The 63237-nt window shown below is 36.6% G+C and overlaps 3 protein-coding genes across 4 annotated transcripts; all 3 read right to left on the bottom strand.

Annotated features, from left to right (window-relative positions):
- Positions 1 to 17187: 17187 nt before the first annotated feature.
- LOC122585893 (probable inactive ATP-dependent zinc metalloprotease FTSHI 3, chloroplastic) lies at positions 17188 to 20586 on the bottom strand. 2 transcript variants are annotated; one of them, XM_043758011.1, is made up of 5 exons: positions 19576 to 20586; positions 18867 to 19190; positions 18173 to 18473; positions 17549 to 17749; positions 17188 to 17414 (listed from the first exon to the last, which is right to left on the bottom strand). In XM_043758011.1, exons 1-4 carry the CDS (start codon positions 20437 to 20439, stop codon positions 17589 to 17591), a joined length of 1650 nt encoding a protein of 549 aa, XP_043613946.1. In that variant the 5' UTR covers positions 20440 to 20586; the 3' UTR covers positions 17188 to 17414; positions 17549 to 17588. The 2 variants fall into 2 exon arrangements, with proteins under 2 accessions (XP_043613946.1, XP_043613945.1); XM_043758010.1 differs by having other exon boundaries at positions 17191 to 17419.
- Positions 20587 to 21634: 1048 nt separating this feature from the next.
- LOC122585892 (tripeptidyl-peptidase 2) lies at positions 21635 to 35093 on the bottom strand. Its single transcript, XM_043758009.1, has 34 exons — positions 34632 to 35093; positions 33304 to 33382; positions 33146 to 33219; positions 32947 to 33056; positions 31383 to 31463; positions 31215 to 31301; positions 30972 to 31114; positions 30732 to 30882; positions 30531 to 30653; positions 30349 to 30432; positions 30078 to 30265; positions 29823 to 29997; positions 27729 to 27850; positions 27547 to 27626; positions 27376 to 27437; positions 26923 to 27077; positions 26587 to 26765; positions 26400 to 26512; positions 25971 to 26141; positions 25743 to 25871; positions 25232 to 25332; positions 25031 to 25148; positions 24857 to 24936; positions 24678 to 24747; positions 24167 to 24252; positions 24031 to 24082; positions 23807 to 23941; positions 23645 to 23719; positions 23448 to 23540; positions 23236 to 23328; positions 23063 to 23161; positions 22764 to 22856; positions 22407 to 22616; positions 21635 to 21916 (listed from the first exon to the last, which is right to left on the bottom strand). Exons 1-34 carry the CDS (start codon positions 34999 to 35001, stop codon positions 21758 to 21760), a joined length of 4140 nt encoding a protein of 1379 aa, XP_043613944.1. The 5' UTR covers positions 35002 to 35093; the 3' UTR covers positions 21635 to 21757.
- A 6503-nt stretch (positions 35094 to 41596) lies between these two features.
- LOC122588134 lies at positions 41597 to 42195 on the bottom strand. The gene is made up of 4 exons (XM_043760272.1): positions 42168 to 42195; positions 41957 to 42111; positions 41781 to 41882; positions 41597 to 41662 (listed from the first exon to the last, which is right to left on the bottom strand). The coding sequence occupies exons 1-4, from the start codon at positions 42193 to 42195 to the stop codon at positions 41597 to 41599; spliced, it is 351 nt and encodes a 116-aa protein (XP_043616207.1).
- Positions 42196 to 63237: the final 21042 nt, after the last annotated feature.

Raw genomic sequence — 63237 nt, 5'->3', positions numbered from 1 at the left:
AAAACTGAAATTTGATCTTGAAAAGGACACATGGTTATCAATTCATGGTACAGCTCTGGTAAAAATTATGACGCTTTTTCTAAAACCATTGATGCTTAAAAACTGCCTGGAAATTGGTTATCTTCATATGGCAGCTGTTTTACCAAAATTCACCAATTGCCAGAATCTGTTAGAGTTGAAACGCCTTATATTCCTCTGACACTGTCAAATCTTAATCACTAAGACACACACTCTGTGAGGTCAAAACTGGAGCCAGAAGGCTAAAGCTCCAGTTAAAAAGGAATCTAGTGCAATCCTTTGTCTCATATGTCAAATGAGTCCTCAACCCACTGAGCCCAAGTCCATATACCATCCTGATGATAAAAGCCTTTTGTTAAAAGGAAATCAACTCCAAATTTGTCAAGGCAGTAAAAGTTGTACTGCCAGAATTAAAAATTTGGAAGGAGATGCATCTTCTTCAGTTGAAAAAACAAAGTCAAAACTCCTCCTCGTAAACAAAGATAAAACAATCTGCTCGAAAGGAGCAAACATCGAAAAGAAAAAGGAGTTAATGTTCCACTCAAACCAATTATCTTTACTCCAAAAACTGGAGAGAACCCTCCAGTTTCTTCATCCATTCTACACCCAGTCAAGCCCTGGGACTTCACAGAAGAAGTCCAGTGGACCCTCAAGAAAAGATGGGTTTCACAAAGCAACTATCACTTACTTGGTGTGCAGGGCGATCGAAAAGAATATTTGGTATCTGGACAGTGCATCTGGCCGACTATGACCGGATGTAAGCCCCTGCTGAAGAGTTCACTGTCTGCAATGGACCAGCAGTGACATTTGGTAATGATGGAAGTTGGAAAACTGAAGATAGGTGTTGTTGACAATGGGCAGATCCATTCATAAGAGTTGCATTTGTCAATGGTTTGAAATATAACCTGATAAGTGTCAGTCAACTTTGTGATGATGGATATAGGGTGCTGTTCGACATTGCTCAAGGCACTGTTTTTAACAAGGATTGGAGGTAGTTATGATTGCACAAGAAAGGAAAGTGTACTTCATGGACATGGATCCGGCTCCAAAAGAGCATTGTTTTCTATGTCAATGCTGATGAGAACACCAACTGGTTGTGGCATAAACGGCTATCCCATCTTAATTTCAAAATATCAACAAGTTGTCAAGGAACAACTGGTTGATGGATACCTTTGTTTCTCCTTTAAAAAGAGAAGCCATGTCCAAGGTGTGAAATGGGCAAAAAGAAAAGAGCCAGTTTCAAGACCAGGCAAAATTCAGTATCACTGAACCTCTTCACATGCTTCATATCTCTCTTTGGTCCAGTGAATGTTCAAACTAAAGCTGGTAAGAGATACACTTTAGTTGTGGTCGATGAATACACCAGATTTTGTTGGGTGGTATTTATCAATCAAAGAGTGATGCCCTGGTGAAATTATCTCTCTCATCAAGCGAATTGAACTCAAGTAACCAAGAAAGTGTGTCAGTTGCGAAGTGATAATGGTACAGAATTCATGAATAAAGAATTGGAGACATTTTGCACTGACACTGGCGTTTCTCAAAACTTTTCGTCAGCTCGTTCTCCAGAACAAAATGGTGTGGTTGAAAGGAAGAATCGCACATTGATTGAAGCTGCCAAAGTATGTTATCTGAATAAGGTCTTCCCACCTGTTTTTGGGGCTGAAGCTGTGGCAACTGCTTGTCACACCCAAAACCCGTCCAGTCTATGTCAAAAGACACAGAAAGATTGCCTATGAAGTCCTCAGGAATCGTAAACCAATATTGGATACTTCCATGTATTTGGTTGTCCAGTTTACATTTTAAACGTTCCAGTCAGTTGGAAAATTTGATGCAAAGCTGACGAAGGTGTCTTTGTGGGTATTCAGATATTAAAAGCCTATAGAGTTTATAATTATAGACTCCAAAAGGTACATGAGACAATTCATGTCACATTCGATGATCAATGAAGCTATCAACAAAAGACCAACCCTTGATTTATCTTCAGTTGTCCCAGTTGATTTTGGTGTATCTGATCAGGTTCATCAATCAGTTAGTACACCAGTAAATGTTTCCAGACATCAAGTCTTGGAACCAGTTAAGGAAAGAAGAATTCAGTGACACCTCATTTTATCCTTCTATCAGTTTTTAACCTACCTGAAAAATTGGTAATTGGATCTGATGTACGTCCACAAACAACATCAAACCAGTTCAAGCTTTCCAGTTCTTCAAGATATACCTTGTTTGAAGAAAATCATGTTAACTCTTCAGTTGACACTGATGATGAAGTTGAAGTAGTTTGGCTGATCCTCCTCGTTGCTGCATCTGTTGGAGATCGTCAGTGTCTTGCACTGATGTTGTAATATATCAACCTAGTCAATACACTAAATGGACTGCTGCTCATCCCATAGAGCAGATTAGTTATTGCAATCCAGATAGTGGGGTTCGGACTAGAAGAGCCACAAGTGATCAATGCTTGAACGTCACCTTCCTATCACTGATTGAACCGAAGAAGATTGACGAGGCTATGGCAGATCCAAGCTGGGTTGAAGCTATGCAAAAGAACTCAACCAGTTCGAAAGGAACAATGTTTGGGAGCTTGTTCCTTGTCCTCCAGGTTAAAAGAGAACCCATTGGAATGAGGTGGGTCTACCGGAACAAGATGGATGAAGATGGCAATGTTATAAGGAACAAAGCAAGATTGGTTGCCAAGGGTTATTGTCAAGCAAAATGTTGATTTTCGATGAAACTTTTGCTCCAGTTGCAAGACTGAAGCCATCAGAATTTTCTTGGCTTATGCTGCTCACTTGCAATTCAAGGTCTTCCAGATGATGTAAAAAGTGCGTTCCTGAATGGCACATGGAAGAAGAAGTGTATGTTACGCAGACTCTAGGCTTCATAAATGAAAAGCATCCACATTGGGTATATAGACTGAACAAAGCTTTGTATGGTCTTCGACAAGCCCCAAGAGCCTGTATGATACTCTAACTAAACATCTTCTCAAAATGGTTTTCAAAGAGGTGCAATAGATAATACCTTGTTCATCTTGAAAGAAAAAGTAATATCTTGTTGGTACAATTTATGTTGATGATATATATTCGGGTCAACTGATGATGGAATGTGTAAAAGGTTTTCGAAAATATGTCTCAAGAATATGAGATGAGTTTAATGGGTGAATTAACATTTTTCTTGGTTTACAAATCAAACAAACCATGGATGGTATTTTTATTACCAAGAAAAATGTCAAGATTTGTTAAGAAAATACAAATATGATTCTGTCCCATCAAAAACCACACCTATTTCAGCTCCATTAAATTTGGACTCGACCCAAATGGCAAACCAGTGGACCAAAAAGAATATCGTGGAATGGTTGGTTCACTGATGTATTTAACTGCCAGTCGACCAGATATAATTTTGCAACATGTTTATGTGCCAGATTTCAAGCAAATCCAAAGAATCACACTTGCATGCTGTTAAACGCATTTTCAGGTACCTGAAAGGGTGCCCTAGCCTTGGTCTTTGGTATCCCAAAGCTCAGGGTTAGATCTAATGGGTTATTCAGATTCAGATCATGCAGGTTTAAGATTGATAGAAAATCCACAACTGGTGGATGTCACTTCCTAGGGGGAAAACTGTGATTGACTAGTAAGAAGCAGACTTCAGTCTCAATGTCTACTGCTGAGCAGAATACATTTCTACGGCCAGTTGCTGTGCCCAGATTCTCTGGATCAAAAACCCATTGCTTGATTATGGTATGAAATTCACAAGATCCCCAATCTTTTGTGACAACACCAGTGCAATTGCTATATCTCACAACCCAGTGATGCACTCAAAGACAAAGCATATTGATATAGGTATCACTTCATTCGTGATCATGTTATGAAAGGAGACATTGAAATACACTTCATCTCCACTGATAAACAGTTAGCTGATGTTTTTACAAACCTCTTGATGAGAAAACTTTTAAACATCTCATCAGTGAACTGGGTATTTAAATCCTCATTAAACTGGAGAGGCCCTTCAGTTGAGGATGGTCCAGTGATCCTTGATTGGTTGGAGATTGAACGCCTTGATGTACTCAAAGACTAGTCATTGATCAAATGGATCACTTTTTAGGGGAAAAAGACTCAAAATATTTTTCATATAAAAAAAAAAAATTGTTTTTATTGAAGAATGCAACTGAAAGTCATCAGTTGAAACTGGCATCTGAAAAATTTCTCCAGTTTGCTAGTTTGGTCTTGTCTCAAAATGGTAGTCAGCCAGATTTCATAACGTTATGTTTTACTTGGTGGATACTTGTGACACGTGATGTTACTTGAGTGCTAACCTCGCACTCACAAACGTCACCTGACATGTCTTACTTTCAAGACTTTTTGGTGAAATGTACTGCACTTTTTATGGGTATTGATGAAGTTAGTGGGTGAGTGGGAATACCAGCCGTCGTAGCATTAAATGCTTGATGAAGGTATTAAATATTTTTGAACTCTCAAAATTTCGGAAATCACTTTTTACAAATTTTTCAAACTTTTGGGGACTAAAAATATCTTTTCGCATATATATTGGCAATATTTTACTGCCTATATATACCCCCACAAAATATCCGTCTCATTTACTTCACTCAAAATTCCTTTCATTTACTCTTCCAATTATTCACAATTCGAGATCCCTTTCTCTCTTTCTTCTTTAAGTCTAAAATCCTAAATCAAATTTCACATGGCTCTTAAATCATCTTCTTCTTCATCTCGTTCTCGTGATGAATCTACTCACTGCTGAGTACAATCCATCACAAAATGTTACTCATGCCACTGGTTCCCATAAGTTCTAAACTATAAAATTAAATCCTAATAATCCAATGGCATCACTTCAAGGGCTCCAGGCCGCTGACTCTCTTATAGGGAGAATCCAATCCTTTCTCCGGATTTCTCCCCTCAACGATGCCTTCTCTTTGAACCCAAACAAGTTGTTTCACGACTACTTGTGCGAGTTCTGGTACACTGCTTCTCTTTCTGAGGATTGCTCATCCATCTCCTTTTCTTTAAAGGATGGGTCAGTCCCGTGTACCATCACCACTGAAACGTTGAGGGAAGCCCTTAACCTCAACTACTGGAGACAAAATGAAAATCCAGTGGTGATCTCCTCCAATATAATTTCCGCCAGGTCTTCCTTGACATGGGTAATAAGAGATGGTGGAGGGGGATGTTTGAAGACCAAGGGGTCCATTACAATGAAAGGGCTTTCACCATCCTGGAAGTTCTTTATGGTCCACTTGGTGGAAAGTTTGGGAGGGAGTTCTGGTGGATTGGACCAGATAAACTCCTTCCAGGCAGAGATGGCTTACTGCCTCTGGAATGGACTAAGGGTGGATTTTGCTGGTATTTTGTTCAGAAGTCTGGTGTTTAAGCTGAAGGGCAACAGGGGTCCTTGTATCCCCTTTTCAAGATTCTTGTCCCTTTGTTTTATTCAGGTTCTGGGCAGAGAAGAGTACAACAACACACAATCCTTGTTCTCTGTGCCAGAACTGTTAAGGAATCTGGACAACCTGGTGTCCACTTTTGATGAAGTCCAGATGTCCCCGAGAATGATCTTTGCATTCTCTAGAACTGATGCACCACAATCTGGTGAGTCAGAAAGGCAACTGGGCGGGCCTCAAAATAATGAGGGACCCACTGGTTCGTCTACTGGAGCGGTAACTGTGGCAGAAGCGGGAGTCCAGGCGATTCCTAAAGCAAGAAGATCTTCCAAAAGCAGAAGGAGATCCAGATCTGGACTTGTTGCACCTGACCAGTCACAATCTGTGACTATGGTCTCTGAAGCCGCTGCCGGTGATACTGCAACTGAGGATAGAGCAGTTGTAGTTGAGGCACCAGTCACCTCTGTCCAGGGAGAAGATGCTTCGGCAACGGATCCTAGAACTGATGATACCATTGAGGCAACTCAAACTGGTCATCAGGAGTCTGAACAACTTGTTCAGCCACCCCCAACATTTATGGATCTTGGCATAAATGAGGGTGAGTTTCAGCTTGAGTCTTCGGACTCATCTGAGACGGAATCTGACCAGGAGATGGCTGATGCAACTGTACTTGATCAGCTCCCTTCTCTCCTTGATCAACCCCAAGAACCACATGTTTCAGTTTCCCCAACAAATGTACAAAGCTTAGATATACCTCCAATATTCGCCTCTCGCCAACTACTTTCTTCTATGGGTGTGCCTAGAAATAGACACATCCTAACACCACCGTCGCCGTCGTTCACACCTGAGCATTCTCAGCATGAACGACACATTGAATCTCTTCCCTTCATTTCTACAACCCCTTCTCTTCTATCAACTGATGCTACTGCAACTGGAGAACAAATATTGTCATACCTCGTCCAGTTGCACCTGTAGCTTTTCGGCTGGTCCAGTGACACCTTCCCCTCAGTCACTGGAAAGCCAATTTGTGTCTTTTCAAGCCGATCTCTCGAACCTTCTCGCAAGGGTGGAAGAGATTCAAAAGACACTGGACAAAAACACCAAGTCCCTCTCCAGGTACCAAAAGGATCATATGCAGAATGTCAAAGTGGTTGACCTGGGGATAAACAAGTTCTCAGCTAATGAGGACTTGGTGTTTGGAAAGCTGAACGAGTTAGTGGAATCCTCCAACCAACTGGCAACATCTTTACAGGAGGCGTTCGCACTAACTCAATCTGGAGTCACATCTTCAATATCCAACCTGCTGAACAGTACTGTCAGATCATCAGAGGTTGATATTAAGAATCTGGAAAGGCAGGTGCAAGATCTATGTAACAAACCTGCCTAGATGTGACAGAGCTTGGGAGTCAGTTGGCCTCTTCAGTGGGTCTCAAGATTGAAGAAACTTTGGCTGCTAGTGAGAAGTTTAATTGAAAAGGTGATGTCTGAGATCACCAAGATTGCAGCGCCCCAGGTCGATCTCACTCCAATTACATCTGAGATTGATCGGTTGAGGTGCAGTCTGGATACACTGACCAGCAAAGTGTCTGAACATTCAAATGCTATATCTGATCTGACCACTGAAGTTGGCAAAGGAAGGGAGGTTTTTCTGAAGGTGTTAAGGAAGTCCCTGCAACTGGGCTCTCTCCAGATGATCTCTCAATACTCAAACAGATTTAAAGAGTCAAGAGCTGACAAGTGGAAATGTTATGACTCAGTCTCAGGAGATCAATCATCTGTGGAGGACAGTTCGCATGATTTGCGGAGTCTTCAAAGAGTGCAAGACAATGCAATCATGGCAGCCTCTAGATCGCTTGCCCTCTAGTCATGCAGATTTTGAAGCCATCAGGCAAGGACTAGATGCTGCCAAGGGGGAAAGGTTTGTACATGCCCCTCGCACTCTTGTGGAGACTTCAGGAAAAGGGAAGGAGTTAGTGGTGGCTACCAATACTGAGGCTGGTGAGCAGAAGTTTGAGGTGTTTGATGATGTGGTGAAGGGGAGTGTTGATAAGGGAAAGGCCATTGCTGATGAATCTATGGAACCGGCCACCGATGCACCAATGTTGGAAACTGGCAATGTTGATTTGTTGCCTCCAGTTACTGAAAGCGAGAGTCAGAAGTTAGCAAGAGTGGGATACCTGGTCAAGGAAAGGAAGAAACAAATGAAGGTGAACCAATTCGAATCAAGAAGAAATCTTCCAACCCCTCTTGTTGATATCACTGATGCTCAACTCCTTGGCTTGACACCTGTTGAATATAAGAAGATCAAAGAAGATCCAAGAATAGTCAATGCACTGAAGGAGATGCTTGAAGTTGAACTGGACAAACACTACCAGGATGATGAGGCTGAACTAGATGCTAAGTGTTTGAATGTGTCGGTGGAGAAGGCCAGAGAGATTAGGTCTGAAGGGATTCTCAAGAGGACTGAGCAGGTAAAGAAGGCGGTCACCAAAGTGTTGAATCCACCCAAGTCCAAAGGAAGAAAACAAAAGGCTTTGCCAAGGGATGCAAATCTGAGGACTTGGGTAAAACCATCTGAACCCACAACTGATGATATTCGAGCTGCTACACAAAAGCTGAGCACGAGCAAAATTAAACTGACAAATGAATCTGAAGCTCGCACATATTTGTCATATGTACAGCGTCGAAGGCACAATAGAGGCAAGATTACTGATGTTATGGTTTCGATCAAGCCTGGTGCTAAGCATTTTGTTGTTGAGGTACAATACTTTGGTGGACCTAAGAGAACAACTGAGAACCCGGATGTCCATCAGTATGGTCATTCCGAACATGTAGAGATGTTGAGGTTACTGGAAGGAGGGCAGAAGAAGAATAAGGTTGAAAAAGGCTAGGAGTACGTATTGCAAAATCTTATCAAGTTCAAGGAAAACATTGAAGAAAGATTAGGCCTTGATCTTGAGGATACACAACCAATTTCATCTGTCACAAAAAGAAGGAAAACTGGCGAAGGGCCATCTGTTTAAGTTTTTCCTTCTAACTATTTGCTTGTATTTTTTGTTTACTTTCTTGTAACTTATTTGTAAATTTTGTGTATATACAAGTTGCCAGATTGTAACTCACAAGTAAGATATCTGATAAGATCTACAAACAATTAAAACAAAATCCAAGACATTTGATGATCTATAAAAATGTCTTGGAAACTTAATAGATTTTATCAAACTCAGGTATTTCAAACTTAAACTTGTATAGAAACAAGTTTGAAAATACCTGACAATATTTCAGGACAATTAGGGGGAATTTGTTAGGACCAGTTTAAGCTAAATTGGAGCTCTCCAGCGACATCTGGAGAGCATGCGGAATTGTCCGAAATATTAGAAGTCCAGTTGCATTGTACAGGTTTAGCAACTGATGACTTCCTCCAGTTGAGATCAGATGACTAGAATCTGAAGACCTTCCAGTTGAAGTCAAAGACAACAAATGGAAGACAGAGATTGGCAATGGCAGCGAAGCCCAGTTGACAATCTACCAGATCAATCAACTGGAGAATCCTCCAGTATAAATGCTCTTACAAAGCTTTACACTGATTACGAGGAGGACCTTTTACTCTACATCCTTTTAACCGGGCAATGATATTGTCTTTGGATAAAGGTGCAAAGATGTAGAGTGGTTGAATAAAGTAACCTTTTGTCTTACTTTATTTAACACACACAAAGGATTATTTAAACAATACTTTTGTGTGCTGTCAACCCTATTTGTACGTCGAAGTTGAGATCCCCATGCTCAATCTTCAACGATAAATAGAGGTCCTTGCACAAGCATTTTCAGCAACTTTGCAAATACATATATTTTGCAATATTGGTGAACTTGTGCAGTATTCTCTCAATCGCAAAAAGGAACATTTCACAACTCTAAGTGTTTCGATTGTTTAGGAGAATTTCTAAGTTTAGATCAATTGTAATTCATGGGTTGTTAGGATATTTACATTCATGTATTATCTTGGTTCCGCAACAACCTTGTATTTTATTTAAACAATAAATAAATAAAATACACTTGAAAATTACATATTGTCTCACCAGTTTACATACTTGTCATTTATATTATTGCAATATATTAATTTACATATTCTGTCACCTTTATACATTAACTCCAGTTAACCTGGTACACGATCAATCTAAACTGGTCATATCCAGATTAATTGATCATGTTGCAAAGTTCACTCACCATCGACATAGAGGTGTCTTCAGCACCCATCTAGTAATAGTTGGGACTTACATAGTCCACCGCTGATCTCACAACGGAGTGGTAATCTACCTTGAGGAGATACAATTCGCCTACGGTCTCACGTAGGAGCGAAAAGCACTGGCAAGTTTTCTTAGCAAAGTGGGTGGCATTGTGTAACGCCCCTAATTTTCTAACAATACAAAATGATATCAAAGAACAAAAAGGTCAAAAGAGCGTTAATCTTATTCAAAGTCAAACTAAAGTCAACCTTACAAATTATAATAAATACTTCTAAAGCTGGAAATAAACTCTAAAGCAAAGAGGTGATAAGTCCACCTCTATCTACTCTCTTCTCTCAATCCCAAAGCCCGCTTGATTACCTGCCGTATAAGAAAGAAAAAGGAATACGGCTGAACAAAAAACCCAGTGACGGATACGACAAAAGCTGAAGAATAATATCAAAAGCAGAGACGTAATTCAAAGACAAACTTATTACCTTAACAAACTTATTTCAAGTCAAAGTACTCATACGTATAGCTTCACAAATACCATATACATTAACAAATCAAAATATACTAGAAAACCAAGTCTCATAAAATAGTGCACATTAGAGCCAAACAAATAACTTATCAAAAGGGTCGAATTAAATCATAGGGTAGCTACTCCACTAATCATTCATTTATGGTGCAAACGCCTCCTATGACACTACGAAAGCGCCCACCGTCAAACTTATCAAAATATGCCTAGGACCGATCGATACGCCTCCTATCAAAATATAATATAATGAGCTCGAACCACTACCGGGTTATCCAAAGGAGACGCCGTAGATCAAATCAAATACACCGCTACGGCCGGTGCCACATCATCGGTGTCACAATAACGCGCCCATGGAACCTCCATGGATAGGTTACTCTTATATGCACATCTTAAGAAACCGTTTTGACCGACTTATATACTTAAATATATCGAATATGTTTTGAGAAGACAAAAACAAATTTTTGGACTAATAAAGTGATTAAAGACATTGTAAATAATAACTTAAAAACACATCTCCGTCCACCCAATTCTTACAAAATTTCAATGGAGTCACTTATAAGTTTTCGGGCCAATCAGTATGATTCATGATATGCGACTGTATTAATTTTCGCAGCCAATGCATATGATTATAATATGTGACTGTATTAATTTTCGTAGCCAATGAATATGATTATAATATGGGACTGTATTATCTTCCGGGCCAACGAATATTCGAGGGACATTATCATCTCATCAAATGTAACACACCAAACCCACCTTTTTTCTGACAGTTTTCGAATCGGGTTTCAAGAGACGGTTTTGACACAAGTATAGATAATAAAATAGTACATCAAAGTTAGGGATATCACAATATTTATACAAGGATAAGAAACAAATAACTTTTCAAATAACACGTCATTTTCATAAACATTGCACATTTAATCACAGAAAGTTTTGAGAGAAAGGATGTTACCGAAAGGATCCTAAGACCAACTAGAATATCCGTACCTTAATGAGCGTTTCAAACAATTGCAAAATTGAAGAACCACCACAAGAATGCGATCACCGAATCGAATCTAATAAACACAAACAGTATAAGCACATAAGACAGTTAAACAAAGAGTACGTGATCTGCGCTATATTTATATATATATATTTCCATTCGATTATTGATTTTCCTATAAAGACTAAGGCATTTTTGGCTATCATCTTTTATGACTTGACCTATCGCCTCCACTATCTCACTGTCGCAATGTGCGCGCACTATTTCTTGTCTGAACAAACAACGGCTATACAAAAAGAAAAACTTAATTGGGATAAGAGAATTTGTAAAGTTATTGAATAAGAGTTACAAAAATTTTGAGGGCCGAAAGAGTTGTAGTTACAAAAATTTAAGGGCTGAAAGAGTTGTAAAGCCTCATAGGAATTATGCGCCAGGCTCGTTTTTCAATTACCCAGGACCCCAGGTGGCTCAAGTAGCTCCTTGAATGTTTTATAGTTCAACCTCAAGTTTGATGCTAGTTCATGTGATTTTTACAAATTTATTTGATTAACCAATTCTTAGGCTCAATTTTAACTCCAGCTTATAAACTCGAGTTCGCTGACTCGAAATGCTTTTCAAGAAGTCGAGCTAAACAATATTTATTTATGCTAGGCTCGTGAATCTAGTCGAACATTAACTTGCCTTTAACAGCTAATCTACATTCTAAACTTTATTCATAATAACTGACACTCTTAGTCATTTTTCTTTTACAATATTTCAACTTTCACTTTTACATCAATCTACATCACTCGGCACTGTCACCACCACCACCAATAGTCGCTGTCATCGTCACTTGTCGCCAACATTAGATCGTCGTAGCTGCTACATTGCACGGATACCATATTAATTATATATAACAGTTGATGAAGTTATATGAATTGATTGAGTTTTAGATATGTTTTTTTTAATAAATTAATCCAATATTATATCACATAAAAATATATTTAATATTAAAGTTCAATAACAAAGAAATTGAAACTGCAAATGAGATGGAGGGACTATGTATTTTTTTTTTCCAATGAATAATATGTAGATTTAGGTGGTGTTTGTTAAATGTTTTAATAAAAAAAGTCATGACTTAATAAAAATACTTAATTCATTAAGTTATCAAAAGTGTTTGTTTTTTTGACTTAATAAACAAAAAACAACTGTATTGACTTAATACGTACAAACATTATCTATCTTTAGTCACTTTATCAATTCAATCACTTAATAGTTAAAAAGAACAAACATACTATTAGTATAAATGTAATAAAGAAGGAAAAGTTACATGTTATATTTGGGTTTTAATTCAAAGTCTAATAGTTGATTAGTTATGTACGATATATATGCATACGTAATTGATAAATATGATAATGATAAATATAATGATATTTTTATTAAACTGTTTTACTTATCTAAGATATCTAATTAAAAAAATAGGTTTAGTTTTATTTAAATATATTAATGTAAGTATAAAAAAACGTCAGGTTTCATTTAAATATATCTCAATCCTATTTTAGTATGTTAGTTTATGAACACTACAAAAATCGTAAGGGTTTCTAAAAATATACAAATCATTTTAACTGATACACAATTACGAATATATTTTAATTTTCTATAAATATAAATTTTCTAAGTTTCATGCTAGGGATGAGCAAAAAGACCCAGAAACCAGCGCCCGACCCGAAACCGGCTCGAATAAACCCACCCGAAGCCTTAACGGTCCGGGTCACGGCTTACGTTTTTAGTGCATTTGCGAGTCACGGGTTGACTAGGTCGGGTCGGTCTGGGTCGGACGAAGGCAAAAACAAAAAAAATTGTGAAGGAAACTCGTGACAAGCCCGAAACTGACCCGAACCTTCACAGGTCGGGTCACAGTTTTATTTTTCTTGCTCTCACGGGTCACGGGTCATTCCGGTTTGGGGCGGGTCGGGTTTTGATTCGTGCATATCCCTATTTCATGCTATATATTAACATTGTCTAACAAGCATAAATGCAGTGTAAAACAGTTTTTAAAAATTAAACTTAGTTTAACTTATCTTACTTGAAAGACATTTATTAAAGGAAAATCAGATTTGACAAGTTAAAGTGATGGGATAGGTTGAATATAGAAAATTGTCCCACCATGCTTTTCTTAGGCCTTGTATGGTTTGTAGGATTCCTATGGAATTCATAGGAGTTGGAATGTTGAATTCCGTCATGAGCATGTTTGGTTGAAGTAAAGAAAGAAATTAGAATTAGAAAATTTCCAATGAATTCGTTAAATCAAGGAATTTAGAATTCCTTCCATATATTCATGGAATGTTTATAATTCTATTGGAATTCAAACATCATGACATAAAAGCTCTCAAACCATACACTCCTTTTATCAACCATAACATACCATTTGCCTATTCTTCTCCATGGCTGCTCATCTTCATCAAAAAAAACTTCTTCTCCATAGTTGGTTCCTTTCATCTCGATTTTAAAAGAATTTGTGAATACCGATTTACATTCACATATATGTGTGTTAACTTTCAATTATGTATGGATTGTTTATTAATATAAAAAAGAGGGTTAACATATCTCAATCAAGATAATCAAACAAAACATATAGAAATTATATATATATACTAAATTCTAAGGTCGGCTGGTGAGGGGTGGTACTGTAGCTAAAAGTACATCCCCTCATGCATGAGGTACAAGTAACATTAGCACATCAAACATAACTAACGGATTTAACGACCGTTATGTATATTTAACGACCATTAATAACTAACGATACTTACAAAAGAGTATTTAACGGAGTTTCTTTTCAACTTTAAGTATTTTCATATTTACCACTAAAGTTTTGTTTTAATTACTTTTTGCCACAAAACTTTTGGTTTTTAAGCTTCTCCCATTAAAAGTTTTTTTCTTTCTTAATTTTAACGCATAACTTTTACTTTTTAAACTATGATGAGGTACAAGTTGCTACTGCACAACCAAGAAAATTTACGGCCTTAATGACTGTCAGGTGTTGCTTGGATAACTAGCGGTTGTTACAAAAGGATGTTTAACGCAGTTTATTTTCAAGTTTAAGTTTCTTAACTTTTCTAATTTTTATCACATAACTTTGTGTTTATTAAGTACTATACCACATAACTTTTAGTTTCTAAATTTTGTTACCAAAATTTTATTTTTTTACTTTTAACCACAACTTTTGTTTTCTTAACTTTTGTCACGCAAATTTCATTTTTGGCTTAATGTTTTCAACTTTTGTCACCAGAGTTTTGTTTTTTACCCAGGGCAACCCCCGAGTAAAGATACTAGTTAAATATAAAATCTTATAAATTAAGTTAGAGAAATAAAATTACATTATATTGATTAAAGGGTAATTTTGTCGTTTGATGTAAATTACATTTCAATTCCTACAAACCAAAGAGGATTATGCCATGGAAAGGAATCTGAATTCTATTCTGTCAACCAAACATAAGATAGATTTTAAAACTTTTAGATTCTGATTCCTTTAAATTCCAATTTCATAAACAGATTTCAATTCATTCAAAAACATTATGTAAACCAAACGGGCTCTTAGCTTCTCAAGTACATATTCTCATTTCAATAGAAAAAAATAATACTCGTAATTGAATATAGTCGATGGAGATTAATAAAATGAACGTTTGTTCATACTTAAGAGTGTGAAAGTTAATTTGTAACACTTATTTTCTTCACACATGAAGAAATATGTGTTACAAATTGACTTTCACACTCTTAAGTATGAAAATATTTGGCAATTGTTCACATTTTTAAGTGTTAACATTTTGTTTACACACTTATAAGTGTGAAAAAAATATAACTTTTGAAATTTATTCACAATTTTAAATGTAAATTTTTTTACACATTTTCATATATGATTAAATTTATAATTTTTTTCACATTTTTTACGACAAAGTATGAACAAATGAATTTTTTTTTTGTAATGATAATATATTGTATTTTATATCTATAGTTTTGCTAAAAATGAAAAAGGAAAAAAGAATACTACTTTATTTAGTAGTAAATCAAACTTATTTGATTTGAAATATATTATGTTAATTATATTTTTGTATCTACATTAGTAGCTATGCTGGTTGCAGAGGTGGTTCTCTTTAGGGGCCCGGGCCACCGCTGTTTTTCATTTAGTAGTACTAATATACCCGTATTTTGTCCAAAATAATCTATATCTATTAAGTCGGCCCCCAACAATTATTTTTGATACGTTTAATAAATTTAATAGTCCAACAAAATTTACCTTTTTTGGTTTTTATAACCCACAATTAACTTAGTCCATTTAAAATTCTATGTTTTAGCCTACAATTCACAATCCACGTAACAAGGTCTTCCGTCCTTTTTTGAGTTTTTTGCTCCAAGGAAAAATAAATTTTATCTTTTTAGTTTTTATAACCCACAATTCACTTAGTCCATTCATAATTCTATGTTTTAGCCAACAATCCACAATCCATGTAACAAGGTATTTCTCCCACAATCCACAATCCAACGTCTTTTCTCTTGGTATATTCATAAGTCTTTGTAGTTTTTTGTTGGTTAGAAACTATGTATTAGTAATTTGAATGAAAATCTTAGATTATTAGTGTTATTTTTGTTTGACCCGACTTGATTAAGTGTACTTCATGACCATAATATAATACGCGGAACATAGCGATGGTTGAGATCTGCCACTGGCTGGTTGTTTAGGACAAAGAGCTTTTCAAATCAAAATTCGCCGATTGCGATTTGCGAAGCCTTCTTGCCGTCTAAAATTCGCAAGTGTATCTATAATTTCATTAAGCATTTTTTTTTATCTCCATCTCAACTTACACTCTTACCGCTTTAAAAATAGCTAAATTATATTTAAATTATCAACATTCTTATTTATACTTTTATACTATATCCACTTTTTAACTTTTAACATTCAATTTCAATAATGTATACATAATAATGCATGATGTATCATACATTAATGCATACAACTTTCTCTCTCATCCATAAATCATTTTATTTCTCTAATTCTTTCAAAATATTTTATCTCAAAAACCATACATCGATAAATTATAAAAATAATATGGGTGTTCTTAAAATTTCATGTTCTTTCATTAGAAATGTCATTCTATATCCATTCGACGAATTTTTAAATCCGACGACGGAGCCCGTACGACTAAGGCATTTGGCTATGACACTCTATGACATATCACCTCCTATGACTTATCACACTCATCACCCTCATCATTTTACCACCGCAACGCGCGAGTACTTGCTCTCGTTAATAGAACACAGGGTCCACCAAAATACCATTAATAACTTATTTAGTAATTCACAATATCTACCCATAAATTCATATTCTAGCTACACTACCTCTATTTACATTATATTTATTAATTAGCATGATACCCGTATGTTGCGGCGAAACAATTGACGTCGCAAAATTATTCAATGTACACCTATTTTTTCTTAAATGGAGCATGTTTAAATTGCAATGCTATACATATACTAAGAAGGGGTGAGTTGTGTTTGTTCAAGCTAGGAGTAAATTGTGTTCGATGGTAGAAAATAAATGGAGTATAAGTGTAATTTCAACTTTCAATATATATAAGAGAGAGTGTTATTTACTAAATAAACCGACATTATTCTTTGCCACCATCATCAAACCGCCACCATCATCATCATCAAAGCGGAATCGTGATAACATTCATCTTGTATACACATACATACTTGCAACAAATATTAATACTAAAAAGTACAAATGCTTTACACTACTTTTAAATACCCCGTAACAATTACTTACAATTGAAAAAGGGAAATCTAAACTATATACTTTTATTTCTTACAAATGAACATAGACGTAATATCATAACCAAACACATCTACATTCTTACAAAGAATGTATGATTAAGGCTAACCGTTTTTAAGGCTGCTTCCAAAAGGTATTATCAGAAAAAAATTTAATTTTATCACAATAGATTTTTATCTCTTGAATCATGTAGTAATGTCTCAGAAGTCAGAAGAGGTCAAATAAATCTCTACTATTAGCCAAATATATAAACATATTATTTTTTATCTACAAAACAACACATCAGTCATTTATTTTTTAGCATATTTAGGCAAATATATGGGACATTAATATATACATTGAAGTGACCAGTGACCACCATAAATTATTGCATAAGTTAATTAATATGAGTGGAGTTAAGATCACTGATTAAGAAACATAAAATGGAAAGACAACAGAAAATGCTTCCAAATCGTTCCAGCCTAACCTGAGTTTAAAACATCAAATTTTCTTAGTTCAAGCTGGAACGAATATAATGGTCTAAACGCAAATCAATGAAACTCTGACTTGTATATTTTCTTAAAGAAAAAAAACATGTGGGAAATGAAATCCTTACCAAATGATCTGCAAAAAGAGAGTTGTCTGCCTTTTGTTGCTCAAAAGTCAAGCTTCGACCGTGCAAGTAGTTGGTTCGAGATCGAATAAATTTCTTGTGCTTCTTTTTCACTGAACTCCTGCTGTTGCTGCCTATCGCCAAACGACACTTTGGCTCTTTCAACAGCTTTCATTACGTCATCTCTTGACACACAAACTCCACCTGTGTAATGGCAGAAGTTAAATGATGCAATGGAATAAGAGGGGCAATTTCAAGATATTAACCTATAGATGGATTGATTTGGATTATATCTATATCTAATGGGTCATATGAGTTATTATATTAAAAAGAATTAGCTAAACAGGTCTAAAGTTCCTATAGTCATTCAAGGTATATAAATACGTAAAAGCTCCTTAATAGCTTGATAAAAAAGGTTGAAGGATAATACAATAATCATAACTACCTGTTGAAAAAAAAAGTAATTATAGGAAGATTATTAGGAGGATTGGTCATTTTCTCAAGGGGTATACGTTTTTTGCTCCTAGGATTTGAACTTGGGCCATCCTGATGTTTTCGCGCTTAGAAATTAAGCTTTCTAACTGTAATTAACAATTGATTTGATCTTGATGACCATGTAACTTTTACCTCTACGTGCAGCAAGAAGAGCAGCTTCATTGACAATGTTTGCTAGGTCAGCACCTACTAAACCTGGTGTCAATGATGCAACCAGATTAAAAATATCATCCCTGTCATCCTTAAGGGGTACATCTCTGAAATGAACAGCCAATATTTTCTTTCTTCCTTCTTCGTCCGGTTCCTTCACAAAAACTTTTCTTGAAAATCGGCCAGCACGGAGGAGAGCTGAATCCAACATTTCAGGCCTATTTGTTGCTGCAATTACCACCACCTTCTTATCTGACTCGAATCCATCCATTTCTGTCAACAGCTGTAAGCAACAACACACCGCCAGTCGATAAAGAAGTGACAACTTCAACCGATTTGCTTATGAATGGATCAATTAGGGTTATGTTTTATATGATTATATCTAACTGATAAATGAACTATAAGTTTAAAGGAAACAAGTCAGGGTCGCCCAAAGTTTACTTTAATGTATATAACCTTGAAATCATTTTGGTTAAAAAAACTAGATTACTATGTGGCCATTTAATTAATGATTTTGGGCTTTTGGCACATCATTGTATTTGCATAAAAAAGTTTAGGGCAAAAGGTCAAAAACTGAATCAGGCCCTGTGAAGCCAAACTGGCTGCCCAGCCCATATAACCACTAATCAATGCGCTTTGACATCACAACTAAAACAACCAAAAACTGAACACATACTTGGTTTAATGTTTGGTCACCCTCGGTATTAAAGCCTCTACCACGCTTGAGCCCAACTGCATCTAGTTCATCGATAAAAATGATAGATGGCGCATGTTTTCTAGCCTCCTTAAATAGATTCCTGATGCGACTAGCTCCTCTTCCAACAAACATCTCCACAAATTCACTTGCACAAGTGATGAAAAATGGGACTCCGGCTTTTTCAGCAACTGCACGGGCGAGTAGTGTCTTCCCTGTTCCAGGTGGACCCACTAGAAGAACACCTCGAGGTATCTTTGCTCCTAGAAGTGCATAGTTTGAATCTCCTTGCAAGCATGACACAATCTACATAAATTGTGTTTGAATAGTTAAAGGCAATAGTTAAACATGTTGCACCTTTAGTCATAGTAATCAATTTGTAGTGTTTGTGTAGCTACTTTTTGGCTTATGATTGTCTGTAATCAGGTTAATACTAGGTGCAACAAAGCTGACTAACAAATGAAAGAACTTAATCACAAATATTCCCTTATTTTAGCTACCGCTTCCTTTAAAAAGCATAATTTGATATATACTCAGACACCGTCTAAAGGGTAATTATAATTTAACAGCATAAGAGCATCCCAACTTGATCTCCCACAACATGTCTTATTAGACAAAACACCTAATGATGATAGACAAAAGTGTAACAAATCATGATTGTAAAGATCAATAACAAAAATTTGATATTTACCTCCATGAGCTCTGCCTTAGCTTCATCTACTCCTTGAACATCATCAAAAGTTACCATATCGTTTTTACTGGGTTTTCTTGCAATACTGCTACCACCACCACCACCACCTAATCCACGAGCAACCAATGACAACATAGCCCATGAAGGTGCTTGACTTAGTAAAGTAGAACAAACCCTTCTCCCCGCTGAAACTACAAACGGTTCAGGGTCTAACGCATACGTGGTTCCTTTTTCTTTCATCAAATTAAGAAGCTCTCTATAATCATCATCAATGTATCTTGTAGAAAACTGCCACCCATGTTTAGGTAATTGGCTAGCAACAAGCTCCAAGTTCTTTTTATCGGCAACAATTTGTGAGTGGTATAACCCGGGTATGATGTCGTGTTTTGGTAACAAATTTCCAACCATGGATGCCAGCATCTTTTGGAATTTTAATATAGGACTGCTTCCTTGATTTAATACTTTTGCACTCTCGGAAATTCGTGGCACACTGTCGTACACTACACAACGTGAGTTTTCTCTCAACTGAACCCTCGTCACAGTTCCATCTCGAAGACCCTTCAACAAGTCTGAATATGGAGTAACTTTAAATTTTGACCTCTTTGATCTTAAGAGCAGATAACACATTACCATTGCTACAGAAACCGAAACAGGAACCATATTATTCCTCAAAAACGTTTTGACACAACTCAACCTTGATTCAAGCTCCGGGCTAAACGTTTTCCATAATGGTTTATTAAGATCATCATCATCATCATCAACGTCAGAATCGATATCTTTAATTTCATTAGTGTCATCCATCCTTTCGACTCGAAGCTGCTCGTACTCTTCTTTTCTTTCTCGGCCGAACAAAAACTCCAGCATACCAAAAACCCACAATTAACAATGACCTGCTTCTTAAATAATTCTAGCCCTAATAATTAATGTTGGCTTCCCTTATTAATTATTGTTGTACTGATTATAATAATTCTGCTGGCTGCCTCCTCGTTTTCATTGATAGCAGAATATCATCCTGACTCTATAGGAGGGCTGGCGCTTTACTAATAGAAAGAATATAAAAAAGGGCCCTGTCGCTGCTTTTCCTTTTCTTCTTTCCTGGGCTGCGAACAGTGGGCTAAACCCCAGCTTCCTTTTCTCACTTCTATGGGCTGCTGCTACTAATAAATATATACGGACCAAGCTTTGCTTCTCGGCTCCACAGTCCATACCATACACGGAGACCATCAACACTTGATTTATTTAATATGTTTGGATATCACTTTCATTAGTCCATAACATGGGTTGAAGTCGGGTGCATCATCTAGTCGAGTCCAATATGCGGCATTATATGTGAACCTCATAAATATTTACTCTCATTATGTACCATAAGTTCACTCAAATGACTATAAAATGGCCAAAACTAGTACAAGAAAAGTCTATATAATTACCGCTCATCACGAGTTTGATGTAGTTTAGAAAAGTTTGTATTTTAAGGACTCCCATACTACGGTCGGTTAAGTTCCAAGTTGGTACTGAATCAAAACATGAGACTACGCACTAGGCGTGTCTCAAGTCGAAGGACAACTAGACACTACCACTACCCAGACATGATCCACATGATTACTTGAGAAATGAATCTTATCCCAATATTTAACTCTCTTCCAGTATACTTGTGAAATGATTATACCTCATACACATTATTTACCTAGCGCAAATAATCATGATCTCTCACAATTATCTTTATTCATTATTACTCCCTTAACCAATGAGCGGTAATGGGCAATGTTTTAAAATCATCCGTATGACCCATAAACAGGTTTAAATATAGATCTCAGAGTATAAATGAGAATATTTTTACTTCCGACAGGTTTCAATATTCAAATATTAAAACTTTATTATGACAATGTGATCGATCAACAAATCTTAGCCCAAAAATACGTGACCATTGCGCTGGGGCTAATATTGGGAAGAGTCGGTTGGTGTTCCAAGGGCATATGGAATCAAGGATTTCTCCACCAAAGGTAACCATGAAGTCCCAATGAAGTTGAAACAGAAACATGCAGCTACAAAGAAAAATCAATGAGGAATCTGAATGGAACTTTACCTATCCATTAATAATGTATCAAAATAGAGCAAATTGTTGAAATGTGATACTAGTGGGAATGCGATTCATTTATTAAAATAGTATATAACTCGTCTATATCTAGAATAGTGGCAAGCTTGGTGGAAATCGTACAAGCATCCACAGTTTCTCATACGTCACGAGATGGCCCCATCCAATTTGATCAAGCAATGATATTCTTTCTTCATAAAGCTTCTTCTTTGCAGGATCACCTTCTTGTTCAATCATTCCATTCACCACCTGCCCAAACACAATATCACCCCACTCTCACCAATTACTAGGGTCTCAAGTCTCAACACACACACATACACACACACAGAGACACATTACCTCTAAATAGAGGTGGCTATTATTACCCAAATTCCTTACAAATCGAGTGATTTGGGATTTTTTTTAAAATGTAATTGGGTCAAACAGTTAAGTGAAATACAAATAAGAAAAACTGACAATGGAACAGGAAAAGTTGGCTGATCGTGTTATCAAGGCATTAACCGCATAAAACCTCCAAAATCATTTTTATTTGAAAAACCAATTTACATTGGAACAATATAAACTTTGTAATTACGGTAGCTATTCATAAAACTTATAATTTGGACCCAAGTATTCTGGATCAACCCCGCACGTACCAACAACTTTCCTGTTTACCTGTTACCCAACCTACCCATTTTGCCACATCTAATTCAAAAAGGTGTACAGATTACTGATATGATGCCAGGTATGCATACAATACCTTGAGTGCAGTGCCAAGTCTGCCACTATGCCGTTCACGTATCATCAAAAGAGTGTTAAATTTAGATGATTTAGTGTCTGCCCATTTCTGCAGCTCTTTAAATGTCTCTTCAAACAAATCTGGTTGGCCCCCAGAGTCTGGAGAAGACTGTCCATCGGGTTTATCCACGACTTCTGCACCCAAGTTTGCAGAAAATGCAGCCATTTCACCCTGTTACAACAGATACACGATTAAAACATAAGCAGACAACCAGAAACAATGCTCTATCACATTATACACAATCTACGCTGACTAAAATAAAATACATGGTACAAAAAGAGATATGCAACCAACAGAGCAGCTGCAAACATAGAATACCTTAAGAGACGCAACTTCCACTAAAGCTAAACCTTTTTGGTAAAGTGCTTCAACCAGTTGGTCACGTGTTGTCTCCATCTTCTTCTTGGTTTTCTGCAAGCATCCAGTAGAAGATAATAGTTATGATAGCAGATTGATCGAACTGTGAAAGTGACGTCTGAATTAACTTTTAAGATGTATTGACAAAATAACAAGTGAAAGAGCCAACCTTTTTGTAAAATCACAAAAGAAGTAGCAACTTCTTGATTCAGAAACAACTTGGATAATCAAAAACAATAAATATATTAGAAACATAATACCTCAAATTCTTCCTCTTCAGGGTCACCATTGATGGAAAGAAATCTTGCTAATTCTTCTCGATCAATACTCTCAATTATCTCATCTGCTGCGCTAATAATCTGGAAAATCCAGTTTTGATATAAAGTGAACTGATGCTGTAATATAACCTGCAAGTATATGTTGAGCTCGTTACCTCTTCATAGTGGTGTATCTTATCTTCTACTTCCTGGGATAACAGCCCCTCTAATATTTGAGCCAGCAACGGTGTGTAATTTGGATATTCTGCCTGCCATAGTATATGATAAATAAAAAATCATTAGAAAAAATCAAGACGACATAACACATAGCAAAGATGGATATATTGAAGTAACTGCCTCTTCAAAGGTTGAAACACAAAATAAATACCTTCAATGAGATTGATAATTTTTTCCAATCTGCCCGTTCCTCTTCAGTGCCTTGTTTAAGGTTTGCAAGAACCTTTATCTTTGTGTCACGGACCTGATTGACCACATACACGAAGGAAATATATTTTCAGGAAAACGAATACAGATAAAAGAATGGTCAAATGGATAGCATTAAAAACTTTAAATTATCCTCGATACCTCTTCCTCTAAACGTTCTGTCACACTTTTTTTGGGCGTTTTGGAAGTAGAAGTCTTTCCCTTCTCCTCATCAACCTGTCAAACATATATAAATTAACTAATATTAGTTCATGGTATTACAACAAGAAGGATAAAAATTGATTGAAGGTGTCAAATTATAACCTTAGTGGGTGGCACTTGATAAGTTATCTTATAATATACAGGATTCTTTTCAGGGTCATTTCCCTGATTTGAAACCTCAGATGAAGGCTTTCCATATGAAATTGCTCCAAGTAGTACAGATCCTTCTGGAGAGTTCTGCAATAATATATAGTGTCGTGAAATATACATACCATAAAAGTCGAATATTAAACATTTAATTAAAAAAACATTACTCAATATGCTACCTTTGGAATCTTGTCATTGGTAGGAGGTCCTATGTAGAATGCCTCTTTTGATCTAAAAGTTAAACATGAAGTCATACATATACACTAGAAGACAGTTTTAAAAAAGAGGGGTGGGATATTGAAAGAGAGAACAAACCCAGGGTCTAAACTTGACGAACTGAAACTACCAATGCCAGTAACTGGACCATCTGGTTGGCTATAGAAGCTCAATTGCACAGCCTCCTATCAGAGTAAACATTAGATGTCAAAATAACAAAGACAGTCAAAAAAGAAAATATACTGCATAAGCTCCTATCATATTAGAGAGGGAAAACTTAAAACGTTCATATTTTTCTATATAACATCATACATCAAGCTTTCGTACACATGTATCAATACACATATACGTGGAGTGATGTAATGTATCTGCATAATAACAATATATATCAAAATACTCACAAAAGAGAATGCAAGAATTAAATAATAAATCTTATGAACACCAACTGTAAGTTATACAGGCCCTCGTTCTATTACTCATGTTTCTTTTGAGTAGCTCATTCATTATGGTGATACAATTAAGTTATTACTGAAGGAACTGTAGAAGATATTTCCATGATATTTAGGTAGGATGATGGTAAGTATTATATAAGGAACAACAGAATTACTACCTTATCTAATTTCCTTTCAATGAACAGCACTAACTGCTTCAATTTCTCCAAGTACTGCATATTCTCATGCCTGAAACACGGAACTTCCAGCTAATTAGCAGTGAACAGTGGATCTAACAAGCTACCATTCCTTCAACTTGATAAGTGCAGATACACAAGAATTAAAGACAGAACCATACCTCAAGCGCAGCTGTAAAGTGTATTCACCTTTGGGTAATTTTGCATAATCTGGATAGACATCACCCACTGAATATAAACGCTGTGCACAACAATGGGAAACTAAGTAGAAGATAATAGCTCAAGCAAAATCTGACATTGTAAGGGCACGCATTATCTACAGGACTAATTAATACCTTATTTGAATCCGAAATCATATAAAACTGAGATTCAAATTTGTTATCATAGATACGATTGTTAAGCAACGGTATCTGTGGTTTCACTTCAGCTCCTTCTTCCAATTTAAACTTGTAACTACAGCAAAAATCATTAATGATATGTTAAATACAGATTACCAAGTGAAGCATGGTGAAGGAACAAACTTAACAAAGACCTACGTTAACGTTAATGCAAGTATCTGTTTGCCAGAAGGTAATTTATCTCGATCTGCTGAAAGAGCACTCAATTTTGAATCAGTAGGTCGGTATGGGACTCTAATCTGCAAAACAATTTTTAAGGCAGCAACGTTTTCTTTAGTAACAAGTATACGATAAAAAGATGGTACTGACTGAGCTCGCAAGTTCGACCCAGTTAGTTATGAAGGGTTGATTAGGAAGATCAACTAATAAGGGAACATATCAAACAGGTCAAAAGTTATTCAAACTTCTTTTTTCATGTATACCGCCTCCTTAACGTTTTATTTGGCAAAATGTCATTTCTATATAAACCTTGTGTAGTGTGCCATATTCTGTAATTTGATTTAACACCTTAGCTGTTTGTAGTTCTGTAGAAACAATCAGAAGTTATGTATTTGCGAGTCAACCCAACCTACAATGAAATTACTAATTTTGACCAGTTACATGCTGCACAACCTGCCTGGCATTAGATAGAACTATTGATCTGTTATACCTTGTTTAGCTTCGCGGTAGGAGTAAGTTTCTCAGATGATAACAGGGCTTGGGCTTCTAGTCTAGCAGGTGCATCACTTCCATCAAGCACCACCTCATCTTTGCTAACATCTATCCCATGGAATGCAATCTACAAAAAATAATTTCAAATTTTAAAATAATTTCAAAGATACCCAGCAACAGTTGAAAGTTTTAAATGATGATAGAGAAACATAATCAAATGTGTAACCTCAAAATCTACAACAGCACTTTCATGACTTCCTATGCCACTGGACCAGAATTGAGATATCACCAATTCCATTGTCCGGCCACCCTCTACAGGGAAGGTAAAGCTCTTTGTAGATGGAGATGAAAACATTGGATTGCTTTCCCACGTGATAGGCCTCTTCAATGGAGAGAGCTGTAGATTTGTGAGAATGTTAGAGCTAACCTATACATTGCACAACTAGCCATGCATTATGCCCAGAAGTAGCAAAATGGGTGGGTCCAGTAAACATGTAAAGTGAGTAGAGTTCTTACTACTGGCACAATATGCCTGGGGCTTTGGGTTTTTTTACATTTATTTTAGAACTAATTCTTTTATTAAACAAAATTATAGATAACAAGGTATATATTTGAGTAAAAGCAATTTAGAAGGTTTTACGTTTATGCTACATACCTGGACAACATCAATGTAGAATCTTCTACCCGTGTCAAACCCTGAGGTACGCATGGTTGCCTCAACCCATGTAGCTCCATAAGGTACCTCAATGTATTTGCGTACAATATGCCCTGCTCAATCAGTAGAAATGAGCAAGGTAGAACAAAAAACCAAAGGTGTTAAGTCACATTATCATTACACAAACCTGGCTGGAAAGCTAGTCCAGAAAATGTCATGAGTGGAGGCCGAGTTTCCACAATTTTTGGCTTTGTTATAGTAATTGGGATCCTGAAGACAGGGCCACGCCAGGGGGCATTGCAGTCTATACCATACACTTCAAAATAATGCAAACCATCGCTAAGCTTCGTAGGATCCACTACCACACTAGTAAAAAGAGACAAGGAATTACATCAACATAAACAAATCAGCAGATATTAAAAAACATATATAACTTACATATAAACATTGAAATAGAGGAACAGATAATAATTTCTTACAGATGTCAAATTTATTACTGTACAACAAAAGGAAGGAATATTACTTGAAGCTGCGCCCATTATAGGTGAGCAGGAGATAATCCGGGGCTCGCACCACTTCCTTTCCACTGGTATGTAACTCAATACACTCTTCAAATGGGACCAGCTGTTCTAAATTACTTGCACCTTCATGAAATTGAGGTTCAACTTGTACCGTCCACTGTTTGGATAGAAGTGTATCGGTATTAAAAACTGAATCACATGGACCGCTTATGCAACTGGTGTATTTTAAGATGTTATACATATTACTCAGTAAAACAAACTTCTCTTGCAAGTTACAATGATGAAACTTGAACTACTGTTCCGCTTTATACACGAAAAAAAAAAATGCACTTTTTTGGTATTTAATCTTAAAGCTCAACAATGCTAGTAACATGACATGAACATTGAGCAGTCATCTCACCAAGGGGTATTAGAAGCTGGCACATCAAAATAATACAAATAAATGACAGTCCCACCTCGGTAGATTGATGGCAATAACTGGCATCCCTTAGGTAGATGCCTCTCGCTGTTGATGATGCTGCAGGTAATGATTCATCAAATTCAAATAATAAAGGTAATTAGGCTCGATCTAACACAAGTCATGATAACAACAACAAAAAAACTTTAAAGAGAGAAGATGAACCCACTTGTTTTTCCTGTCTGGCTGATTGTTATCTTATACCATACGCATGGCAAATCAGCCGATTTCTGAGCATACTCAAAAGCCCTGAAATGAAGTCATTTGTAACTTGTAAGAACTACCCAGGGTATATAGAAGAATATATCACATAATTCATGAAGTTGATTAATATTGAAACCAAAATCTAACTTGTCAATCTGAAGTAGACCGTGTCCATTAGATAGTTTATCTTCTGGCAAACAGCCAATTGGAGAACATGTGTTCTCAAGAGCCTTCCTCACACTATATGGACTCACTTGAATCCCCTCAGCCTGCACAATATGCATATATATGTAAACGAGGTTTATAATGCTGACGCTTTGCGCCAGGATAACTGGTAAATATAAAACAAGCTAAGTGGTTAAAAAGAAGGAATCAAACAAATGTTAAAAATTAAAATCAGAAGATGAAAAGAGTTTAGAGGTTGAATTGAAAAGCTAAAAAGAATAAGGGCTATTTATAATACGAGTAGCTAGATAGATAGATGAACAAAGTTGTCAAGGTTTTAAAAGTTTGGGGTAAAATATGATAGCTAGATAATTTTGAAAGTGTAAAATATGTAAATTGAACACAAGGCTAGGATTAATTAAGGAAAACTCGAAATGTACAATAAAAGAATTTTTTTGGTGAAGCTGACATCTTTGCATTCGCTTTCATCAAACAAGTTTTCTTGCTCAAAGTAGAACCAGTATATCGGGATTGCCAATTCCGCCACTTCACCTTAAGGCGGAAATGGCAAGTCCAGTTTCATCCTATCTATATTCTAGCAGACTGTCGTATGTGTGTATGCCAAGTGTAAACACGGAAGTCCCAGTTCCGGTTTTGACCACTTTTTAGAGTCTGATGATGAAGGAAGTTGTAATAGTCATATGATTGTGAGAAGAGGTATAATACAAACATGATTTAGTATGTTCATGAAAAGAAGAGAGACACAGGAGAACGAGAACATAAATGATAAAAGAAATGTTTTCTTTTTATAAAAAAAGGATAAGAAAACCAGCCCATGGTATTAGAAGATGATGGGTGGTTTTCTCTTTTTATTATTAATCTTAATATGAAAAGGTACTGTAAAAAAAATTCAAAGGCAAACATATTTCAGGAAGGGTAGGACATTTCATTTCGTTCTTCAAACCACATCCTCCATCTGTCTTGTTTTTCTTGCTTTACCTGACACACTTCAACCCCGCCTTCACATGTTGAAGGACTTATCTATTTTAACATATATGCTTAAACTACACGTTGATTAGAGTATAATAAGCTACACAATACCAGGGTGTAGGGTCATATTTAGAAACTTTAAACCCGGAATTGGGAGTTCCGGATGTCAGACAAAAGGACATGAAATGAAATTGGAAGTCCAGTTTTACAATTGGCATACACACCACACAGTCACACAAACAGTATGCTAGAATACACTTAGGATGCCACATCCGGATTAAGGTGAAGTGGCATAATCCAGAATTGGCAATTCCGGATATACATGTCCTACAGATTCATTGAGCAAGAAAACTTTTTTAACAACATCGAATGCAAAAACGTCTGTTTCGCCAAAAAAATTCACAATAAAACCCCATTCAAGGACTGATATACAAATTATACTCGTAAATAACTTAAGGGCACGTTCGGCAAGTTGGGAGTTGCGACTAGAGATGGAATGAAACGATCATTCATATGGATTATGAAATGAATAAAATATTTGTTATGGTTTTTTGAAATGGAATGATTAATTCCATTAAGAATGCCTTTCCACTATTTCATTCATAAAGCACAAAACAAGAATGTTTGTATATCCCAGATAATAGAGGCAGAGATTGCAATTATAATCTTTTATCTTGGACGGACTAGGCAATTGAGATTTTTGAACAAAATGGATTAAACATATACGAATCAAACGGGTTGAGACTTGAGAGTGCCAAAAAGATATTTGTAATGCATATAACCTACTACATCATCTTGCTAAAAGAATATTGTCAATAAAAAACTGGGGCAACCCAACACATTTTAAGTATAAATTAAAGAGAAATGTTATACATACAAACAAATTACAAACACAAAACTACTAACTGAGTTGGCAAGTGTTGTGGAACAATTAAAATAAAGTCTATTTTCTCTTTCATGCTCCCCCCCCCCCCCCCCCCCCCCCTTGAATTTTATTGGTGAAACCTAGATTTGTAAAGTTTTGTTTGTAATTTATTTGTAACTCTAGCATCACTCTAAATTAAATGACCGGACATATAGAATTACCTTCATTGCACTGATGAGCAAAGCTACTCCACCACATGCAGATGGGGATGACATAGATGTACCATTCATAAGTTGGCGCCGCTGGAGAGTCCATGTAGGAACAGGCGCCACAGCCCCACCAGGAGCACTCACATACACACCAAGATCACCATCAGCAGTAGGTCCCCGACTAGACCTACATATCAGAATTCTTATAGCAGGTCACAAAAAGCACATCCAAATATCCAGTATATTCTTTGAAAACCAAAATATTACCAAGTATACTCGAGGCCTTCAGGGGGAGCCTCAACTAAAGCATGAGCTCCAGCAGCCATAGCAGGAGAGACATAAGCACCAACTCCTATTATGCTCGATGTGGTACCCCCAGGTGCACCCACAGTAGTCAATGCAGGCCCATTGTTGCCGGCACTGCTAACGAATACCACACGGTACTTATTTACCACCTAAATTTAGTGATCATTGGCAATAAGTGACAAAGAACTAAACTAAACCATGTCTATGATATATATCATTATTAGGTTCTGACCTCATCGACAAGCTCCACAAACCGCCCATAATTAGGGAACAATGTAGATTCTCCATAGCTCATGTTAATGACATCACATTTGTGCTGCACACATCCAAAAAGACTACATGTTAAGAAAATATTATACATCAGGAACTAAATATAGAGTTGGAGAATTTGAGTTGGCGATGAATCGATGATACCTCTACCACGGCAATTAGTGCACGTATCAAGCCTGTTCCAGTTTCCATTGAACCTAAGCGCGAGTCTCCAATCTTACAAGAAACTACCTGTGCTCCAGGGGCAATTCCATTGAGCAATGGTTCCTGGACATCCACACAGGATTTAGTGAACAAGTTATTGTTCATGTATAAGATAACATAGATATTGAATTCAATTCTTACCGTCGGGTGGAAAGCAGTCGCAATACCAGCAACATGAGTGCCATGTGGTGAAGCATCAGTAACTATACTCAATATAGTACCTTCATCATAAACATTGGTCACAAACGTACAGGCATCTAGCTTGCTAAAGACACCATACTTCCGTTCAGTCCTGCAGATTATCATTATTAAAATACAAAATCAAATATGTGATAGAGAAGAAGAAAGAAAAAAGTAGAAATCCAGATGAAATAAACATACTTGAAATTAGTTAAGGGTACAAAATCTGCAAGTTTCCCGCACATGGGGTCATCCTCAAGACTTTGTGTGTCAAGAGCAACTCTCCACACTTCGCCATCGTGCCATACAACAGCATCAATTACAGGCCCCTTGTCATCATAACTCTAACACATAAAAACACGCATGCACGTAAGTATAACTACATTTAAGAAAAGAAGAAGTAAAACAGCTCGAGAACTTTTATTGAAGACGTGAAGGACTGACTTCTGTTTGTTTCTTTAAATAATCAACTCTATCTTGTAAATCTGCATGGGTCCTTTTTAAATTCAACTCATCAACCTTCGTTTGCTTCTAAAGATAGAACAGTTGTTAGAATCACACAGTAAAAGACAAACCATAATAAGTCACCACAAGGCCACAAGGTACACTCACCTTATCAAACTCTTCAAGATCCTTTACAGCCTCAGCTATGGTTTCTTGATTCTTCTCATCCCACTTCTTCCTTCTTTCTTTCTGTGCCCGGTCACAAATTTTACATAAATAAAAGTAAGTAACGTTACATAATTTCTTACTGGAAAAGGTTCTTTTAAGAACAATTTTACACGGAAGAACCATAAGAACTTTTTTATAACTAATAACATGTAAGGGTAGTTTTGTAATTCATTAATAATATATTAAAAAAAGGTTCATTGTTTGAGATTTTACATTCCATTATTTTAGCTAAACAATTTTAATTTGGGATACACCCAACTAACGTCGGTTTTCATAACTTGAAATAATAAACATTTTTAGCTTCTGTTCTCATTCTTTTATTTATATTTATTTTGATACGGAAATATACTTACATTTTACACCTCAAATGCATCTATTTCCATAAGCTAAATTAAGCATAGTAATGTAAATTAGATTTTTAATGAAACTATTTTATTTATATCTGGTATCCTTCTTTTTTTGTTTTTTTTTCTATTTTAATTATCTTATCAATCTATATTTTGATATATTACAAATTGGTTAATTTTAAAATGAGTGAATAAATCTTTATCAAGAACATATAATTACAACTACTTACGTAACTATTGAAATATTTTAGTTTGTTGTTCGGGTATGAACAAGTGGCATCAAAGACGAATATATGAACACGCTACGTAATACAACCAACCATGTGAACATACTACACGAATACAAATCATGCATATATGAACGGAAATGTTCATGTGAAGATCATTCACATATGAATATATGTAATATTAATTATAATTTAATGGGTTCATATAAAATAACTTATTTACCTATAACATTCACATATGAACATATTAAGTTATAATTTAAAAACGAACTGTAAACATGAGATGTGTATATATGCATACTAAACATTCACATATGAACATATTAATAATTTACATCTGAACAAAAATGTACGTGTATATATGAACACTAAGAATTCACGTTTGAACAAAGGTGTGTATATATCATATGAACATTATAAGGTGTGTATGTATAAGAATTAACATTTGAAAACCAAGAATTCATATGTTCTTGTTTTGTTCACATATGAATACATATATATATATATATAAAAGTTTCATAGACCTATTTGAAAATTTTAAGAAAACAAAGAAATAGTTTTAGTGGACTGTAACAAGGAATTGCAAAGTTCAAAAATTAAATGTTTCGTGATTTGCTCATGTGCCTCATGGTGCGGTCAGTACTCCCATTTATTTCGAGTTCTGTTTTCTTTTTTGAATTGTCAGTATTCCTATCATGCCCCTCCGACGGTTTTATACTTTTAAACATTCCACTTATTTAATATTTTGTACAATATTACAAAAATGCCATTATTAGTTTTTTTTTTTTTTTGAAAGGTACCATTATTAGTTATTAATCTAGTAGTTCTCATGGTTCTTTCATTTAAAATGGTTCTTATTTGAACCTATCCCATTTCTTACTAACCGTATAAAAAATTACTTTCATATCACTCACAAAGTAGGTGGCCCACCTTCAAACGTGATATTAATGTGTCTGTAAGAAGCTCATATACCAATTTATATCCCACGTGCCATTCCCCAGAAGGATTACTCCAAGAAGAATTTAAAACAAGAGATGCCCCTAGAGTAAAATCATTGAAAATAATCAACCATCTATCTAATAAATTGGATATATTCAACATTCAGCTACTCATTTAAACCAATACAAACCTGATGCTCCACGAATACACCCGTTTGCATCAGCCTTCACAACAGTTGAAGTATCAATATCACCACTCCCAGTACTGAGGAAACGGATAAGTAAAAAACTAGAACACAAGTGTATACATCACACTAGAATATATAAGAATATGGATGTAGATGGATACCAATCAATAACATCTAGGACTTTTGGCTTCCCATCTGAGGTGACCTGTAATCCCACTGCAGCCGGATCAACACCAGAATCTAAAAAGCAGAAAAATAACATTCAGATAAAGAGTTTTCACTTTGACACAAATAGGAAACCAACAACCAACGTATCCACTCATTCTAATATCATCACAAGAGGTTTAACGTTCAAACCTCCCAAAGTAAACATCTTGTAGGAATACAGGTGGCCATGGAAAGAGTTAAGAAATGGTCATAGGGATACCCTAATCTGGACGCGTACATCTTTTGTTCAAGAAAAAAATAAGGACACGTACATCTGAAGTCATAGACTCGCCCTCCCATGTAACCCGAACAAAAAAATTCCTCCGTTTTCCCGTTTAAAAAGGAAACCAGTGATGGAACATTCCGTATAGTTAAGTTTTTGCACAGAATTAATAATGATCAAATTATATATCTAAACCGAATTATATGATTAACAATAAATTATTATATAAGATACTTAAAGTCCACAAGTGATCACATCCATTTCGTTTACCCAATATGTCATCCAGTTTATATATGTTTACATAAATACAAATATAGATATAGATACTAACAATACACTTATACACAGTTCCTCTTACTTCTTAAGTTTTTAACATATTTAGACAGTTATTTCTTCATCAGTTTTACATATTATCTATGTAAAATAAAAAATCATTACTTTCATATACATACACATACACATATTGACATATGCATATACAGAGAAAAGTTAAACTAGAGACTCCTTATTTTAGGGACCATTAAGGACTCTTCTCAATCATTCATTTTTCATCATCTCCGACCACCACCACCACCATCATCTCCGACCACCACCATGATCCTCCGGCGACGGCGACCACCGCCACCACCACTTACACATGTGTAAGTACAACTTAAATTGTACTTACACATGTGTAAGTTATACAACCACCACCACCACCACCACCACCAACCACCACCATGATCTTCCGGAGACGGCGACCACCACCACCACCACGACTTACAAATGTGAAAGTTACAACTTACACATGTGTAAGTTACATGTCCGTGGTCCCTTAAAAAAGAGTCCCTAATCTAACCCATCCCTGCATATACATATACATATACATATATAATATAATATAATATACATATACATATATAATATAATATATACATACACAAACACATATATATCGACTAACTATATATATTATATATCTTAGCACAACCTAAAAAATTAAAAACTATTAGAAACTACAGGTATCATATCAGTGAATCAGTGATAGATATAGACAAATATATATATATATATATATACCGAAAATAGCAACAACAACACCGCGGCCATCGAACTCCGGATTAGCTTCGATAAATCGATCGGCAGCGATTTCTTTTTTCGGCATGAGAGAAGCTAAAAACGAAGATTCATTCAATTTAAACTTACTCTCATTCTTATTTTTAATTATTTTATTTTTATCAATTTCAGTAGTGGAAGCAGAAGCAGGCATTGCCCTAATAATCTCAACACTCTGTTTGTTTGGCTTCTTAATAATTAAGAGATGATTTAAATGATAATGATGAGAGAGAACAGAGAGAGAAAATGAAGATTTGTGAATTGACACGTACGGTCCTTTATAATTATGATGATGATAACATGATGATGAGGGGAATGGTGGTGGTGTTTGCATTACTTTAGTATTTATAGGGGGTGTTTTTGTAATTTAGTGAGTGACGTTAGTGATGGGTGGTGGTAGTATGACGCCACTAGCCGGGATTGGCGTGAATGTTCGGTGGTGTTGGAGTTCAGTACGTTAAGTTTTTCTATATTTGTCAACGTGTCATCGTTGGCATTGGGAATATTTGGGTCCTACCTTACCTTGAACTTATAAATATAATAAATCCAAAAACTAAATATCATCATGTTTACGTAAAGTTATCAAAATATTATATTGACACCTCTCCGATGGGGCGAAAACAGAATGGGCAAATTTCACCCCATTTGGACTAACAATTTAAATCAATTCTTTTTCAGCTTTAAGTCACCTCAAGCTGACACGTCAAAGCAGAAGGGGTAAAATTGGATATCAAAAGAGGCGAAAAAACTTTTACCCATACCCCATCACCTTTATGTCACTTTTACCCATACCATTTTTTACCCATACCGTTTTTACTCATACCGTAAATCACCTTTATGTCACTTTTATCTGAAAATGTCTAGGGCAAAAGGGGCGAATTTCGCCCCATCTGCCATTCGCCCCTTCTGCTCTTGTTAACCTCCTGCCTATATATATACATGTACGAATGATTCCATTTATAGTAAACTTCAAAACGGTATCCAAATATAAGGTACGTATGTAATGTTCTATATTTTATAGCTAAATTAGCCATTGCTATTTTGTTGATTTATATATATACGTATATAATGTTGTATATTTTAGATGGATAATTCTGACGATAACAACTCAGATGAGGGCGGTAACTTTGACTACGACGCTACTCCTTTTTATGCTGATGAGGTATAATTCAACATATCTTTTCTTTAAGTATTTAGTTATTTAATAAAAATATGAGATTTATGTTTTCTATTATAATAGTCGTTCAACTCAGTCGAAGAACTGATAGAATGGGCGCAAGCAACAACAATGTCGCTAGGTTATGTCCTAGTAAAGGGTAGATCAAACACAAATGCAGCGGATGACGTTTCTAGAGTATTACTCATTTGCGATCGTGGTGGTACATACCGTAAGAGGAGTAAGGGCATCAGAAAGAGTTTAAAAAAAAAAATGTAATTGTCCATTCAAATTGCAAGATTATTATTCGGAATATGGTTGGAGGGTAAATGTGATAGATCATACACATAATCATGACATAGATGATGTGTATGGTCATGCGTTTGCCAGATGTTTTTCTCCAGCCGAAGAAGAATGGGTACGGAGGCAGTATTACTTAAACCTGAATGCGCAAGGTATTTTTGATGGATTGAGAAAGGAATTTCCAAACAATCTGTCTCTCATCAAAAATGTACACAACTTACTGGAAAAAATAAGAAACGAAGAGGCCCAGAAGATTGGAAATACTCCAATGCAAGTTAGCTTTTCACTTTTACATATCCTTTGAGTTGAGCATGTAGACATTAGGATTTTTGAAACTTTTTTCTTTTTTACATGTAGGTGCTTTTGTCAGTGCTACAACAATTCCATTACACTTATGAGTATACAACGAACTTATATTCAAACTGGATGGAAAATCTTTTTTTTATGCACCCATATGAAACACCCCAAACCATATTAACTCGAAAGGCATACAATCATTTGAAAGCTCATGTTAAACAAGCTAGACAATTTTATACTTAGAAAATTTAAGTCAATTTTCGTCAAAAATCAAAGTTCTCAAATTTGAAAAATGACAAATTGAACCTTCTTAGAATGTTAATATAAGTCTATTGTATGAGTTTCAGGTCCTGGAAAGGTCAAACGAAGCCTGGGTAAAAAAAATGTAAAAATTACAGAGGAGCATGGCTCTTGTGTCCTGCAGAGGCCGTCCACAAGAGCCGTCCTCTGCACAAAGGCCGTCCTCTTCAGGTTTCGTACTTTTGACACTTTGAACAACTTTCGACCATTTTCTCAAAACCGAGCTTTCGACGACTGATTAGCAACTTAGTTTTGACATAAATCAACTAACACAACATTTCCAAAAGTCTCCATACCATCCATTTATACAAACCAAGTTTATACAAGTAAATGGGTTATCTTACCCATTTTGACGCTTTTTAAGTCAAAATACAAGTTTTTGCAAATTCATGGAACCACACTTGACCATTTATAGAAATTTGACAATAGAATGACCATCAAAACAAAATGTACCAAAAGCCATAAGGAGAGGGATGACTAAGCCTCTAAACCACAAGATTGTCATTCATCCATGAATGACCTAAATACCTCCAAGTCTTGCAAAATCTTTACTTCTAATACTTCAAGCTTTAAATCAACAACTAGTTCCTTCTTCCGGAACTACCTAAAAAAAATGGTAGACAACTAAAAAGTAAGCGAATGCTTAGTGAATAAAATTGCATACAAATATATATACGAAGGAGGGCAAAAACACAAAAGACTATCGCATGAAGCCAATGATACCGTCATATCATCACTTGCATACTCACTTTTGCGCTAACAAAACATACATGGATCCACATACGCTAAACAATCATTAACATGATTAACTATCGGGATTCTTAGGCCCCGGAGGTTCTTAGGCCTCATAAACACTATGCCCCATATAGGCCTACGCCGAATCAATTACCACACATGGATAAATAAACTTCAACATGATGTGGTCAACACCACACATGGACAAAAGGCTTCAACATGATGTGGTCGATTGACCCAACGTATACATAAAGGTATGCAAGAGTACTCACCTCCTCCGCGACTATCAACAATCAACAATGCAAAAACAAGTGCAAAGCTTTCAACCTATCAATTCAATACAATATGCACATAAGACTTTATTCACAATCTTGGCTAACTCACCTAGCCAAACTAACGATTCATTAGCATTCCTATTCACCCAACTCAATTTCATTGAGTTGGCTTAAAATCAAGTTTCACTTAACAAAGCTCAATCTTTCTAACTCATCAATCTCAATTATCTATCATTTTGCTAAAAATCTCATTTTACCACCAACATGTGGCCATTTCATGTAGTTGCTCAAAATTACCAAATTCTCATTCACTAGCCTTTTCCAAACCCAAAACCCAACCCATTTGTCATTGAGTTACTTCCACCTTTAACAACAAAATTAGGTAGTTCATCTTACCTTTTTCAACCACATTTCAATAACTAGCAAAAAAATTTCATCTTTTCTTGCAAACTCAAAATATTACTTTGAACTTATCAATTTCATAATCAAATACATCATATAACTCAATGACAACTAGGTTAACTAAGGAATTGGGGAGAATATAACCATAATTCATCTTCTAGCAAAAACCCCCAAATTGGTTCACTCCATGAACCCTAATTTCAAAAGAAAGATGAGAACTAAATTAGGGGAATTCAATACTATGAACCTTAATTTGTGGGTATTTTACCCGCTATCCGCTAAAGTTCTAACTAAATTAACCCCATATCCAAAAATAAAATACTAGGAAACTAATTTAAAGTCAAAACTATAAAAAAGGGTTAATTTATTTATCTTAAAACTATTGGGGTGTTACACCAAAATCATTTGAGATTTGGTGTGCATTCCCTAACGTGTTGTTCATAGACTCCATCTACAAAACTAACAAATATGGAATGCCATTTGTTGAGATTGTAGGCGTCACTTCAACGGGCAAGACATTTCTTATAGCTTGTGCGTTTATAGTAAACGAACAGGAGGCCAACTATGTTTGGGTGTTACAAACTTTAAAACAGACACTTGGTGAAGGCTGGCCCGTGAGTCTTATAATTACTGATAGGGAGCTAGCACTGATGAATGCATGTCGAAAAGTGGTGGCGAATGCTGTGCGACAACTCTGTAGAGTTCACATAAGGAGGAATATAATAAAACATTGTGAGCCGGTATTTAAGAATAAGGGGGCTCTTTATTCTTTTCTTCATCGGTGGAAAGTACTTATTGAATCTCACACGATTGAGGATTACATCACTAGAGATGAAGCACTTCAAGAGTATTTGACAAGTTATCCAGGTATATTTTTTGGTGTAATTATCAATTTTAAGTTTGGAAAAAGCTTATATGTTATTTGTTTCATCATTACCATATTATTTTAATTTTCAGGTGTTTATCCTTATGTGAGCTTAAGTTGGTTGTCGCAATATAAGGAATTTTTTGTGTCTTGTTGGGTGGATCCACACCTCAATTTTGGCCAATACAATACGAATAGAGTCGAGTCGGAGCATGCACTGTTAAAGAGTCACTTGGATGGCCAAACAGCGCGCCCACATAGGCTTGTTGAGTGCATTACTCGTATCGTAGATGGTCAACATATAGCAATCAGAGAAACCTTTTCAAAAAGCAAGATTAAACACAACACAGATCACGATTTACCATGTTTCAAGCGACTACATGGGTTCGTTTCCCATAATGCTTTGGAAATCATGCTACAAGAGATTAAACGTATCAAAGACGATGATATAGCAGGGGACCCATCTCGTTGTGGTTGTAAGTTGTTTACCAGTTGTGGGCTACCGTGTGCTTGCAGACCTGTATTCTATGTCTACCATGGTTAGTATATCCGATTAAAATAAACTCATTTGTATAATAATGCAAAGTTAAACATACTCATGATAATTATTGCAGGTCAAAGTATTAATTTGGAACAGATAGATATGTTTTGGAGAAAACTTGATCTTACACCGTCGACACCTATGGAAGGAAATGATGTAGAAAAAGACGAGATCAACCATGTCGTCATCGAGGAAAAAACAAATTCTTTCAAGGAAGCTTGTAAGCTCCAACCCAAATCTGTAGTGAAGAGTTGGCTAAGAAAGTTAGGTGATATTTTTAACCCAAATCAAGGAATCCGTCGTTCAACAGAAGACACGTGGTAGGCCCACCACGCAGAAAAAGACCGGTAAAAAACTGCCTGATTTGAACAAGATGCCTTCGAACATGGGACCTTCCAAACTTGCAAAGTCGAGCTCCATACATTCATACGGATTTGATCGTATGTCAGGCACATCAAACTTCCCGGAATCACACAGAGCACCGCCAAGACAAAGCTGCCACGTGCCATCTGTATCACATTTCGCCCCTGACACTTATTCTGGTGCGTCATTCTTCCCAGAGACACAAAGTGCTAGACAGAGTTACTCCATGCCAGAAAATTCATATAGTTTCCTAGATCCTACTTACGACACGTCATACTTCCCGGATCCGCCTTCGAGCACGTCATACTTCCCGGATCCGCCTTTGAGCACGTCATACTTCCCGGAGTTGTTTGCACCAACGATGACACCACCCATGGAGGCAATACCCAAATCATTTTTAGAGGTGTCAATTTCCGAGATACCGGAAGTTTTTCAACCGTACGTTCGGAGAATCATAAATGTGAAAGGTGACGGGAATTGTGGGTTTCGAGCACTAGCTGTTGCTCTAGGATTTGATGATAATGATGAAAAAACTATGGGTTTTGAATGGGTTAGACGGGAAATGTTAGCAGAGTATGACAGTAAAAAAACTTATTATGATAAAGTCTTTGGTAAAAACACAAATGTGCACAAAGCCGTACAATTTTCTTATCCAGAAGGTGGTCGTCCTAGAGTCTACTGGATGTCAATGCCGGAGCATCCTATTTTGATTGCCAATAGACCGATCTTCTCATAATCTGTTTAAGTGTGGGGGAAAGTTCTACCGTGTTCCCTTTTTTCCAAAGGTCCAGGTTCAAACATGTATCGTGATGCACCTATTTCCATTGCATTAATATGGGGGGGGGGAGGGAATTCATTATGTCATGGTGGAACTGGAAGGAATGTACCCGATGGCAAGACCACACCCTTATTGGAAATCCTCAAAGGAAACTACAAAGGGATGGGCAGAACACTTCAAAGTCCAATTGGATCTCTACATAGAATTGACTAAAAGCCCAATTAAACGTAGTCATGTAGTCATTAAGTAATCATATTTATAAGTTTTTACTTATTTTGTATATTGTAATCTTTTTAATGAACTTTACTTATTTGTGTATTGTAAGTGTTGTAATCATTTTTATGAATTTGACTTCTTTTAGTATAATCTATTTATCCATGCAAATAACCATATAAAATAGGATAACGTCATAGTCATACACCTAAAATTATACAAAAATTGTACCCAATACAAACAAGTTCGTTCAAAATTAAAAGATACAAACTAAAACTTAAAAGTTCAAATTACCATCCTCATCAAATTCCAATTCATTGTTGTTCCAATTGTCTAAATGGGTCGACCCAGACTGGGGAGATGGTTGATAGTCGAGAGGTGGTTGATTGTCGGGAGGTGGTTGTGGCTGGGGAGATATATTGAAGCCTTGGCTTCTCATATATTCCATCATCTGGGTCATGTTGGACTGTTGGCTCTGTATGGTCTCCCGTAGTGGTTGATTCTGTTGTGCCTGCTCCTTTAGTTGTCTCTGCATACGAGCCTCCAACACTTGCATATCTAGTTGAGTAGTAAATCGTGGGCATTGTGAACCACTAGTAGATGCATCAGAAGGCCCTGAATCAGTCGATGAATTACCCGAAGAACCTAAACCGGGTACAACCCTTCCAATTCCACGATTCCAACCAGCTTTCTCCCCGTCACTATTCTGCTTCTGTTGGAGGATTGTCATCGTTTCGAGTTTCATCCCATCTCGTCAGCATGTCAGCCTGTTTTAATATGAATAGAACTATGTAAATTTAATATATAAGGTTAAGCAACAATAAAATTTAGACGGAATAGAACTATGTAAATTTAATCTATAAGGTAAGCAACAATAATACTAACATGCTGCTTAGCCCTGAGCTCACTTGTCCACGACCCATCCTCATGTTGATGTGACTCGGCCCAAGTAGCGAATAAGCTTGGGTATGCAGTAATTGGCCCAAACTATAAACACATGAAATTATTTTAGTATATATATGTATACAATAAATTAATTAATTACATAATAATGTACTTACAATCCCACGTTGCCTCTGAGCAAATGATGTACGACCCTGCGTCGGAATATTCGATTGGAGAGCCCTGTTCGCCTTATTTACTTGGGACCTACGCACATAGCCCTCACTCACAAAGAAGTCTACATGCTTGTTCCAATCTTGGGGATCTATACCAGCTGGAGGGTTTGCCCGAATATTGCCTACACTTTTTACACCTCCTTCTTTAACGAACCGATCGTTCTTGAATCGGGACTTTCCATTTCTGTAATATTTCTTCAATGATGCAATCACCCCGTATTTTACTCCCTTTCTGATTGGATTATCTGGATGAATGTCTTGGATGTACGGCCTCAAGTTAAAAAAATACTGCAAATGATAATAAATATTTTAGCATTGTATCATTAACTTTAAATAACAAATTTGTATTTAGTAGACGAACCCAACCTCTAGACACGACCAAACATGTTCCTTAGCCTCCTCAGGGACTTGCTCCCATGAATCATAGTAAAATGGAACCGACCTCGCCAAAGTTCCCAGCAACGGTGCAAAATACTTTGCATTCGGTCCAACCGGATTATACGTTTTGGTTCTGATATCAAACTCGATGTCTAGCGGTGCCCATTGTCATTTCTTAGCTTTTCTAGCTCTAAATTCTTGGCATACGAATGCAACTTCTTACCTACAAAGGTGCGTTAAAATTAGTAAAAAGTATACTAACAACTTATAAAATACAACACTATAACACATATTAATTGAAAATTTCTTACCACTCGCAAGACATCCTGATTCTGGCTTCCAATATGGAGCCGGCGGATCACCAGCACCATCTCCGCCATGTCCTCTAGCAACACGTGCCATACTAATAAGTACTACATAAATATTTTACATGAAAAATATCATTCGAACCAAACAATTATCCTACAACATGTCATAATCTAATGCTAACAAATCTATAACTACATAAACTTTATTTTACTAATAATATTACATATATACATTCAATCAAATTCTATATATTCCTTTGATGTGCAAAATCGAGCTTTAAATTTATAAACTAAAACTACCCAAAAACTCACTACTAGGCACTCACGGGCAGTGGACCCGATCGTTTGTAATATAGTTAAGAGGTAAGTCTGAGTTTGTTCTCAGGGATTGTGAAATGATAAGTTGCTTGTAAAATGGTTTGGAAAACAGGTGTTGCTTTGGAAAATCCTCTTGACAAATAAGTAAATTGGTTTGCAAAATAATTGCATAAATTTAAAAGAACACTTCAAACAATATAATTAAAAGTCATTCACCTTGACTTCCCTCGACTTCAAATGTGATTGCATTTAATGAAGAACAAATTCTCTAGAGTTTAAAAGTAGTCGTGACAAGATTAAGTTACTCACGTGGTACCACCAGCCGTGAACAAATTATCGAATCACCTAACTACTAGTCAAATTACCCAAGCCAGTACCACCAAAACTAAGACAATTCTTCTAACAATCAGTTTTATTGACTATCAAATTATCAATTGAACCTATGTGACAATAACGTGGTACCACCAACCGATATCAATCACGTTGACAAAATTAATCTTTTCTTAAAATGATATTCACTATCATACCATGAACTAGTGATAATTACTTATAAACAAGTAACCGTTTTAAAATCACATACACATTCAACTGGTTCCACCAGCGAAAAAATCAAATGCAACCAATATCGAAATTAATTAATGAAAAGAATTTATATCATCAGGATCATAGAACAACGATAATTAAATAAACCTTTTTGAATTAAAAATATCGCAATCACGTTTAGTCTAGTTTCATCAAGGTGGATGATTAAATGTTTAGCCACTCATGATCAATTCATAATAATGAATAAAATAGAAGAGAAACATAATCGTTTGAGGAAAATAAAATGCAAGACAATAAGTAGATACGATCTAGATGGGTGCCCGTGAATCTTCAACGAATCCGCCTAAGAAATAATCTTGATTGGAGGAAGAAGAACCCTTGTAGAACAGCTCCTAGAAAGAATTTTGATACCTGATTTTCGACCTAGGGTTTTCTATTTATACTCTTCCAAAATCTGATGCAGAAACAAGGCAAGGTCCGTTCTCCCGTGCACCCACTGCGGCGCAATGGGGTTTTGCCTTCCCTCACTGCGGCGCAGTGAGGTGGTCTTGACTTTGACTTGAGGGTGACTACGGCGCAGTGGCTAAGCAAACCACCACTGCGGCGCAGTACTTTTCCACGACTTCTTTTCCTCCTTTCCTGACTGCGGCGCAGTCATTCACTTACGACCCCCACTACGGCGCAGTGGGGAAATCTTCATTTGTTTTCGAGGATTTTGGCTGCGGCGCAGTGGGCTACATGCATCCCTACTGCGGCGCAGTCATAGCTTGTACAGAACCAACTACTTTCGATCACGATACTTACCAAAATCTGCCGTTTCTTCCACTCTAATCAACTCTCAACATCATATTGCACTTCCAGGCCAATAATCATCCGAAAATGTACCAAATGAACGCGTATCCTGTTTAGAGCCTGTAAACACTAACAAACACCATAGACGCGCCAAATGCATACAAAAAAAAACTTAAAACATATAGTAAAATGGCCAATAACGATGTGGGTAATGGGTATAAATTAGTCACCTCATCCTTTTATTAATGATATATTAACAACAAATACTCACATAATAGTAATAATAATAGATGATGAAAACAACATAATAATAATAAGAAAAAATCAAATTAATTTATTATTACTTCATAAAAACAAATAACAATACTAATAAAATAATATTAATACGATAATAATAATAGATTTATCAAAAAAAAATATTATTACTCCATAAAAACAAATAATAATAATAATAAATAAAAAAACAAAAATTAAAAGATGGTGAACGGACCTGGAAGGCAGTGGTGGTGGTCGTCCGACGGTGATGGTGGTCTGGCGGTGGTGGTCCGGCGGTGGTGATCGATCCGGCAGTGGTGCTCCAACCTAATTTATTGTGGGTAAAATCAAATCAAAACAAACTATATATATATATATAAGATATACAAATATATTTATTAATATAATATATATTTATAACCTTTATTATAGAAGAAAAAGATGAAGAAAAAGATGGTATGGAAGAAAAAGATGGAGAAGTGAGGAGAGTGGAAATGGGGTAGAAGAAAAAGGGGGTATGGAGTGATAAAGGAGGAGAGGTAGTCGATGTCTGCCTTTTTGGTGGTTACAGAGATTTAATTACACTGGCAGAAGGGGCGAATTTCTTTGGTCAGATGGGGCGAATTTTGCCCCTTTTGGGGTCGGGTGTCAATAGCCAAAATCCCTGGTGTCAATAGTATGCCCCTTCAATTATCGTTGATGAAAAAAATATATATGGGAATTGGGATAGTTTTAAGAAGTAAAATTGGTTGTAATACCTTTTCATTATTAAAAGACGGACATGATTATATATATTGTATCTTGAAAGTTAGTACGAGTATTTCATACCATGTATTATTGAGAGAAGTTTAATGATGGGTCTTTAAATTAGTTTCAATCTAATAACAAATTTGTTTAGTTTATTCTTGGGATGACGGGTTTTTAAAGGGAAATGATTAATCCTTTTAATAAAATAGCCTCAAAATCCTCATTATGACATGTGGAAAAATCAAGGGCAAGATTAGAAAAGAGAATTAGTGGATACCACATGTCATCCTCTTGGAATGTTCGGAAGATTTTTAGACTATTTTGTTAAGAGGATTAGTCATTTTCCGTTTTTAAATGAGATGTATCATGTATGTGGTTAATGGAGTGAGAATATCAAAATAACTTACACTCTTTTGGACTATACTTAGAGCTGCCATATCGTGTCCGACACAACACGATAAGACACGAACACGATAAGGTTAAACACGAACACGACACGATTTTTAACAAGTTACACGATAAGGGACCTGTTAAGGGACTTGTTAAAAGTTACACGATAAGGGACCTGTTAAGGGACCTGATAACTGTAACAACCCTCTCTTTTTAGTATTATTTGTGTGTTAGTTATGTTGCCTATGATCCTGCAAGTCATAGTTATACTATAAGCTAGTAGATAATGCCCCTAAATTAGCAATCTAAAACTATTATTTAGTTCTAAATAAAATCTAATAAAAATACCATTGAACAAAAATTTTATTGTTGATCAATCAAGTTGTATAAACAATAACGTAAGTCTCATAAGTTGAACTAACAATCCAAAAATTCTTATAAATGTCAAACAATTTAACCATCAAGCAAATTAAAGTGTATGCGCGCGCGCGCACACACACACACACACACATATATATATGATGACCATCTAAAAATATATTTATAAACTATGATGTACATAAAAGTGCTTGAATAATAATAAAAATATGTATGTGTAACTAAAATGAATACAAGTGATGAATAATAAGTCAATAACAAATTTGAAAGACAAAATGTACTTGCATACATACATATACATACGGTTATATATATGTATATATAAATGAGAATACATCTTGTACCATAAGGTCCTAATAACTAGTACTTAACTAGTGCATGCACCTTACATACATACATCACATACATGTACTAATGTACATATAATAACTAACAAAAATCAAATACCCTTTCAAAATATGAACAAAACTCACGGCCATATGCACCCCCAAAACCCATTGCTCAATCAAAATTAATCTAGAGCATCTTATGTCTTACACTTTCAAGACAAACTTAAATACTCTTACACTCCAACATCCCTTTCACTCCTTACTCCTCCACTCTTTCCCATACACACACATACCTCTTTTCTCTCCAAAAACTTTTCTCTTCCATCTTTTTCTTGATAATTCACGGCTCAAAGAAAAGGCAGGCAAAAAGGAAGCAAAATTTTTAGTTAAACTATAATAATAAGAGAAAATTACATTTTTGGTACTTCAACTTGGCAGCTTTTTCACTTTTAGTCTCCAACTCAAAAAATTGCAGCTTTCATACCTAAAGTTTTCTATTTTTTTCACTTTTGGTACCAAGCTCATACGGCGTCAAGTTTTTAGCGGTTTTCCGTTAGTTTCCATCCATTCCTTTCCCATGTGAGAAGCACGCGAGGGTAATATATTTTCTGATATATAAATATGTGTATATATAACAAAAAACACACACACAAACGATCAAAATTCCCAAATCGATACCCCAAGTTTCTTCCCTCCCAAATCAATCATTCTCCAATGGTGAAGAACAAAAAACCACCTTCAGTCGGAGCTAAACGAAACAAGGATCATGATGTAATCGGTCACAGGCAAGACTATGGTACATACACAATTCCTGAAACTAATTTTTAGGGTTTTTTTTTGGATTTTTTTACAATAAAAATTGCAGGCAGACACTAATTCATCCCTTTCTTTCTTATTCAAAGCTATATCTAGAGATGTTTTTGATGACACTCTTTTACGGTGGTACTTTTACACCTTTTGGTACTAGGAAATACATTGATGGCAGCAAAGTAATCATAGACTGGCTAAATTTTGACACTTTTAAAGTTAAGGATTTAAAAACTGTTGTCGTTGAGTATGCAAATCATAACCCTACAATTCAAGTGTTTTCTTGGTATAAACCTGGTGGAGATTTGAATTTTGATCTATGTAGTTTAAGTACCGATGAAGATGTTCAGAATACGATTAGACATTGTAAGAAAACTAGGTTTGTTGGGGTCTATCTTGAAGATGGTGCAACAACAATAGGATGTAACCCTGTTCCTGGTAATATAGTTATTGAACAAGGGAAGTCAAGTAAGAATGCACCTCAGAATGAACCAAATATTGTTACTGATATTGTAGTTGTTGAACAAGGGCAGTCAAGTAAGAATGCACCTAATTTTGTCAACAATGACACTGGTTTTGAGGGTTTTGTATTTGAAGAAGGGTATTGTACTCCACCTCATAAAGAAGATGTTAACAATGAAAGGGAGTTTGACACTGTCTTACTTGACACTCCACCTCCTGGATTTGAAGGTTTAGATGCTAGTCAACCAAAGGAAGGTTTAAATGATACTGAAGCAAAGAAGGGGTTAAATGTTGAACCAGAAGAAGAATTTCCAGTGGACAAGAGTGACATGATTCAGGATGTAGAAGTGGACATGTCTAAGTTTGATGGTACATTTCAAAGACTTGATGTCAATTAAATTGGAAAAGGGGTAGAGTCAAGTGTTGGAGAACTGAATATGGGTGATGAGGCAATAGCATTGGATTTTGATGAGTATGACAGTGGGTATGATTCTGATCCAGATGTGTCAAACAGAAAGAATAAGATTAGACAATTGAAGGTTGAGTATAAGTCTACAAGCAATCAACTTTATAAACCACCATTCTATCTTGGACAGTCATTTGGTAGCAAAGATGAGGTGAAGGTATTGCTAAAACAGTTTGCAGTTGATACAAAAAGGGACCTTAAGATGGTTAGCAATGATGGCAGGAGGGTCAGGGCAAAATGTTTTGGGCAAACACCAGGTTACAAGGGTGCTCAAAAGCTTCAAGTTAAAAAGAAAGTGGGGACCATAAAACAGAATAAACAAGAAAATGTAAATAAACAAGAAATTAAGAATAAAGGAAAGGAATCTCAAGAAAGGGAGACAAGTAAGGGCAAAGAAGCCATTTCACCTACTTGCCCTTGGACCCTACATGTGTCAAGAAATAAGAATACTGGCCGTTGGATTGTTCAAACTTTTGAACAACAACATAGATGCCTTAGAACAAGAAAGATAAGTGCTGCCAATTCTACTTTCTTATCCCAACATGTGAGTGACACAGTGAGAGCAAATCCAGACATATCATGTGAAGCACTTGAAGATTTATTGAGTAAAAAGTTTGAAATTAATGTGAGCAGGATGTCAGCATACAGAGCCAAAGATAAAGCAACGAAGAAACTTAGGGGAGATTATCATGAACAGTTTTCTTTGTTAAGGGATTACATATATGAACTTCAACTTAGAAATCCAGGTACAACAGTTAAACTGGATTTTGAACAATCCAATGTCATGCAGTTTAAAACCAGGGTATTTAGAAGGATTTTATATTTGTCTTGGTTCATTGAAGACTGGGTTTAGGGAGTTAGGTAGGGAGTTGATAGGGTTAGATGGAGCATTTATGAAAGGACCATTTCCTGGTCAAGTTTTGACTACAGTAAGTGTTGATGGGAACAATGGCATATACCCTGTTGCATATGCCCTAGTAGAGTCTGAATGCAGGGCTTCATGGGAATGGTTTTTAGAGTGTCTTTGAGATGATTTCTACCAAGAAATGCAAACTTCACCTTCATATCTGACAAGCAGAAGGTATATTGTTAATTACTTAATTACTGTATAAAGGAGTATTAATTACTTAATTATTGATAAACTAGGGTTAATTACTTAATTATTGATAAATTAGGGGTAATTACTTAATTATTGTCTAAACAGGGTATCCTTCAAGCAATCAACAATGTGTTTCCAAGTTCAGAGCACAGATTTTGTCTAAGGCATATACATGAAAATCTGAAGGCAAGATTCAAAACTGGTGGCATGATTGAACATCTATGGTTTGCAGCTACTAGGACTACAGTAGCTGAGTTTGAAGCAGCAATGGTTCAAATTCAGACCCAGGATGCAAGGATTTATGATTGGTTAAGAAAAATCCCAGCAACAGCTTGGTCAAGAGCACACTTTTCAGGTTAGTTACTTTTCAAATTTGTATGTGTATTGTTTATGTATTTTAAGATAAATATCTTACTAGTACCTTATATTAAAACAGGGAGAGCCAAATGTGACATATTGTTGAACAACATTTGTGAATCTTATAATAGTAAACTGGTTAAGGGTAAGGAGAAACCAATTATCAGTTGCTTAGAGTTTATTAGGGAGTATCTTATGAAGAGGATAGTGTTAGTTCAAGAGGTCATTGACAAAAGTCCAGGTCCACTTACTCCAACTTCCACACAAATACTTGAAGCAAATATGGAAGAATCTTCTAAGTACAATGTAATTTCAATGGGGAAACTAGGTACCAGGTTAGTGGACCATGGAATGATCAGTGTGTGGTTGATATAAGAGTTAGGAATTGTTCTTGCAGAAAATGGGAATTGACTGGCATACCTTGAAAGCATGTGATTGCAGTGTTGTTCAACATGGACAAGCATGGTTATGATGTAAGGTCAATTGAGGATTGTGTCAATAGCATTTACACATTAGATACTTGGAGGCAAGTGTATTCACATAAGATTGAACCAATTGTTGGCACAACTTACTGGGCTAGGACTAATAATCCAATCAAGATTATGCCTCCTAACTATCACAAACAAGTTGGGAGGCCCAAAAAGAAGAGAAAGAGGAGTGAAAATGAGAAGGACCAATCAATTGTAAAAGGGAGTAAACTGTCAAAGAAGGGGGGACTATAACTTGTGGAAAGTGAAAAAATAAGGGTCACAATGCAAGACAATGCAGAGGTCAATCTACCAGGTATTTAAACTGACCATATATTATGTTTGTATGCTGAACATATATCATGTTTGATCTTCTAACTGACCATATATAATGTTTTTAGTGCAAGTCAAGCTAATCAGTCAACTAAAGCAAGTCAACCACAACCTGCATCAACTCAAGGTAGTCATCAAGAAAGTCAACCACTACCTGTTGCATCTCAAGCTAGTCAGTCAAGCCAACCATGTGGTCCAAGTGAAGCAAATGTTTCACCTGTAACAATTAGGTGCAAAACTAGGAAGCAGAAGAAGCAAGTTTGAATTTCTTTCGTTATGTGTGTCCTGAACAACTATGTTTCATTGTCTGTGGTTGTGTATGTCCTTAATTTCCTTAGGTCATGTTTAAAACTATGTCTCTGAATGTCTTAAACTATGTCTCTGTATGTCTAAAACTAGTACTTGTGATTTCTAATGCCTTTATGGCATAATTCTGGAAATGAAATTTTAGTACCTATGTTATATGCATGATTTTCTAATGCTTTAACTGCATATATTACTAAATGTGCAGATTTGACTTTTAAGAGTCAAACAATGAATTACTAACTGCATTTTCATAGACTTTTAAGAGTCAAACAATGTGCAGATTTGACTTTTAAGAGTCAAACAATGACTTTTAACTGCATATATTACTAACTGCATTTTCATAGTCTTTCCAAACAATGAAGTATATAAATCTAAAACACAATCGCAAGAAAAAAACAATTGACTTAAAAGTCAAAAACTATGGCAATTTTTGATCCAAAAAGAAATACATTCAATACAAAACACAATTACATCACATAGATCAAAATAACATTACATCACTACCATATTGTTGATCCAAAATACAAAACACTACACTTAAACCAACATTACATTTTGGAGTTTTGGCAGTCAAAGTGGACATAAACCAAGATACATTTTTTTTTTATTTTTCCTTCAATCAATAAATAATCCACAAAATAAAGAAAACCGAACTTAAGAACAAACTAATCTTCAATCTTCGTGCTTGTTGTTTTTTGGTTTTCAATTGTTGTTCCAACTTATTTCTTGCTCTTAACAACCCAAGAATGATAACCATAGAGCGTTGACACATAGCTGGGTCAAGCCATGAAAAATAACCACAAGATGTTGCCTGCAAATAAGGGGGTTTTTTAACTACCCCTTCACAACGAATTTAAACCTAAAAAAATTAGGGCTTTTTGAACTTACTTGTGAGCAACAATAGAACCGTCTTCCAGGGTTTACGTCTGTCCACGAGCAACGAACATTGGCTACAATACCACAGTAACAACGTACAACCAGACGTAACTACAGGAGCCCTTTGAAGATTTGTCCAGAAATTATGTGAAGACCAGTGAACAACTTACTTGTATAGAAATCTGGATTTCACTGGACTTCACTCCAGTCAAGATCTTTCCACTAAAGAACATTCTCACTAAAGTCGAAGACTGAAGTCTGAAGAAAGAAGTCTGACAAATAGCGGAGCTCACTGGAAGACTTACCAGATCTCCTGACTGGAGTCCTTGTCAGTGTTATAGACCTTACAAGTCAGAACACTGATTACGAGGAATTGACTTTATGCCTTTACATGCCTTTAACCGGACAATCCATTTGTCTTTTGTTAAAAGCCTTACACGCATGTAAAGGTGGTTGGTTAATTAGAAGACAAGTCACTGTCATGTGACTTTATTCTTGTACTTTAATCAATGTTTTTAAGGAATTAATGTAACTTCCTTACATACATGCAACCATATTTGTACGGCAAAAAGAATATTATATTTATTCTTTTTGCCTATAAATACCAAGTCACTTCCTCGTCCAAATAATATACTTTTGCAATTTGGTGCCTTTGCTCAAATACTCTCGATCTAAATAGTCATACTTCACAACTTTAAGTATTTCGATCAAAGAGTTTATTTAGCAAAGATTAGATCACTTGTAATTCATAGGTTGTTTAGATACTTACTTTGTAATATCTTGTTCCGCAACAACCTTGTATTTTATTTAACATCAATAAATAAAATACATTTGAAAATTACATTGTATCTCACCATTTACTTACTTGCTTATCTTTATATTGCTTAAGTACGTATTACGTTATATATATTCTTGCAATTATATTCATCGTAATACTAGTCCAATCTAGTGCTTACTTGATATTTAATACTAGTCATCTCTAGTGATTACTTGACTTGTTATTCTACACTTGTGGGTTAAACCAGTGAGTGAGGGACTTCACAATTGGTATCAGAGCAGAAGGCTAACATACTTGCCTAGATCTGCCTTCTCTCGATGGCCAACCTAGAGAATACACAAGGAAACCCTTTAAATGCTGGACCTCCACCCATAAATGAATTTGAACAAACCAATGACCATGCTAACAATAATCCACCACCACCACCTCCTATTCCTGCTTCTCCACACGTGCATGTGCACTACTCGAATACTCCTGTTCCCAAATTCAGTGGGAATGGTGATGAATTTGGCACATGGAAGGCTAGGATGTTATTACATGTTACTGGTATTGAGAGGAATATGCTTAAAATTTTAAATGAAGGACCCTATATTCCTAGAAGTCCTCTCAATCCACTTCTTGATCCAACTGGATCAAGATCTGGGAGGGAAAATAGAGAGGAACATTGGTCTGAAGAGGAAAGGAGACTTGTCAATATTGACACTACTTTAAAAGTCATAATCCTCGGGGCCGTTCCTAAAACTCTAATTCCTACACTAGTGCTTTATCCCAGTGCCAAAAGCATGTGGGATGAACTAGTGAACCAGTATAAAGGTGGTGATGATACTATTGTTACCAGGAAAGTGGCTTTAAATAAGAAGTACGAGTCATTTTTTGCCCTACCCAATGAATCATTAACTGGTACCTACACCAGATTTATGTCTATCATAAACCAGTTAAGAGGGCTTGGGGTAGAGAAGGACAAGGACATACTTCTTGAAAAATTTTGTGATATTCTTCCTTCAAAATGGTCTCATATGATCGTGGTCTTGAGACAAGGTAAAACCTTGCATTCCCATACTCTGTCATCTTTGTATGGAGCCTTCAGATTCACTGAAGAGAATCAAGCCTAGAGAATTGAGGCAGAAAAAGATGCTATTAATCATGCTTCCAGTAGTTCCCCAGTGGTTAGTCATACTGAACCACCATGTGCAGCATTAATGTCTTCCGAGAATGTATTTTCTATGAAGAAGATGATGTCTGAATTAATGGATTCTGGAGTCATGAATAATATCTCTCCAGATTATGATGAAACTGGCAGTGATGATCTAATGGCTATGATGGCTAAAACGTTTAACCGTTTCAAAGCCAGAGCTAACAGACCCACTGGACACAATGCACCCAGTTCTTCCACTGATAAGACCAATTTGACATGCTTTTAAGTGTGGCAGAAAAGGTCATTTCATGAAAGAGTGCAAGTCCAATCAGTTTGTCTCACAATCTGGTCCATCACCTTCTTATAACAAGCCTGATGATAGCTACAGATTAAAATACAAAATGCTTAAGGCTCAAATTGCTCTCATGTCTGCAGAAAAAGATAATAATAAATGCATGGTGTGTGAAAACGTGTTTCAGCACGTTCCCGGATCGATTAACACGAGATCTAACAATCATAGATGTGCGGAATCCGTCTATGATCGTCTTTAGGGTTAATTAATGATTATCATGATAAACACACACGAAGATAATAAGAACAGGAGATAAACACAAAAATACTATCATTAATCATATGATTACAAGATGAATCCGTATGAACAACATCTACAATGATTACGGATTACAATCATTGAGACGAATCGTGATAGTTTGGGCGGTATCTCGAGGTATAGATCTCTACCTCGAGAACCTAGTGAATGACTCTATGTTGCAACTAAATCATCAATCTAAATTCGTGACCTAAGACTTATATTTATAGGTTGTACAAACAGACTGGGCTGTCAAATTCGTACAAACGGGCTGGACCTTACTAACTTAATAGTTCTTACGAACTTAAACTTCGTAAGCATAATTGTACGAATTTCTCAGCCTTTTAGAATTATTGCATCGGACAACTAATTGTGCACTTTATGTGCTCTAACATGGTGGAAAAAGAAGAATGGGTTCCCTCTGATGACTCATCAGTCGATGATGAAGAGGAAAGAGATTGATGTTACATGGCTCTAGCTGATGAAGAGCATCTGGTGAAAGAAGATGTCACATCTGGAAGATGGGTAGACATTGTCATTAAAAAGGTAATAGATTATGACAAAGAAACTGATCCTGAGTTAAAATTGGACATTGCTGAAGCTTTAAACTCTGATTTAATGTTTGTGGAAACTGTTCATTCAGAAATGTCAAATAATTTTGAAACAGATTTTTCTGAAATGACAAACTGACAATCTAAGTTAAAAGAATTGCAAGATATTGAACTAGCTTTCAAAGCACAAGTTTTGGTTACTGAACAACTGGTCCAAGAAAAGGAAGAACTGGAAAATCTTTTGTCAAAAGAAAAACTTGTTATACAGTCATGGCTTGAGACCAAGAAACCATATGATGCTGCACGTAACCAGTACCCCTCCCAAAAACGTGCATATCTAGGGGGTGATGTTAATGTTGCTACATTAATACCTGTTGTTGACCGATTGCTTGAAGTGTTAAAACCTAGCACTATATATGATGAACCAACAACACCCAAAACTTGTATTATTCCTCCTGTTCAATTGTCTGAGGTTAAGACTGGAGCTCCACAGATGAATGCTCCAGTCAAGAAGGTTAAGCAGAATAAACCTTTGCCTCAATCATCTTCTAAAGAAGCCCAGGTTCAGTTAAAGAAGAATGTTTTTCCTCCACCTAAGCCAAAAGTACAGTCAACTGGAAAGGCTATGGTGTCATCTGAAGAAAATATTTTGTTAAGGTTAGAGAGTCAGTTTCAACTACTGGCTCGACAAGTTCAAAGTTGTAATGCAAGAATTAACAATTTTGAGGGTACTTCATATGGCCCTAAACAAAATACAAAACCTTTGATAAGCAAAAGAAAAAGGTTTCAAAACTGTCAGCTCCAGTGGTGTTTACTGAAAAACCCATTATTTTTGAAAGTGAAATTAACCAGATACCTGCTGGGATCCATCCTTGTGGATCCAGAGAACCCATCAGTCGATGGGTTCGCAAACCTTTAAACTAATAATCTGGTGGATGTGTAGGGCGATCGAAAGAAATATATTTGGTATCTTGACAGCTTTGCTGGCAGGACAATGACCGGATGTAAGACCCTGCTGGAGGAGTTCGAAGTTTCAGACGGACCCTCCATTACTTTTGGAAATGATGGTTCTGGAAAGACTGAGGGATATGGTGTTCTGAACAATGGTCAAGTCAAATTCAGACGAGTGGCTTTTGTAAATGGGTTGAAGTATAATCTCATAAGTGTGAGCCAGTTGTGTGATGATGGCTACCAGGTGTTATTCAACATCTCTCAAGGCATTGTATTTAATAAGGATTGGAAGGTAGTATTGATTGCTCCCAGAAAAGGGAATGTGTACATAATGGATATGGAAAGCTCTCCTTCAGAGCAGTGTTTCTATACCAAGGCTGATGAAGACACAAACTGGCTATGGCATAAAAGGTTGTCCCATTTAAATTTCAGAAATATCAACAAGTTGTCCAGAAAACAACTTGCAGATGGGATACCTTCTGTCTCCTTCAAAAAGGAAAGGCCATGTCCAGGATGTGAGATGGGGAAGCAGAAACGCACCAGTTTCAAAACAAAACAGAATTTTAGCATATCTGAACCTCTTCACATGCTTCATATGGACCTTTTTGGTCCAGTGAATGTTCAGACTCGTGCTGGTAAGAAATATACTCTGGTAATTGTTGATGAATACTCTAGATATTGATGGGTAATATTTCTTAGATCAAAGAATGAGACTGCTACTGAAATCATCGCTCTTATCAAGCAAATTGAACTCAAATACAAGCGAAAAGTGTGTCAGTTAAGAAGTGATAATGGAACAGAATTCCAGAATGCAACTCTGGAGAAATTCTGCACTGACGCTGGCATCTCCCAGAATTTCTCATCAGCACATACACCAGAACAGAATGGAGTTGTAGAAAGAAAGAACAGGACGCTGATAGAAGCTGCCAGGAGTATGCTTGCTGAATCTAGTCTTCCTAAAATGTACTGGGCCGAAGCAATTGCAACCGCTTATCATACTCAAAATCGCTCAGTATACGTGAAGAGACACAAGAAGACATCCTATGAAATATTGAGAAATAGAAAACCAAATATTGGTTATTTTCACATTTTTGGATGTCCAGTATACATCCTGAACGACTCCAGTCAGTTAGGCAAATTTGATGCCAAAGCTGATGAGGGATATTTCTTAGGATATTCAGCCATTCGCAAAGCCTTCAGAGTTTATAAAAAGAGAGTGGAAATGGTCCAGGAGTCAATACATGTCACATTTGATGAGTCAAATGAAGCAATCAATAAAAGGCCAACCCTTAATTCTCCCTCGGAAAGTCCAATTATCTTTGGTGAATCTGATCTTATCAACTACAATACAGATTTATCTGAAGATGCTTCCAGTCATCCTGACTTGGAACCAGTGCAATTTGAAAAACCTTCCAGTAATACTTCATTCTATCCTTCAATAAGTTTCAAACTACCCTCTGAACTTGTTATTGGATCAGATGTTCGTACTACTCCTCCAGTATCAGATTCAATTGATCTTGAGCCAGTAATCCAAGAAATGCCTTTAAATGAAGAATTTCATGATGCAAATCGTGATCTTACAGATTCTGATGAAGATGCTGAAGTTGTCTGGCAAGACCCTACTCCTGAAAATCAATTGAATTCTTGCACTGATATTGTTGTAAGAAATAATCCTGGTCAATACTCTAAGTGGATAAAAGCTCACCCAATCAACCAGATTATCGGTGACTACAGTAGAGGGGTTCAGACCAGAAGTGCCTCTAGTGAACAATGTATATATGTCAGTTTCTTGTCACTGATGGAACCGAAGAAGATTGACGAGGCAATGAATGACCCAAGCTGGGTAATAGCTATGCAAGAAGAGCTTCACCAGTTCGAACGAAATAAAGTTTGGAATCTGGTTCCTCCTTCAGTTGGCAAGAAAGAACCAATTGGAACCAGATGGGTCTTCATGAATAAAGTTGACGAAGATGGTCATGTGGTCAGAAACAAGGCCAGATTGGTGGCACAAGGGTATGTCCAGACATATCTTGACTTTGAAGAATCATTTGCACCAGTAGCAAGGTTAGAAGCCATCAGAATGTTTTTAGCCTTTGCTGCTCATCATAAATTCAAGGTCTACCAGATGGACGTAAAAAGTGCATTTTTGAATGGAGAATTAGAAGAAGAAGTTTTTGTCAAGCAACCTCCAGGCTTCATTGATGAAAAGCATCCACATTGGGTATATCGTCTGGACAAGGCACTGTATGGCCTCAGACAAGCCCCTCGAGCCTGGTATGATACTCTGACCAAACACTTATCAGAAAATGGTTTCAAAAGAGGTGCAATTGACAATACCTTATTTATTCTTCGTGAAAGAGGTAATCTTCTGTTGGTACAAGTTTATGTTGATGATATTATTTTTGATTCTACTGATGAATCTTTGTGCAAGAAATTTTCAAAAATCATGTCTTCAAAATTTGAAATGAGTTTAATGGGTGAATTAACATTTTTTCTTGGACTCCAGATTAAACAAACCAGTGATGGTATTTTTATTAATCAAGAAAAATATGTTAGAGATATTTAAGAAAATTCGATATGAACTCTTCACCCTCAAAATCAACTCCTATTTCTGCACCTTTAACAATAGATTCAGACCCTGATGGGAAGCCAGTGAACACCACTGTCTATAGAGGCATGATTGGTTCACTAATGTATTTGACTGCCAGTAGACCATATATAATGTTTGCAACATGTCTTTGTGCCAGATATCAGTCTAACCAAAAAGAATCTCATCTGGCGGCTGTAAAGCGCATTTTGAAGTACCTTAAGGGTACTCCCAGTTTGGGTCTTTGGTATCCCAAAGGCTCAGGCTTAGACCTAATGGGTTATTCAGATTCAGATCATGCAGGTTGTAAGATAGACAGGAAATCCACTACTGGTGGATGTCATTTCCTTGGTGGCAAACTGGTGAGCTGGACCAGTAAGAAGCAAACTTCAGTCTCCTTATCCACTGCTGAAGCAGAATATGTGTCTGCAGCCAGTTGTTGTGCTCAGATACTCTGGATGAAGCACCAGTTGCTTGATTATGGTATTAAGTATTCAAAGACTCCTATCTTTTGTGACAATACCAGTGCCATAGCTATCTCAAACAATCCAGTCATGCACTCCAAGACGAAACACATTGATGTCAGGTATCATTTTATTCGCGATCATGTAATGAAGAATGATGTTGAGATTCACTTTATTCCCACTGATAAACAACTTGCTGACATTTTTACAAAACCTTGGATGAGAAAACTTTTCAAAATCTTGTCAGTGAGTTGGGAATGTTGAACCCTTGATCTGGAACCTTGTTATGAACGCCTTTGTGACACTGGCAGGGTTCTTTGATTCCAGATTTATAAATCTATGCCAGTAAAGCTATCGAACGCCTTTGTGATACTATATTTGCACTAATAGATTTATGGATCACCATTCCAGGGGGAAAGACTCAGACCACATTTTTTTATATATCTAAGTTTCAGGGGGAATTTATTTTCTCACTGGACAAATTTTTCTAAAAAATGTTTCTAGTACCTTGTAAATGTGTCCCTCTCATTAATATTGGATAAGTTGATGTGCATGTTTGAAGTAACTTTTGTTGCTTTGTAAATGTGTCCCTCTCATTTGTTTATATTAGTTGATGTGCGTGTTTGAGGATTACCAGAATGGTCAATCTGGGTACTTACTGGAGTGTACCTCCAGTGTACCATTAATGCATGTTCTACTGGCCTTATCCACCAGTGAAACTGGAGTGTCCAGTCAACCTCCAGATGCATTAAAATGAGTCTGTGTGTGTCAAATCATTTCTTTTTAATATTTAAGGATAGTGCATGCCAACCTTACAAATTTTCATCTGGACAGTTACTGTTCAGCTTACGTAGCATGACACTTTCAATTTAAATGATGGTTTTTGTTACCTTGGAAGACAAAAAGTGTTAGTAGGTATTTTGTGGGCTGTCAACCGTCATACATTTATGTGTGATGGGAAACATTAAATGCGGATGTCAAAACCGATCAAAACTGTTTTGAACTTTTTCAAACTTACCGTTTTGAATTCCATTTTCTCTTTCCTCTATAAATACTCGCATTTACCTTCACTTTCAGATTCATCTCGAAAAATCATTTACTCCCAAATCTTCAAATTCCTCATTTATTTCTTTTTTCATTTACTCTCCAATCATCATCATCTCTCTATTAAATTTCAGCTTTCACTTTCATTTCATAATATCTATAATGGCTCCTAAACCATCTCCTAAAAATCTCCTTGCTGCAAACTATAATCCTATCGATAATGTCAAGAAGGCATCACATATATCTCTTTCTGCTGATGCCATCCGCATAAATATGAATAACTGGATGGCAAAACTCTCAACAAATCACACGCCACTTCTATCATTGGAAGGTTGAACACCTTCTTCTTAAGTAGCCACTCTATGGTGCCCTAACTCTTAATCCGGGCAAAATGTACCATGAATACCTATGTGAATTCTGGTATACTGCTGTGTACGTGGAGAGTGATGAATCCATCCACTACACCTTAAAGCAAGGCACCAAACACTTCACCATTACCGTTGATTCCCTCAGAGATGCTCTGAGGATGAATTATTTGATGAAATGAGATGCCCATAGAGATTCCATCTGGAATCAATACCAGAGGGTGTGCAGGCTGATGGGGCACACAGAGATAGTGGACGAGAATGGTCAGCTGCTCAGGAAGGGCACTGTATATATGAGCAGGCTGACAGACTCATGGAGATACTTCTTCACTCATCGGTTGAGTGTTTGGGTGGCAGTTCTGGAGGTCTGGATCAGATTAACCAGACACAGCTCCAGATTGCTTACTGCCTATGGCATGGATACAGGGTGGACTTTGCCCAGATCTTTTTCATGATCTGGTGGACAGACTGAGGGTCAAGAGCAGGAAGGCCTTCATTCCTATATTCGCTTTCTGTCCATCATTTTCAGAAGGGCCTGAAGAATGAGTACAATGTAAATACAACTCATTTTCGATGTGTGAATACTTGAGGGACCTCAACCAGTTGACCTCATCTCCTACTGAGGTCGACATCCCATCGGTGATGCTCTATCAGTTCAGGATTCAAGAAGATGCAATTGCATCATCACCAGATGAGGAGGTTGCTGGTGAGCCTCATAATTGAGGAAATTACTGATGAAGTTATGCTGAAAGGGTACAACCTATTTCCCAGATGCCCCAGATCTTCAACAACCTGGTGTGAATATTGTTGAAATTCCACCTAACCCCACCAGGCCAAGAAATAAAACTCGTCGTCTGAGAGAGAGACGGAGTTCTGGTATCAGCCATTCCAGAATCTATCATCAAGATTCTGGAGAAATGGGTCAGGAGAGCCCCAGTAACCACTTCCCAGTTCAAGTAGAAGGAAGTGGTGAACAAGAAAGAGGATCTGGATCACCTCTTGTCATTCAAGTGGCAATGCTGAAAGTGGGGACATCATGGCTGCTGATGGGTCCCTGATTGTTGAAGAAGTTGAAGGGGAACAAGTTAGGCAGGGTAGAGAAGAGAATCTGGAGCAGGTGGCTCAGATTGATCTGAATGTTGGGTGGAGAATGTCAAGTAGAGGACCAGGCAGGGGAACCGGCCAGATTGGGATATGGTTGATTCTCCACTGTCTGAGGACAATGACTTTGATGTTAACATGAGTTTTCTGGGAGAAGAAGTAATCGATCGCACCATCCACTCTGTCTCCCAGTCAATTCTATGATATGCCTCTCCACCCCAAGTAACCCAATACAACACACCAACACCCTTCGAGAACAAACAACCAACAATTCTTGAATCACCTTCTTCTGCTCAGAAATTCACATTCTGAACCACTGGCAGTCACCCATCAAACTGAAGGTATCACAAGGGTGTTGCCAGTATCAATATCACCAGAACTACCAATCCTTCCAGTGGTCTTCTCTTCTTCTTCAACCGAGGTCCAAGGCCTTTTGATAAGGTGGCGGACCTGAGAGATCACTTCAGGCTCTCTCAAGTTATTTCTGACTTCAAATCTATCATTTCAAATAATCTAAGTCAGAAATGAATGTTTTTGCTGGTAATGAGAAGATTGTCTTTGAGAAGCTGGATGAACTTGTCATGGCTACAAATAGAAATTCTGAATCAATACAAGTTGCAGTCCAGGGTATCAGGAGGAGGATGTGGTAAGAAGTGTCCAGACTGCCATTCAAACTGAAGTTGCTCAACCTCTGGCAAGTCTGGCTGGTGATGTTCAAATCTAACCACCAGAATAAGCTCTCTGGAGAGCAGGCCAACTCTGGAAGAAGAACTCAGTAGTCAGCACCCTCAGTGATGAGTTGTTGAGGAAGTTCAGGGGAAACATGTTGAAAAAATCACTGAGGAGGTGTCTGAAACTCCTTAGAAATCTCCGAGATGGGGTTGCCTGAAGTTATGAAGGTGATTGATGCCGAGTGCCTCGCCACTTTCCTCAGGATTTGAGATAATCAAAAAGGAAGTGATGCAGTTGAGGAAAATGTAAACAACATAGCTCCAGTGTCTGATCTACATTTGACTCTTCTGACAGACATACACTGGACAGGTGTGGAATCATCTTCAGTCTGGAGATGCTTCCAAGGGGGAGGTTCTGGTTCTGGAACTGAGAAGGTTGATCTCAGAAGAAGATAGAGGTTGGAAGAAGGTGATTGGTGAAGATGTCACTGGTACTGAAGCCAGTGGACAAGTTGAGGAAGAGGTGCTGGGTACTGATGCCAGTGAGCCAGTTTTGAAGAGTTCTCAGATATCACTACAACAATGAAAAGTCTCAAAAGCAAGGAAAGTGGTATCTGGGGAACCAACAAATGAGGCAGATGAGTATGTAATGTGATGAGGCCAAAGCAAAGAGACTGGAGCAAGAGTGCATCTTAATCGAAATCTTCAAGAAAAATTTAAAAGATGACTTGATTGCTCAAGTTGGATATGGCCAGGCATGGGACTCTGGATTCTTACAACGCTGGTAGGTTGGGCGTACAAATTGAAGTATACAAGAAGATGAAGGATGATCCCAGGCTGAAGAAATGTCTGGATGCTTGGATGATGTCATATTCGATCCATGTATGCTCAGGATGAACAAGTCTATGATTCTGAAAATTATGGGGTAAGCATACTAGATCTTATTGCTCAGAGAAGAGAGGAACTGAAAAATCTCCAGCAACAAGTAAGGAGTAATGCAACTGCTCTGGAGCATGAATATAGGAAGAAAGTCAAGGGTTGCCCAAGGCACAGCAAGAAAACCAAAGCTGCAGAGATGCAGATCTCAGTACCTTCATTCCTTGAACACAACTGAAAGAATTAATAAAGAAAAATTTCAACAAGTGGCTGAACAGAGAAGTGTCAAGGGAAGTGGATGAAATGATTGGAATGAAATGGTGAAAAGGGCTCAGAAAAAGGAAAAGTATGGCATTTGTCACAATTTAGATGATGTCCGACCAATAATGGGTGTTGAGATCCATCTGGCAGAAAATCATGATAACTTCTCTAAGTTCCATGTCAAACTCTTCAGAGAAGGGAACTTTACTGATGAAAGGAAGGACACTCAATCAGGGCTTT

The sequence above is a fragment of the Erigeron canadensis genome, chromosome 1 (genome assembly GCF_010389155.1).
Source record: "Erigeron canadensis isolate Cc75 chromosome 1, C_canadensis_v1, whole genome shotgun sequence".
NCBI classification, from domain to species: domain Eukaryota; kingdom Viridiplantae; phylum Streptophyta; class Magnoliopsida; order Asterales; family Asteraceae; genus Erigeron; species Erigeron canadensis.
This window is presented reverse-complemented; position numbering and strand designations above follow the sequence as displayed.

Coding starts and splice junctions, on each gene's coding strand:
- LOC122585893 (XM_043758011.1), bottom strand. CDS start 20,439: ATGCTGGAGTTTTTGTTCGGCCGAGAAAGAAAAGAAGAGTACGAGCAG. Junction 19,191..19,575: donor CTAAGGCAGAGCTCATGGAG/GTAAATATCAAA, acceptor CAATTTATGTAG/ATTGTGTCATGCTTGCAAGG. Junction 18,474..18,866: donor GTGACCAAACATTAAACCAA/GTATGTGTTCAG, acceptor TGTTGCTTACAG/CTGTTGACAGAAATGGATGG.
- LOC122585892 (XM_043758009.1), bottom strand. CDS start 35,001: ATGCAAACACCACCACCATTCCCCTCATCATCATGTTATCATCATCAT. Junction 33,057..33,145: donor GTGTATTCGTGGAGCATCAG/GTTTGTATTGGT, acceptor ATTTTACTCTAG/GGGCATCTCTTGTTTTAAAT. Junction 23,162..23,235: donor AGATACACCACTATGAAGAG/GTAACGAGCTCA, acceptor TGGATTTTCCAG/ATTATTAGCGCAGCAGATGA.
- LOC122588134 (XM_043760272.1), bottom strand. CDS start 42,195: ATGGAAAGTCCCGATTCAAGAACGATCG. Junction 42,112..42,167: donor TCCCGATTCAAGAACGATCG/GTTCGTTAAAGA, acceptor CAAACCCTCCAG/CTGGTATAGATCCCCAAGAT. Junction 41,663..41,780: donor AGCTCAGGGCTAAGCAGCAT/GTTAGTATTATT, acceptor ATATTAAAACAG/GCTGACATGCTGACGAGATG.